At 32.7% G+C, this 72,089-nt stretch overlaps 1 protein-coding gene, 1 long non-coding RNA gene and 1 pseudogene across 2 annotated transcripts; 1 reads left to right on the top strand and 2 right to left on the bottom strand.

The window, feature by feature from the left end:
* Positions 1-24,588: 24,588 nt before the first annotated feature.
* LOC120116520 lies at positions 24,589-60,290 on the bottom strand. Its single transcript, XR_005515558.1, has 5 exons — positions 60,280-60,290; positions 51,053-51,058; positions 43,095-43,304; positions 39,972-39,974; positions 24,589-24,598 (listed from the first exon to the last, which is right to left on the bottom strand). It is a non-coding gene; the product is annotated as an uncharacterized LOC120116520 (long non-coding RNA).
* Positions 33,874-55,810, bottom strand: LOC120116518 (transcription factor bHLH35-like). Its single transcript, XM_039136988.1, has 7 exons — positions 55,596-55,810; positions 55,285-55,444; positions 54,973-55,200; positions 54,713-54,883; positions 51,937-52,028; positions 44,140-44,145; positions 33,874-33,888 (listed from the first exon to the last, which is right to left on the bottom strand). The coding sequence occupies exons 1-5, from the start codon at positions 55,682-55,684 to the stop codon at positions 51,939-51,941; spliced, it is 738 nt and encodes a 245-aa protein (XP_038992919.1). The 5' UTR covers positions 55,685-55,810; the 3' UTR covers positions 33,874-33,888; positions 44,140-44,145; positions 51,937-51,938.
* LOC120116519 lies at positions 42,209-43,465 on the top strand (annotated as a pseudogene).
* Positions 60,291-72,089: the final 11,799 nt, after the last annotated feature.

Here is a 72,089-nt window from a genome sequence, read left to right as displayed (position 1 = left end):
AATTAAGGAAATAAATTTGGTTAAATTTTCACTGTTGCATAAAATTTTCAAATTTCATAAAATTCATAAAAAAGTTTTATGAAATATTTTTGAAAAGGAATAATAGTACGATTTTTTTTTAAAAATTGTTACGTATATAACTTTTAATAAAATATTTGATTTTTCTTTTGAGATAATGAAAATGGCTAAATTGACACTAGTGCATATAATATTTAAAAATACATGTTCGTAAAATATTTTTTAAAAATAATGGTATAAGTTTTATTTTAAAATAACTACCACGCATATAATTTTAAATAACTAAAAAAAAAATTTTTAGATAATGAACAAAATAATATTTTTATTTAAAAATTAGATACGTAATATTTTCTTAAAAAATAAACTTGTACCATTATTTTTTTCAGAATATTCATAAAATTCTAAAATATTTTATGCATTAATACCAATTTAACCATGTACATTCTAAATCTGATTGGGCCTAAAGTGCTATACTAGGCTACCGAGGCAACATCTGATTTTTAAAGTATGTTCATTTTCTTTTAAAACATACTCAATGGTATCAAAAGTAAAATATAATAACCATTATCAAAACATTTTTTAACAAAAACTGGAGCCGTGACACATAATTTAAAGTCAAATACGCAAACCCAAATTTAACAACCAAATACATAAGTAAGGTTCTATGAATACATTTGCCCACTAACTACAATACATTACTCTAAAGGAGATGTTGGAAGTCTTGCCATGATAGTGCCCCACGAATTACACAAGCTACTAACCTGCCAAACAAAGCTCAACATTATAATCTGTTGAATTATGTTTCGATATAACAAATTTAAGGCAAAATGTTTTTGGACTTGAATTGAATTTATTCAAAGTTTTAAAAAGGTTTCAAAAAAAATTCAAAGTCCATTAAATTCGAATTTGAGCAAAAATGCTAAAGGGTGTCAAAGGGTATCGATACACCCTGCAGTGTATCCATACACTGGTGTATCGATACACCCTGCAGGTGTATCCATACACCTATGACTGCTCAAACATCGAATGCAAATAGTGTACCGATACACTCTGAGTGTATCCATACACTAGTGTATCGATACACCCTGGCTGCAACGGCTAGTAACAACTAGTTAATTTGAATTTAATAAAGGGGTATCGATACACCTTGATAGTGTACCGATATACCCTATTATGGGCATCCTATTTTTTAGAAAAATCATCCCCAAACGACTCCAAAACATCCCCAACGGCTAGATACGACTTCAAACAAATTCCAAGCTATAAATACAAGCTGAAGACACTTGAAGAAGAAAGAACAACTATCCAAGCAATCAACACAAGAGAAAAGTTTTTCATTCTTATTTCATCTTTCTTTGTAAATATTTTTGTTTTTGTGAGCTTAAATTCTTGTAAACACCTACCTTAGAGAGGTTTTCTTGTTTACATTTTTTCCATTGTAAAGGGGTTTTTGGTTCTAGTTTAGCCTTCTAAAAGCTAGGGGAAAGTGTTGAGTTAATCGATCGATGGAATCAGCCAAGAGGGGGTGAATTAGCAATTAAAAATTTTGGTGGAAGCTTTTGTAGAAAATCGAAAGTAATTGCACAACGATTTAGAGTGGTTCGACTTTCTCAACCAAAGTCTACGTCCACTACCTTAGCTATCCACACTAAGGATTTTCCACAAATTCACTAATTTTTCTTTCTTTTGAGGACAAAGAGTAACCTTACAAACCCTTAAGAATTATACCCCAAATTCTTGAGAACACTCTCTCCCAAAGAGAACAATACAAATTTTGCAAACTTACAAGAAAATCCTCACAAGGCAAGATGTTTGCACAATTCTAGAACAAAGAAAGAACACTAAAGAATAATACAATTGAGCACAATAAGTGTTCTTGAAAGCAAAAATGAATATTGAATGAAATAGGCTTGAAAATGCTCAAACTTGAGGTTTGATGCTTTCTCTTTGATTCTCTCTTGATTCTAGTTGCTTGTTGTTTCTTGTTGTTGATCAAAGGCTTCTAAGCTTGTTTAAATACACCTTCAATGATTCTGAATGTTGGGGATGATTAGTGGAGTCAATGGAGCCGTTTTAGTGTGAAAACAATTAATAAAACAGCTTGGAGCATGGGGGAATCGGTTCCCTAAGTGTAAAATTCAAATATTTCGACCGTTGATCAGGGGGAATCTATACCCCCTTAGGGGGGAATCGGTTCCCTATGGACATACTGGAATTTTTGGCTTTGAAATGGTTCGAAATACTTTGTAAAATTATTTTGAAATTATTTTAAGATTAAAACTTAATTTTACACTTGAGTAAGGATTAAAAATGACATTTGAAAGATTTGGAGTAATATTTGGATATTCGAATAATTATATCTAATATACTTAGAAAATCTTTTGAAAAATCTTAAAATTCATTTATCTTAATTTGTTATATTGAAATATCAAAATGTATTCAACAATCTCCCCCTTTTTGATATAACAAAACATTTTGATAATTTTAAGATTTTGAAATCAAGTTTTGAAATTACTCCCCCTTACTCTAACACTACTCCTCTTTTAAAACGCTTTTAACATTTCTCCCCCCCCCTTTTTGTTAAATCAAAAAGACTCGTAAAAAAATTTTTTAAACAAGGTTTGAAATCACTTAGCCAATTGATTATATATATATATAACTTAAGCTGCTAAGATCACAATCAAGAGAAACATTAGCCATTAGTTTCATAATCAATATTCATAAACAATGTGACATGGAAAAATTGGTCATATATCTAACATGATGTAAATGATACAATAATAAATAAATTTAACCACACCAAATATATAAAAATATAAGTTCAAACCATCCATAAATCCAAACAAATTCAAAGCCAAACAATCCACAAAAACATTCCAAAATATCAAAATGTTAAAACAATAAGTTTGAAGTTTTGATCCAATAAAGCCAAGCAAGAACAGGGCCTAATCGTCCATCGGTGCATCAGGAGGAGATAAATGCGACCAAATATTGGTCACATCACGTGAAAGTGCATCGACCCTTTCGTCCAACGAATCAAAATGACGATTCATCGTTTCGGTGGTAGCAGTCAGATTGAAATCGATAGATGCAAGCCTCAAATCAATATTCTCCATAAAAGATTGGAAGTATGGAGGCATTTGATACTCTGGACGAGGTTGTTCCTCAGGAGGTGCTTGTTTCTCGTGTTGTTCCGGCTCATCGTCGGAGTCGTCTTCTTCCGGAGGTTGTTCACCGGTACTAACCTAAAGACCAGTTTCTTCATTGACCTTCCATCCCGATTTAGTTAAAGAGAGTAGGTTGATTTGGTTTTTAAGGGGAAAGGAAGCATCAAGACCTACTCTAAGCCCAGTCTTTTTAAACAGATTACTAAAAATGCAACCGCAAACTAAAGAATAACATAATTTCTTATTGGGAACAAGATTTACAGTTTGAACAAGTTTAGCAAAGATAATCTGTGGAAGGTTGGTTTTGAGATTATTTTGGGCGCAATGAAGCTAAAATAGATCTAATGCTCAAAGAGTAGAGTAACGGCCTCCGGATGGTCGAAACCACCAAGAGATCATTAGGTGAAGAAAATGGTCATGAAGGTCTAGAACACTTGCACTATCCCTTCGCTTATAATGAGATCCTACCGTAAGTTTTTCATTGTTTAACCCTTCATTATTTAATCCTAATGCTTTGGCAATGGATTCCGAGTCAAGATGAAAGAATCGTCCTAGAAGATAGGATCAGATCCCTATGGTTAAGGTTTTCTCTCGATTTTTAATGCAAACAGCATTAGAGTAGAAGATACGAACAAGTTGATAGTAGACATTTGGTTCAAGCTCGAAGAGTTTGTCAAATTTCCACTCATGAAGAGTAGGAAGATAACGAAAATTGATGTCAAGCATGGCTTGAAGAGATGGGATACGTTTTTCCCGGATTTTGTAGGACTCAAAGTATTGACAAAACCTAAAATATAGATTTTCTTTACGACCGGGTTCATTGAAACAAGAATTACGAATGGTCATGTTTGAATCATCGGGATTAGGAATAGGAATTTGTAGGATAGGTGGAGGATTTGGAGGTGAGTTTGGAGGTTGGCTAGAACGACTAGATGAGGCCCTAGAACGTTTGTGAGACATGATTTAAGGTAATCGGAATAGAAAGAGTAACCTGTAATTTTTAAAACACATGTATGCAAAATAATCAATCCCAAAACTCAATTGAGTCCTCAATATTTCAAGGTTCTCTATACCAATCCTAACAGGCAACGTTTTTGAAAAAACTATTGAAAAATAAGGTTTTGGGAATCAATATACATATAGTTTTTATGATTACAACATAATTAAATCAAAACACAACAATAATTTTTTTCTAGTTTCAAAAATTTTCAGAATTTTGGGAAAAATCTTGTGTTTTTGATAAATTAGTTTTAGAATCTAGTTTCTAATCACTAAATAATCAATGCCCGATCTAAATTCACCTAGAACTAATTGAAAACTAGTTCTATGTTAAAAAATTGATGAAGTAGAAGTTTTAGAAAATTACCTTGAAGAATTTCGGATTTGAGTGAGATTAGATAAAGTTTGCACGATTTTGATGATTCCAACAGGTTTAGGAAATGATATTTGAAGATAATTCTGATTAAAAACATTGTTTTGAGGCAAAGTGGAGATTTGAGAGATGAAGAGAGTTATATGCGTGAAGGAAGAAGAGAAGAGGGTTTTGAGCAAACATAAGGGTTCTGCCCGATAAAACCAGAACCCTCAGGGGGTATCGATTCCCCTTGTGGGGGAATCGGTTCCCCTTCAAGGGGGTATCGATTCCTCTGTACAAAAACTGATAAAATCTAATTTTAAACACTCAAAATGCTAAATTAATTTTCTCTAGTGGTATTGGCAACTCATATTATGAAAAATTAACTATGTTCAACCAATAAAATTTATCATTAAAATACATTTGAACACAAAATTATTTTTTCACCAAGAATCATAAACTCCCCCTAACTAAAAACAATGAATGCAATAAAAAATTACTATTATAAGCATTTTTCATTTATTCTTAAAAATGCTAAAATTATTTTAAACACTAAGTGAAGATAGGTTAGTTAAACCTAATTTTCTCCTAAGTGTCCAAAAACGTTCCTTGTCTAAAGGCTTTGTAAAGATATCCGCTAATTGAAGCAAAGTATCAACAAATTCTACAACTACATCTTCCCCAGTGACATGGTCTCTAATGAAGTGATGTCTTATTTCAATGTGCTTAGTTCAAGAGTGTTGGATGGGATTTTTAGTGAGACAAATAGCACTAGTATTGTCACACTTGATAGGAATGATACCTACTTCAATTCCATAATAAAAAAGTTGTTGTTTCATCCATAAAACTTGTGCACAACAACTACCAGCTGAAATGTATTCCGCTTCAGTGGTAGATAATGCAACACAATTTTGTTTCTTTGAAAACCAAGAAATCAGCATATTTCAAGGGAACTGGCAAGTACCGGAGGTGCTTTTCCTATCTAATTTGCATCCTCCATAATCCGCATCAGAAAAGGCATGCAAGCTAAAACTAGAGTCTCTAGGATACCAAAGTACTAAACTAGGAGTGTCCTTAAGGTATCTAAAGATTCTCTTAACAGCTAGTAAATTTGATTCCTTAGGGCATGATTGAAATCTAGCACATAAGCAAACACTAAACATAATGTCCGTTCTACTTGCAGTTAGATAAATTAAAGATCCAATCATTGACCTATATAATTTAACATCTACACATTTACCTCTTTCATCTAAGTCAAGCTTTATTGAAGAGCTCATTAGAGTGTCATGTGGTTTGCCATTTTCCAGTCCAAACTTCTTGAGCATATCTTTGACATACTTAGCTTGATTGATGAAGATGCCATCTTTTCTTTGCTTGATTTGGAGTCCCAAGAAAAATGAGAGCTCCCCCATCATGCTCATTTCAAATTCACTTTGCATTAGCTTAGAAAATTCTTGGCAAAGAACATCATTAGTAGAACCAAATATTATATCATCAACATAAATTTGGACTACTAATAAATCTTTACCTTTATACTTTAAAAACAATGTAGTGTCAACCTTTCCTTTTGAAAAACTTTTTTCAATTAAAAAAATTGACAATCTTTCATACCAAGCTCTTGGAGCTTGTTTTAAACCATAAAGTGCTTTTGTCAATTTAAGAACATGATTTGGAAATTTTGAATCTTCAAAACCTGGAGGTTGTTCCACATACACTTCTTCTTTTATAAAACCATTTAAAAATACACTTTTAACATCCATTTGATATAATTTAAATTCATGAAAACATGCAAATGCTAATAACATTCTAATTGCTTCCATCCTAGCTACGGGAGCGTATGTTTCATCATAGTCTATGCCCTCTTCTTGAGTATACCCTTGAGAAACAAGTCTAGCCTTATTTCTCACTATATTACCACTCTCATCAAGCTTATTCGTAAATACCCATCTAGTACTTATAGTAGATTTATTACTAGGCCTTTCAACTAATGTCCAAACTTTACTTCTCTCAAATTGATTTAACTCTTCTTGCATAGTCATAATCCAATGTTCATTATTTAATTCTTCTTTAATATTCTTAAGCTCTATGCATGAGATAAATGCAACATAATTACAAATATTTCTAAAAGAAGATCGAGTTGTTACCCCTTTGGATGGATCACCTATGATTTCACCATCCTTGACATAGTTGTACTCTCTTGGATAAGATACTTCCCTTTCTTCAATGGTTGGATTCTCGATAGGTTCATGAGTTACCTCATCTTTTGTTTCTTCCTTTTATGATGGTTCTCCAACGTCATGTCAAACGTCATTTGTATTTATAATTCCTACATCATCATTCACATAAGAATCTTTCCTCGGAAGGGGATTATCATCGAAAACAACATGTATAGACTCTTCTACAACTAAAGTTCTTTTATTAAATACTCGATAAGCTTTAGAATTTAAGGAATAACCCAAAAAAATTCCTTCATCACTTTTAGCATCAAATTTGCCAAGGTTTTCCTTACCGTTGTTCAAAACAAAACATTTACATCCAAAAGGATGAAAATAGCTAATGTTAGACTTTTTATTTTTGAAAAGTTCATATGGAGTTTTCTTTAAAATAGGCCTAATCATTACTCGATTAATAACATAACAAGCGGTATTTATGGCTTCCGCCCAAAAATATTATTGAAAACATTTTTGATGTTTCGATATAACAAATTAAGTCAAATGAATTTTAAGATTTTACAAATGATTTTCTAAGTATACTCGATTGAATTAATCGAATATGAAATTATTACTCCAAGTTTTTCAAGATCAAATTATTATTCAAGGTCATACACCGATGCATCAATCCATGCATCGATGCACCAATGAATTAATTGAACATCGAATGCATTTGATGCATCAATGCACTCAGGGTTTTATGAAAACATCGAATGCATTTGATGCATCGATGCACTCAGGCTATTTCAAAACATCGAATGCATTTTATGCATCGTTGCACTCTTAGTGCACCGATGCACTAAGAGTCCAACGGTCAAAATATTTGAATTTTACACTTGATGCACCGATGCACCTAGGGTATGCATCGATGCATGGGACGCTCCCAACCACTAATATTAATTGTTTTCACACTTAAACGGCTCTATTGACTTCACTAATCATCCCCAATATTCAGAATCAATTGAAGGTGTATTTAAACAAGCTTGGAAGCCATTGATCAACAACAAGAAACAACAAGAAACTAGAATCAAGAGAGAATCAAAGAGAAAGCATCAAACCTCAAGTTTGAGCATTTTCAAGCATATTTCATTCAATATTCATTTGTGCTTTCAAGAACACTTATTGTGCTCAATTGTATTATTTTTGAGTGTTCTTTCTTTGTTCTAGAATTGTGCAAACATCTTGCATTGTGAGGATTTTCTTGTAAGTTTGCAAAATTTGTATTGTTCTCTTTGGGAGAGAGTGTTCTTAAGAATTTGGGGTATAATTCTTGAGGGTTTGTAAGGTTACTATTTGTCCTCAAAAGAAAGACAAATTAGTGAATTTGTGGAAAATCCTTAGTGTGGATAGCTAAGGTAGTGGACGTAGACTTTGGTTGAGAAAGTCGAACCACTCTAAATCGCTGTGCAATTACTTTCAATTTTCTTCAAAAGCTTCCACCAAAATTTTAATTGCCAATTCACCCCCTCTTGGCCGATTCCTTCGATCGATTAACTCAATAATTGGCATCAGAGCCTAACTCATTTGAAGGTTTAATCGCCTCTTGAGTCGATTCGGGAAGAGTTACATCGATAATCAAGAGTCATCAATGGCCTCCAATTCAAACTTCGACTCCGGTCTCGATTCGATGCCCGTCAACAAGCCTCCTTTCTTCAATGGAGCTAACTATGCCTATTAGAAGAATAGGATGATGTACTTCATTCAAGCAAGTGACATGGGAGCATGGAATGTCGTAGAAGAAGGATACATCAAGCCTCTCACTCATCCAAGGTTGTAGAGTGAATGAGAAACAAGAATGTTCCAGCTCAACTCCAAAGCCATTCATATCATATTTTGTTCTCTTGGACCAGAAGAATACGAAAGAGTTTCATCTTGTACAACCGCTAAAGAAATATGGGACAAGCTTAAAGTTACTCATGAAGGTACTGATAAGGTAAAAAAATCTAAAATTAGTATTCTAACGCATAGCTATGAAAATTTTAGGATGAAACCAAATGAAGATATCAAAGCTATGACGGATAGATTCTCAACGATTTTCAATGGTCTCAAATCATATGGAGAGATCATTTCAAATGAAAAGCTTGTGAGGAAGTTAGTTTACTCGCTTCCAAAATCATGGCAATCAAAGAATACGACAATCATCGAGTCTAAGGACCTAACGTCCTTAACTCTTGAAGAGCTAATCGGTTCCCTCCTCACTCATGAAATGATGCTTGAAGATGAGGTGGACCTCGATAAGATTGAAGAGACACCAAAGGAGAAGGAGAAAAGAAAAACATTGGAGTTGCTCTCAAATCCACAAAAGAGAGTGATTCGGATAAAGATGACGATGACGAGAAAATGGCATTATTTGCCAAACGGTTCCGAAAAATGATGAGACCTTACCAAGGAAAAAAAATCAAACGAAATGAAGACCTCAAAAATGAATCAAAAGAAAAGGACTCGATTATTTGCTATGAATGCAAAAAGCCGGGGCATGTCAAAAATGATTGCCCACAATTGAAGAGAAATGGTCAATCAAAGAATAAGAACAAGGCTCATGTGGCTACATGGAGCGATGAAGAAGGTTCCGAAGAAGAGGAACAAGAAGTAGCAAACGTGCTTGATGGTATTTGGGAAGATTCTAAGGTAACCTCTAACTCATCTGATTTTGATGATTTTCGTATGATATGTTATTAGAGGAATAATGGGTTGGCTTCGGATTATGAGAAATTGTTTTTAAAATATAAAAATGATGTTTCAAAATTGAAAATGAAAATAAACTCATATCCAAAACCAACAACGATCTTGAAAGTAAAATCAAAGATTTGCAAATCAAACTAGAAGAGTTTGAAAGAAATTTTGGATTTGCAAAATTTCTTTCAAAGGTCAATGATGATCCTCAAAAGAAAATTGATGATCTTAAAGCTTTTTGATAAAGTTGGAATAAAACATTTTGAAAATGGAGAAAATTCAAAATCCAACTTTGTTTGAAAAAGTTTTAAAAACTATAATCATAGAGGTCGCCGAAGAACCTCTAATAGAAAAATTGTTAGAAGTATATGGGTTCCTAAAGAGCTCATTACTACTAAAGATAAGGATATCCTACACAAATGGATACCTAAGGGGACTAGGATTTTGGAAACTAATGAATATGGACCCAAAAGAATTTGGGTACCAAAAATTAGAAATTAATCTATGTTTGTAGGAAAAGGAACATTGCTACAAGGCACGGGAAAAAATTCAAACTCATGGTACCTTGATAGTGGATGCTCAAGACACATGACCGAGACAAAGCCGGTTCATTGAGCTTAACGCCAAAAATGGAGGAGAAGTAACTTTTGGTGATGATTCAAAAGGTTACATTGAAGGTATAGGCACTATAGGTAACAGCTCTTCCATACAAATTAAGAATGTTTTATATGTGAATGGATTAAAGCATAATCTATCGAGTATTAGTCAATTTTGTAATAAGGGATTCAATGTCATATTTGATATTAATGGTTGTAAAGTCATTGACATTGCATCTAATCGGAATATGCTTGTTGGTCAAAGAATATGAAACATTTACATGGTGCATTTAGATTCCATAGATATGACTAATTTATGCCTTGTTGCAAAAGATGAGCATGATAGTTGGTTATAGCATAGGAGACTAGGACATGATAGCATGAGTGTTTTGCAACGGCTAATTCAAGGAGACTTAGTAAGAGGGCTTCCTAAACTGAAATTTGATAATGATAAAATCTGTGATGCTTGTGCTAAAGGAAAACAAAAGCGAGTTTCTTTTAAATCCATTAATGACGTATCAACTAGTAGAGTATTACAATTGATCCGTATAGATCTTTTTGGGCCAACTAGGACTACTAGCTTGGGTGGAAAACAATATACTTTTGTCTTGGTAGATGACTATTCTATATATACTTGGGTTCTATTTTTAAGTACTAAAGATGAAGCATTAGAACATTTCATCATATTTTCAAAAATAATCCAAAATGAAAAAGGTTACTCTATAACTAGTGTTAGGAGTGATCATGACACTGAATTTGAAAATCTTGGATTTACTGAGTTTTGTAATTCTAATGGTATTAGCCATAATTTTTCAGCACCTAGAACCCCTTAACAAAATGGAGTTGTTGAGAGGAAAAATCGAACTTTAGAAGAAATGGCTAGAACCATGCTTTGTGAAAATCATTTTCCAAAATATTTTTGGGCGGAAGCCACAAATACCGCTTGTTATATTGTAAATCGAGTAATGATTAGGCCAATTTTAAAGAAAACTGCATATGAAATTTTCAAAAATAAAAAGCCTAACATTAGCTATTTTCATCCTTTTGGATGTAAATGTTTTGTTTTGAACAACGGTAAAGAAAACCTTGGCAAATTTGATGCTAAAAGTGATGAAGGAATTTTCTGGGTTATTCCTTAAATTCTAAAGCTTATCGAGTATTTAATAAAAGAACTTTAGTTGTAGAAGATTCTATACATGTTGTTTTCGATGATAATCCCCTTCTGATGAAGGATTCTTTGTGTGAACGATGATGTAGGCATTATAAATACAAATGACGTTAGCCATGACGTTGGAGAACCATAATCAAAGGAAGAAACAAAAGATGAGGTAACTCATGATCCTCTCAAGAATCCAACCATTGAAGAAAGGGAAGTATCTTATCTAAGAGAGTACAACTATGTCAAGGATGGTGAAATCATAGGTGATCCATCCAAAGGGGTAACAACTCGATCTTCTCTTAGAAATATTTGTAATTATGTTGCATTTATCTTATGCATAGAGCCTAAGAATATTAAAGAAGCATTAAATGATTAACATTGGATTATGGCTATGCAAGAAGAGTTAAATCAATTTGAGAGAAGTAAAGTTTGGACATTAGTTGAAAGGCCTAGTAATAAATCTACTGTAGGTACTAGATGGGTATTTAGGAATAAGCTTGATGAGAGTGATAATATAGTGAGAAACAAGGCTAGACTTGTTGCTCAAGGGTATACTCAAGAAGAGGGCATAGACTATGATGAAACATACGCTCTCGTAGCTAGGATAGAAGCAATTAGAATGTTATTAGCATTTGCTTGTTTTCATGAATTTAAATTATATCAAATGGATGTTAAAAGTGAATTTTTAAATGGTTTTATAAAAGAAGAAGTGTATTTGGAACAACCTCCAGGTTTTGAAGATTCAAATTTTTCGGATCATGTTCTTAAATTGACCAAAGCGCTTTATGGTTTAAAACAAGCTCCTAGAGCTTGGTATGAAAGATTGTCAAACTTTTTAATTGAAAAAGATTTTTCAAAAGGGAAGGTTGACACTACATTGTTTTTAAAGCATAAAGATAAAGATTTATTAGTAGTTCAAATTTATGTTAATGATATAATATTTGGTTCTACTAATGATATTCTTTACCAAGAATTTTCTAAGCTAATGCAAAGTGAATTCGAAATGAGCATGATGGGGGAGCTCTCATTTTTCTTGGGACTCCAAATCAAGAAAAGAAAAGATGTCATCTTCATCAATCAAGCTAAGTACGTCAAAGATATGCTCAAGAAGTTTGGACTGGAAAATGGCAAACCTCATGACACTCCAATGAGCTCTTCAACAAAGCTTGACTTAGATGAAGGAGGTAAATGTGTAGATGTTAAATTATATAGGTCAATGATTGGATCTTTACTTTATCTAACTGTAAGTAGACCAAACATTATGTTTAGTGTTTGCTTATGTGTTAGATTTCAATCATGCCCTAAGGAAGCACATTTACTAGCTGTTAAGAGAATCTTTAGATACCTTAAGGACACTCCTAGTTTAGGACTTTGGTATCCTAGATACTCTAGCTTTAGCTTGCATGCTTTTTATGATGCGGATTATGGAGGATGCAAATTAGATAGGAAAAGCACCTCCGGTACTTTCAAATTCCTTGGAAATATGTTGATTTCTTGTTTTCAAAGAAATAAAATTGTGTTGCATTATCTACCACTGAAGCAGAATACATTTCAGTCGGTAGTTGTTGTGCATAAGTTTTATGGATGAAACAACAACTTTTTGATTATGGAATTGAAGTAGGTACCATTCCTATCAAGTGTGACAATACTAGTGCTATTTGTCTAACTAAAAATCCGATCCAACACTCTAGAACTAAGCATATTGAAATTAGACATCACTTCATTAGAGACCATGTCGCTAAGGAATATGTAGTTCTAGAATTTGTTGATACTTTGCACCAATTAGCGGATATCTTTACAAAACTTTAGACAAGGAAAGATTTTGGACACTTAGAAGAGAATTAGGATTAACCAACCTATCTTCACTTAGTGTTTAAAATAATTTTAGCACTTTTAATAATAAATGAATAAATGCTTTAATAGTAATTTTTGATTGCATTCATTGCTATTAGTTAGGGGGAGTTTATGTTTCTTGATGAAAATTAATTTTATGTTCAAATGTTGTTTAAATATTAATTTGATTGATTGAACATGATTAATTTTCAATATATGAGTTTCCAATACCACTAGCTAATTAATTTAGCATCTTAAGTGTTTAAAACGGATTTTTGACATTTTTGTGCTTCATGCACCGATACACTTAACAGTGCATCGATGCATCCCTTTGAATGTGCATCGATTCATCATGTTGATGCACCGATGCATGCCTTGAATGTGCATCGATGCATCCATCGGGTTTTTGGATAAAAACCCTATTTCTTCCTTATTTTCTCAAAAACACTTTTATACTCTCTCTTAGCCGTATGCCTCATCTTCCTCTCCTACTCTCAAAATTGCTCCAAATCCTTGGTTTTTGATCAGAATCTTCGAGCCTTTCAACTCTTAATCCTGCTTCATTAATTCATGCAAAACATCAATACATCTCTCTCAATCCGAAATTTCAAGGTAAACTTTTCTAAAAACTCTATTTTATCAATTTTTGATCTTAGGGCTAGTCTTGATTAGTTCTAAGATGAACATTATATCGGGCATTGATTATATGATGATTCTAAACTAGATTTTACAACAAATTTCATCTAAAACACACAGTTTTTCAAAATTTTCTTTGAAATTCGAAATTAAAAAAAAATTATTTTCGAAAATCATTGATGTTTTTGACTTCATTATATTGTTTTTATGAAAACTATATGTATTGTAATATTTCCAATGATATTTTCAAATAGTTTTCAAAACTTTGCCCTTTAGGATTGTTTTAGAGAACCTTGATTATTGCAGACTCAATTGAGTTTTGAGATTGATTATTGTGAATACATGTGTTTCAATTTGTAGGTTATATTCTATTTTTTGATTCCTAAACAATGTCAAACCCTAAACACCCTAGGACTTCATCGAGTTGTTCTCGTTCAAACCAAACTCCAAATCCCATTCCTCCTCCTCCTAATAGTCTATTAGGATCTTGTTTTAACATGCCTGAGCGTCGAAAAGACAAATTGTACTCTAGGTACATAAATTCTTTCTAATCTTATAGAATTTGGGGAGAACGTATTCCATCTCTTCAAGCCATGATAGACTTTAAATTTGAATACCTCCCAATTCTTAGAACATGGAAGTTTGATAAACTGTTTTCTCTTAGACATGTCATCTTTCATCAATTAATCCGCATTTTCTATTCTAATGCGGTCTGTATTCAAAACGAAACTCAATGTGGAACTATAGGAATTAGATCCTACCTTCTAGGACAATATATTCTTGTTGATTCCACAACTATAGCTTCAAAATTTGGGTTAGATGACGATGGTTTATATGATGAAAAAGAAACTGTGGAATATCCATATCTCCCAAACGCTAGTGTTAGTACCCTTCGATCTCATCACGATCGTTTTCTTCACTTAATGATCTCGTGGTGCTTTCGACCATCCGCGGGTAGTACTCCACTCTTCGTGCTAGGGATTTATGGTAGATGTATTGTATTAAGAATAAGATCAAAATAAATCTTCCATAGATTATCTTTAGTGTGCTAGTCGATACCGTAAACATTATATGTCCAAACATGTTGAAACATTAGTTTATGGTTGTCTTCTTAGCAATCTCTTTATCAAAATCGGTCTGGATGTCTCTCTTGACAATCCTATTTCTCTCCAAAATCCAATCAATCTAACTTCCTTGAAGAAAGCGGATTGGAAACAAGACGAGGTAACCGATCAATGGGTTTTTAGACCCGGTAAGCAAACTCTGGGAGCTAGTTCCTCATGAGCTGCTCCTAGCTCCTCTCATGCTCCTCCTCCTCCTCCGGCTCCAGCTGATGACGATGATCCTGAATTTCAACAGCTTATGCAAGACATCGATGATCATGTACCCGATGACGAGCCTGCACCGGAACCAGCTCCACAAGAGGATCAAATGCCTCTATATTTTCGATCATTCTTGGAGACATTTGATCTACGGTATGCTTCCATCAAATCACACTTGACTGCTACTTATGAAGCAGTAAATCAATGCTTAGACACTTTGGAAGCTCGACAGATGGAGTTTCAAAGGGAGATGCTTGCTCGCATGGATGCTCTCTCTTGAGATGCAAGCCCGATTTCCTCCACCGCTTCCCGATCCTTCTATGGACGAGTAGATCTTATTTTGGTTTTGGATCTTCTTTGAACTTTTATTGTTAAAAAATTTTGAATACTTTAGGGGATTATTGTTTGGATTGTTTGAATTTGTTTGGAGATATGATTTGGATGGATTTTAGACTTAATATATATTGGTTTGGTTTGGATTTTCATTTTTGAACTTAATGTTTATTAAGTTTGCATCATATTAGTTATGACCAATTATCCATTTATGATTATGAATATTGATTATGAAACTAATGGCTAACCTCTATTTTGATCTTTGATCTTAGTAGCTTAAGTTATATTTAATTAATATAATTAATCAATTGGCTATGTTTTTTAAAGCCTTCTTTCACTTTTTTTTGAGTCTTTTTGATTTAACAAAAAGGAGGAGAAATGTTAAGTGTTGAAATATTTTTAAAGGGAAAGTGTTATAGTAGGGGGAGTAAAATTTCAAACTTGATTTTTCAAAAAAAAGTTTTTCAAAGAAAATCTTAAAATTACTCAAGTGTTTTGTTATATAAAAAAAGGGGAGATTGTTGAAAACATTTTTGATGTTTCGATATAACAAATTAAGTTAAATGAATTTTAAGATCTTACAAATGATTTTCTAAGTATACTCGATTGAATTAATCGAATATCAAATTATTACTCCAAGTTTTTCAAGATCAAATTCAAACCTTATGTCGCGGTCGTCTTTCGGTTGGGCCCCAGAATTGGGCTTCGACTTGGATTAAACGAATTGGATTAGGAGTCGCCACCGATCATTTATTTTAAGGCAAATGGGTTGATCAGATACCTTATTTCTTACCTGATATGCGTCTTACCAGAAGATGTATCGGATTCGGGGGTCAGTTACAGTCAAGGAATGGTTAGCACCCTTGTACTGCCCTTTCGGTACTACATAATTTCCAGTTATCTTTAATTAAAAAAATTGTAATTTTAAATTAAAATGTAAAAATTGATCCGAATTACTTACCTCTGACGGATTAAGAAATGTACCCTTACGATGTTACGAAAAGCGTTAGTAGAAAAATGTCATAAAATAAATAAAATAAGGAAAAAACATAAAATGATAATGACAATGCAAGATAAATAAAAAAATAAAAAACAGATAAAAGATGGATAAAATTAATATACCTATACATGAAAGTTAATATATATTAATGTAAAAGAAACTGAGAATGAAGAATAAAAAATATGATATATAAAATATATGTAAAATATAACCATAAAAATAAAAAATATATAATAATAAAATATATACAAATAATGATAATGAGAAAGACAAACGAATAATGAAACATAACATAGTAAAAAAAAGAGTATAATAGTAATAAATGGAAACCAGAAATTGAACAAGTATCGGAAAATAAAAAAAAAAGTAATTAAATATATATAAATATTTAAGATATATAAAAAATGATAAAAATGATAAATAGTATAGAATACTAAAATAAAAAGAAAAAAAGAGAAAAAATAATAACCAATAAAATATATAATTAAATGTAAAATAATATGGGACTAAAATATAAGAAAAACTAAATTTGGGGTCAAAATAAAGTTGATTAACATGAAAACATCGAATTCAGGGGAAAATCGAATCTTCAGAGAAGGAGGGACCAAATGGGGATTTTCCCTTTTTATTTAAGAAACACGCGGGTGGCGTGTGGGCGTGGGTTGGGTCACAGAGCGGAATTTGGGTTGAGTATAAAGCCCATTCTTCTAAAACACACTTTCATTCTTTCATTAGATCCAAAATGGATCAAAGCAAATATTATGGTTTTCTCTCAAGGCTTCATGGGTGTTCTTCATTTTCGAAGAACACCGACGTGATTTCTAGAACATGGCCGTGGCGCCGCCTCGACGGTCGTCGTTGACCGGCGCTGACCACCGGTCATCGGCGACGTTTTTTATTTTTAAAATTCTTTTTCCCTCATCTTTAAAAAAGTTTTTGCTAAAAACGATTCTCGAGGACTAGATCTAACGCGGAAGAGCTCGACCAAGCCCCTGTTTATCGGTCGATTTACTCTGTTTGGGGTTTTTCGAGTCAAAAACGCGAGCCAAACAACGAAAATGAGATCAAAAACAACATGCAAGCTGAAAAATCGAAGAAGGTACGGAAAATCTTCACCTCTATTTTTTTCGAAAATGTTACAAGTGCTTTGATCCATTGCGTAAGCGTATTTCCTTTCGGTATTTTGCCTTGTGTTTTTGTGTATAACCCTTGTGTAATCGTAGTGTAAAAACAATGTGTTTGTGTGTGTATTTCAAATGAAATGTCCACTGTAGAATCGTGTCTTCTCCCCTGATTTCCAGTGTTACATGTGTTATTTATAATAAAAAAATATACTATCTTTAGCTCCTTAGAGTCCTAATGAAACTAGACTTTTCGATCTGTTCATTGATGTGGTTGTTTGTTGTTGTCGAGGGAACCACCGGGAAAATCGGCGAGGCGTGAAGCGTGGAGTCTTCGGTTGGGTCGTGCGGCGCTGTTGAGACGAGTGAGAAATGGCTGGAAGCAACTAAGGGTCAAAAACCCTAGTTTCATCTTTGATCTGGGCCCTTGGATCACCCTTGGATCTGATGGCTGAAGTGAAGCTGCGCAAGTGGAAAAGGGGCTAGGGTTATGGAACCCTAGTTGGCTGGTTCAAGTCATGAACTCGATTTTGGGTCTTGAATCGGGTTGCGCTAGTTGGGCTCTTACTGGTGTAATGGGTCAGCTGGATTTATTTGCTTGTAATGGCTTTGGGCCATATGTAATATTGGACCTGTAAAATGCAATGAAATAATTAATAAATATAAACATATATATTATATAATATAATTTACACTGTAAATACATTATATAATATAATAACATGTTATGGACGAAATGACGTGTCTACAGCTACCCCTCTTTGCTCATTATCGTGTAACGAGAATAGAGCAAAGATTACAAGACACAAATTTTGGCCATATCGAATATCCTCTGTTGTAGTGTTGAAATCCGACATTAAAACTGGTTTGTTAATTTAAATCATAGAATGTCTCCCTCGTCGTGAGGTTGAGATGAATTAGAAACTTCTGAGCACGATATCTTTCGTTGTGAAGTTGAAATCGAACTCAAAGCTTTGGTGTTTCAAGAGAAACATGTTCAAAGGTTTTCTTTTTTTTTTGTTTCAAGAGAAACAATTTCAAAGGTTTTCTTTTTGTGTTCCAAGAGAAACGACTTCAAAGCTTTTCTTTTTCAAGAGAAATTGTCTTCAGGGAGAAAAAAATTTGTTTCAAGAGAAACATATTCAAAGGTTTTGTTTCAAGGGAATCTGTTTTCAAAGTTTATGTTTCAAGAGAAACTGTCTCAAGGGAGACAAAATTTGTTTCAAGGGAAACTATCTCAAGAGAGATAAAATTCATTTCAAATGTTTTCAATGTTTATGTTTCAAGAGAAACTGTCTCAAGGGAGAAAAAATTCATTACAAGTTGGGTCAATCTGTTTTAGAATCGTATATGGCCCCTCCGTCGTGAAGTTGAGCCTTGGAATTGGATATCCTTCATCGTGAAGTTGAAATCCAATATAAGTTGCGTTGTTTCAAGGCCAATATCCTTCGCTGTGAAGTTGAAATTGACTTTGAACCTGGGAAGTTTGTTGACAGACACTCCTCCTTTGATTTGGATATCCTTCATCGTGAAGTTGAAATCCAATCTAGAGATGGATGCTGCTTGTGTGCACGATTCCCTTCGTCGTGAAGTTGAAACCTCGGGTGGCCCCTTCGTCATGGAGTTGAGCCTGGTACTTGGATATCCTTCGTCGTGAATTTGAAATCCAAGTAAGTTGTATTGCTCCGAGTCCAATATCCTCCGCCGTGAAGTTGAAATTGGTTCTGGAACTGGGAAAATGCTTGTTGACAGTCAGCCGCCCCTTTACTGTGAAGTTGAGCTTGTGCTGTCTTGAGTCTAATATCTTTCACTATGAAGTTGAAATTGACTCTGAATGAAATTGAAAAGTTATTTGTTGATAATCAGCCGCCCCTTCGTCGTGAAGTTGAGCTTGTGTTGTCTTAAGTCTAATATCCTTCACTGTGAAGTTGAAATTGGCTCTGAAATTGGGAAGCCCCTTCGTCGTGAAGTTGAGCCCCGAATGGTATGATATCCTCCATCGTGGAGTTAAAATCGTGGATGTGTGGGTACGATATCCTCCGTCGTGGAGTTGAAATCGTGGATGGCCCCTTCATCGTGAAGTTGAGCCTTGACTTGAATATCCTTCATCGTGAAGCTGAAATGTACTGTATATTGCGGGTGGACACGATTCCCTTCGCCTTGAAGTTGAAACCGTGGATGAACCGTTTATTGTGAAGTTTGGCTTCGAGCTGGATATCCTTCGTCATGAAGTTGAAATCTACTCTTGAGAAAATTGTCTCATTTCGAGCTCAATATCCTTCGCTGTGAAGTTGAAATTGACTCTAGCATGAATCTGCAAAATTATGCACATATACGATGCTATGGGCGTGATGCTCTTATGTATGCCTATAATGTATATGCAAAATATGTTATTTTAGGGTTTGGATAGAAATCTCAATCCATGGTTGTCATGCTTAAATCCGATGTTCAAAATGTTGATCCGTGAAGGGAATAATTGCGTGAGCAGTCTTCATTCTCTTAGTTTGTCTTCATTTCCACTTGATTGTACTCTCGTAAACCTCAACTTCAGAAAATTATCAAAATTTGCCCCAAAAATTTGGCTTCTCCTACCCCAGTTTCAATCTTGAGCTTCGGAGAGATATTCGTCGATTTCTAAGACATGATTCCAGAGAACTCATCTTGTTTGAAAATGCTTTTTTTCTTCGAATTTTCAAAATTTTGAAAAATGTCAAATGGAGTTTTGAAAAATATTGCCTCCTTCTAGGTTTCACAATTGAAGCAAATCATAAAACCGAAGTTCATTGGATATCAAAAAATCAAATGCTCTTTTAATCTTTGATAGCTGCAAACCTTTGACAAATATCAAGATCGAAAAGTTGGTTTAGAGGTGGGTTATTAAGGTTTGTTTCATCGATTCGGTCATCGTGAATATCATGACATACCCTTTTTATTGATTTGACATTTTGATCTGAGGCGAACAAAATGACACAACTAGCATAATCAATGGCTAGACCTTTCAGAATACTTCTGTTTCAGTTCTCTGAAATCTTTCATTTGTTCAAGTTTTGTAAGCTCCTCTAACAAAGGTAGTGCAGAAATATCGATCTAAAAATGAGATTCTTGAGTGCTCATGTTAAGTTGACTATAACAGGTGTTCCTTAACTCCCTTAGTTCATTTTTACCGAAACACCTTATTTAAATTTGTCATTGTCTAGCTAGCTGGATCCATAAAGCTGGGGCGTTTTACCAATTGCTCTAGAGGGACCACTCAATATGTAAATACCTTTATCAGGTTAGTTGAATCTTATCCATAAAACCGGGCGTTTAACCAATTGCCTTAGAGGGACAGCTCAAGCTTTATTGTAAGTATAATCACCTTTATTAGGCTAGCTGAATATTATCCATAAAGCCGGGGCGTTTAACCAATTGCTTTAGAGGGACAACTCAAGCTTTATTGTATATAAATAATATTATAATGTGGGTGTACGGGTCCAATTTCTTAAGTTTGTTAAGAAGAACCTGTTATGGTCTAGGTGTTTTTGAAGGTCAGAAAATCTCATCGTTAGAGTTCAATTTCCAAGCAACTGACCTAAACTAGATTCACCTACTTGACCATTCTATCTGAGAAGATCATGATCATCATTGAACGTCTTAAACAAAAGTATAACCCAATTAGTTTTGCAATCTCATGTGCTAGTTGCCCCATTCTGTTCGCTCCTAACACATACCTGAATACCAAACCTTTGATGGTCTCTTCATGATAAGAGAAAACTAGTTTGGTCCCTGTAAGAGAAGAACATGTAGTCTGATGTATCTTTTAAATTAGGACCAAGGGGTCTTTGTTTTGCAGGGTTCAATCTCGTCATTTGTCAAAGATTTACAACCTCAATTATTAAAAAGCTTTTAATTCAGGTGATATTCAAGGAATTTCAAGTTGTAAATTTGGTTCAACATTCAACATAAATTCATTTAAATATCCAAAAAGTGTTAAAAATAAGTTCCAAATACGAGAAAATTCAAAACAATTTCAAACAAGATGTCACGAAATGGAATAAGGCCTCATTTGGGCGCCCCACTGGTTGAATTAGAGCTTTCATCTACGTTGGCTCCCCACTCCTCACTGGCTGGGGATCTTTTTGATGTACCCTCAGACACATCAATTTCTGCCTCCTCCGTGTCATTTTCCAGGGAAAATCCCACTTCTTCGTGATTTATCAGTATTTCCTTTCCTGGTTGCTGGATTGGGCCCAAATTTAGATCCAAAACGACCTCGGTGGTGATAGTTTTGGTTGGATCCCAAACACATATCGCAGCTGTGATTGGCGTAATATTCATCAAGCCTCCTGAGCTGCCTAGAATCCCCCTTGCTTTTAGGAAATCTGATATAGGTGTTGAAGCTACGTCTGTTCCCTTGATTCTTAAACCCATAGGCCAATCTCAGACTACATTCATGGAAGCTCCTTTACTTGGATTTCTTTTTCGATCCTCCTGCGCCTTAGGTTTTTCGTAGGAATCCTCTGTTGAAACAATTTGAGGTGCCTTTATGGCTACAACTTCCCTATCCATTTTCAAACCCACAGGCCATTCTCGAATTACATTCACGGAAGCCCTCATGTTCGGATGTTCTTCGCAGGCATTCTCTGTTTAATTGACAACTTCCGAGTCTTCTACCTTGCACTTCTGGATTGCTTGTTCTAAAGGATCCTCAAAGTTTCCAGGAACCTTAACTGAACAAGCTGGGGTTCCATCTTGGTTTACCCAAGGAATCTTCTTATAGGTCCATTTCTCATTCGGGGGCCACTGTGGTTGGATATATCCCGGTGTAATCAATCCGGCCGTGAGCATTTGTGAACGTAATTTTTTAAGTGAAAAGTGGAAGGGAGGGATCTGAAAACCCTACACTTTGTTTTTCTTCTCATCTAGTCCCCATGACGAGAGACTAGTAGGCAATGACTTCAGAGATAGAACTTGAGTGTCATGTCTTGGTGATTGAAAAGGGATAAAACCTCTAATCATGTGAGGTTGATCCTTCTTGGTTTTTTTGGTCAACATTTGGTCACATTCTATGACCAGCTTCTTTGAGTAAAGCTTATCTCTCACAAGAGAAAACTCCTCTCTCATGGTTGGCCCAGTGAAACCTTCTACAATCTCATTTGGTTTTTGGGGCAGACCTGAAATAACGGGTCCTCTGGTCATTATTGTTTCAGTTTCAGCACCAGGATTCATGGGATCCACTAGTGGCTTATCTCCATGGATCCCAACATTTATCATATCCATTAACTTGGCCATCTATTCTCTGGATTCATCCTGAAATCTTCTTGTTTGATCAATCATCTATCATTGAGTTTTCAGGAGTTGCTCTTGAATTTTCTCGATCTTACTAATACGCGCTAGTATCTCATTCATCACTGTGGATCTTCAGACACGCTTTAGGTAACCTTCAATGTGCTTTCAAAGCTTGTTTGTTCCCTTTTTTATGAGACATCTCTTGTTAGTTAATGTGGAAAAATGAAAAAGAAAATAAAATTAATGCAGAATATGCATAAATGCATGATGCATGAAATGTTCGAGGTATTGATCCAAAAAATGTGCCTGTTATTATGAATAATCCTTATTGGGGACAAAAGTGTTTTATCTTTTAAGAGACCAAAAATATCATGAAAACTTCTAACATGTTGACTAGTCTTCTGTGTTCGTCTATCACCGGTTAAATAACTTTTCGTACCGTTTTAGCTTCTCTGGATGAACCGTGCAAATGTTGAGTTGCTTTCTGTATTGGCCCAAGAAGTCTCGAATGACTGCATCTCGGGCATTTATCTTTTGTTGAGCGTGTTCCCAACGAATACGTCATTGGAGCCCTCAATTGATAGGAACTATGTGAAGTTCATTTGTCTGTTTCTTGAATTCGTCAACAATGGTCTCCAATTTCAGCTATCCATTGTTGTCTTTGAGAGGGGACTCCCAATATTCGTGACCTTCATCTTGCCCCTACAACCTCTACCAGTCAGTTCTTCCAAGATAGGCTTTCATTATGCTTGATGTAGACCCGATTCATTCTGAGTCCTTATAACGTAACATAGTGATATACTCTTCAATTGTGGGTGCCACGTCTTCAGGATTGAATGTGACACATAGTCGCCTTATAGACTGTCTTCTGTACTTTCATCTCTTGTATTACAACCCCTTTATCCATTAATATAGATTATTTATGTTTAATAAACACATTTTTGGTAGATCAACACCTCTTTAGAATGATGTGAATGATAAAAAAAAACACAAAGGCCAAAGAGTTATTAAAAAAAAGTAAATAAAAAAATGATGAAAGAAAAAGTGTAAGAAGACAAAAAAATAACATGGTTAGGGTGAAAATATCCTATGTTTCAGAATGTGGTTTTGGGGTAGGCTCTAATTCTCCATGGTCTCTCGGTTTAGGTTCTAAAAAAGGGTACCCGAGTTCTCCTTGCTGGCGCCCCCTTGGGCTTACCAGACCCTTAGTCCTAAACCTATCACAGGCTTGTGTGGACTAAGTTAAACTCGAGAGGACACATTCCCTTATGTCTATGCGGAGAATAAATTCACACGAAGACATAAGATATATGAATCCCGAAGGCTACTTGCTAGGCATATGTGGTGAATAAATTCACACGAATGCATCGCTTTCACCCCCACTTAAATGGGTTTAGAGCTCGGGTTTAGAGCCTTAGATGAAAAATATCTTTAGGGGCTGAAATCATTAGAAAACGGTTAGTACAACTATTTACTCGAAAATATAATCAAAAGTAAGTAAAAAGGATCGAAATGTTAGTTTAAAATTTAAACTTACCTTCTTCGTTAAAAAGACAACTGGAAATTACCTTAGCATGACTCACTTACCTGTCCCCAACAGAGTCGCCAAACTGTCGTGACCGTCTTTCGGTTGGGCCCCGAAATTGGGCTTCGACTTGGATTAAACGAATTGGATTAGGAGTCGCCACCGATCATTTATTTTAAGGCAAATGGGTTGATCGGATACCTTATTTCTTACCTGATATGCGTCTTACCAAAAGATGTGTAGGATTCAGGGGTCAGTTACAGTCAAGGAAGGGTTAGCACCCTTGAACCGCCCTTTCGGTACTACATAATTTCAAGTTATCTTTAATTAAAAAAAAATTGTAATTTTAAATTAAAATGTAAAAATTGATCTGAATTACTTACCTTTGACGGATTAAGAAATGTACCCTTACGATGTTACAAAAAGCGTTAGTAGAAAAATGTAATAAAATAAATAAAATAAGGAAAAAACATAAAATGATAATGACAATGCAAGATAAATAAACAAAATAAAAAAAACAGATAAAAAATGGATAAAATTAATATACCTATACATGAAAGTTAATATATATTAATGTAAAAGAAACTGAGAATGAAAAATAAAAAATATGATATATAAAATATATGTAAAATATAACCATAAAAATAAAAAATATATAATAATAAAATATATACAAATAAAGATAATGAGAAAGACAAACGAATAATGAAACATAACATAGTAAAAAAAGAGAGTATAATAGTAAAAATTGGAAACCAGAAATTGAACAAGTATCGAAAAATAAAAAAAAAAAGTAATTAAATATATATAAATATTTAAGATATATAAAAAATGATAAAAATGATAAATAGTATAGAATACTAAAATAAAAAGAAAAAAAGAGGAAAAATATAATAACCAATAAAATATATAATTAAATGTAAAATAATATGGGACTAAAATATAAGAAAAACCAAATTTGGTGTCAAAATTAAAGTTGATTAACATGAAAACATCGAATTCAGGGGGAAAATCGAATCTTCCAGAGAATGAGGGACCAAATGGGGATTTCCCCTTTTTATTTAAGAAACACGCGGGTGGCGTGTCGGCGCGGGTCGGGTCACAGAGCGGAATTTGGGTTGAGTATAAAGCCCATTCTTCTAAAACACACTTTCATTCTTTCATTAGATCCAAAATGGATCAAAGCAAATATTATGGTTTTCTCTCAAGGCTTCATGGGTGTTTTTCATTTTCGAAGAACATCGACGTGATTTCCAGAACATGGCCGTGGCACCGCCTTGCCGGCCGCCGTTGATCGGCACCGACCACCGGTCATCGACGGCGTTTTTTATTTTTAAAATTCTTTTTCCCTCATCTTTAAAAAAGTTTTTGCTAAAAACGATTCTCGAGGACTAGATCTAACGTGGAAGATCTCGACCAAACCCCCCGTTCATCAGTCGACTTACTCCGTTTGGCGTTTTTCGAGTCAAAAACGTGAGCCAAACAACGAAAATGAGATCAAAAACAACATGCAAGCTGTAAAATCGAAGAAGGTACGGAAAATCTTCACCTCTATTTCTTTTCGAAAATGTTACAGGTGCTTTGATCCACTGCCTAAGCGTATTTCCTTTCGGTATTTTGCCTTGTGTTTTTGTGTATAACCCTTGTGTAATCGTAGTGTAAAAACAGTGTGTTTGTGCGTGTATTTCAAATGAAATGTCTACTGTAGAATCGTGTCTTCTCCCATGATTTCCAGTGTTACATGTGTTATTTATAATAAAAAATATACTATCTTTAGCTGCTTAGAGTCCTAATGAAACTAGACTTTTCGATCTGTTCATTGATGTGGTTGTTTGTTGTTGCCGAGGGAACCGCCGGGAAAATCGGCGAGGCGTGAGGCGTGGAGTCTTCAGTTGGGTCGTACGGCGCTGTTGAGACGAGTGAGAAATGGCTGGAAGCAACTAAGGGTCAAAAACCCTAGTTTCATCTTTGATCTGGGCCCTTGGATTACCCTTGGATCTGACGGGTGGAGTGAAGCTGCGCAAGTGGAAAAGAGGCTAGGGTTATGGAACCCTAGTTGGCTGGTTCAGGTCATGAACCCGATTTTGGGTCTTGAATCGGGTTGCGCTAGTTGGGCTCCTGCTTGGTGTAATGGGTCAGCTGGATTTATTTGCTTGTAATGGCTTTGGGCCACATGTAATATTGGACCTGTGAAATGCAATGAAATAATTAATAGATATAAACACATATATTATATAATATAATTTACACTGTAAATACATTATATAATATAATAACAAGTTATGGACGAAATGACGTGTCTACACCTTACTAAATGTGTAAAATTGTGTTTTATACTTAATATATTTTTGAAACAATTTTCACAAAGTATTTTGAACCAAAATCAAGCCTTAAAATCAATTATTCAAGGTCATGCACTGATGCATCAATCCAATCGATTTCATCGATGTACTAATAAATTAATTGAACATCGAATGCATTTGATGCATCGATGCACATACTATGCATCAATGCACTCAGGGTTTTATGAAAACATCGAATGCATTTGATGCATCGATGCACAGACAATGCATCGATGCACTCAAGCTATTTCAAAACATCGAATGCATTTTATGCATCGATGCACTCTTAGTGCACCGATGCACTAAGAGTCCAACGGTCAAAATATTTGAATTTTACACTCGATGCACCTAGGGTATGCATCGATGCATGGGACGCTCCCAACCACTAATATTAATTGTTTTCACACTTAAACGGCTCTATTGACTTCACTAATCATCCTCAACCTTCAGAATCAATTGAAGGTGTATTTAAACAAGCTTAGAAGCCATTGATCAACAACAAGCAACTAGAATCAAGAGAGAATCAAAGAGAAAGCATCAAACCTCAAGTTTGAGCATTTTCAAGCCTATTTCATTCAATATTCATTTTTGCTTTCAAGAACACTTATTGTGCTCAATTGTATTATTCTTGAGTGTTCTTTCTTTGTTCTAGAATTGTGCAAACATCTTGCCTTGTGAGCATTTTCTTGTAAGTTTGTAAAATTTGTATTGTTCTCTTTGGGAGAGAGTGTTCTAAATAATTTAGGGTATAATTCTTGATAGTTTGTAAGGTTACTCTTTGTCCTCAAAAGAAAGACAAATTAGTGAATTTGTGGAAAATCCTTAGTGTGGATAGCTAAATCGTTGTGCAATTACTTTCAATTTTCTACAAAAGCTTCCCCAAAATTTTAATTGCCAATTCACCCCCACTTGGTCGATTCCTTCAATCGATTAACTCAACAAATATTTTGGCAAATTGATTTCACAAAGCATGGTTCTAGCCATTTCTTCTCAAGTTCGATTTTTCGTCTCAACAACTCCATTTTGTTGAGGGGTTCTAGGTGCTGAAAAATTATGGCTAATACCGTTAGAATCACAAAACTCAATAAATCCAAGATTTTCAAATTCAGTTCCATGATCACTCCTAACACTAGTTATAGAGTAACCTTTTTCATTTTGGATTACTTTTGAAAACGTGATGAATTTTTCTAATGCTTCATCTTTAGTACTTAAAAATAAAACCCAAGTATATCTAGAATAGTCATCTACCAAGATAAATGCATATTGTTTTCCACCCAAGCTAGTAGTCCTAGTTGGCCCAAAACGATCTATATGGATCAATTGTAATACTCTACTAGTTGATACATCATTAATGGATTTAAAAGAAACTCGCTTTTGTTTTCCTTTAGCACAAGCATCACAGATTTTATCATTGTCAAATTTCAATTTAGGCAGCCCTCTTACTAAGTCTCCTTGAATTAACCGTTGCAAAACACTCATGCTAGTATGTCCTAGTCTCCTATGCCATAACCAACTATCATGCTCATCTTTTGCAACAAGGGATAAATTAGTCATGTCAATAGAGTCTAAATACACCATGTATATGTTTCCTATTCTATGACAAACAAGCATAATCCGATTAGATGCAATGTCAATGACTTTACAACCATTAATATCAAATATGACATTGAATCCCTTATCACACAATTGACTAATACTCAAGCGATTATGCTTTAATCCATTCACATATAAAACATTTTTAATTTGTATGGAAGAGGAATTACCTATAGTGCCTATATCTTCAATGTGACCTTTTGAATCATCACCAAAAGTCACTTCTCCTCCATTTTTGGCGTTAAGCTCTATGAACCAGCTTTTGTCTCCGGTCATGTGTCTTGAGCATCCACTATCAAGGCACCATGAATTTGAATTTGTTTCCTATGCCTTGTAGCAATGCTCATTTTCCTACAAACATGGATTAATTTCTAATTTTTGGTACCCAAATTCTTTTGGGTCCATATTCATTAGTTTCCAAAATCCTAGTCCCCTTAGGTATCCATTTATGTAGGATATCCTTATCTTTAGTAGTAATGAGTTCTTTAGGAACCCATATACTTCTAACGATTTTTCTATTAGTGGTTCTTCGGGAACCTCTATGATTGTAGTTTTTAAAACTTTTTCTAACAAAGTTGGATTTTGAATTTTCTCCATTTTCAAAACGTTTTGTTCCAACTTTATCAAAAGAAGCTTTAAGATCATCAATTTTCTTTTGATGATCATCATTGACCTTTGAAAGTAAAATTTGCAAATCCAAAATTTTCTTTTCAAACTCTTCTAGTTTGATTTGCTAATCTTTGATTTTACTTTCAAGATCGTTGTTGGTTTTGGATATGAGTTTATTTTCATTTTTCAATTTTGAAACATCATTTTTATATTTTAAAAATAATTTCTCATAATCCGAAACCAACCATTTATATTCCTCTAATAACTCATCATAGGATAAATCATCAAAATCAGATGAATTAGAGTTTACCTTAGAATCTTCCCCGAATGCCATCAAGCACAAGTTTGCTACTTCTTGTTCCTCTTCATCGGAACCTTCTTCATCGATCCATATAGCCACATGAGCCTTGTGCTTATTCTTTGATTGACCATTTCTCTTCAATTATGGGCAATCATATTTAACATGCCCCGGCTTTTTGCATTCATAGCAAATGATCGGGTCATTCTCTTTTGATTTATTTTTGAGGCCTTCATTTTGTTTGAATTTTTCTCCCTCGGTAAGGTCTCATCATTTTTCTGAACCGTTTGGCAAACAATGACATTTCCTCGTCATCTTCATCCAAATCACTCTCATCTTTTGTGGATTTGAGAGCAACTCCAATGTTTTTCTTCTTCTCCTTCTCCTTTGGTGTCTCTTCAATCTTATCGAGGTCCACCTCATCTTCAAGCATCATTTCATGAGTGAGGAGGGAACCGATTAGCTCTTCAAGAGTTAAGGACGTTAGGTCCTTAGACTCGATGATTGCCGTCTTCTTTGATTGCCATGATTTTGGAAGGGAGTAAACTAACTTCCTCATAAGCTTTTCATTTCAAATGATCTCTCCATATGATTTGAGACCATTGATAATCGTTGAGAATCTATCTGTCATAGCTTTGATATCTTCATTTGGTTTCATCCTGAAATTTTCATAGTTATACGTTAGAATACTAATTTTAGATTTTTTTTTTACCTCATCGGTATCTTCATGAGTGACTTGAAGCTTGTCCCATATTTATTTGGTGATTGTACAAGATGAAACTCTTCCGTATTCATCTGGTCCAAGAGCACAAAATATGATATGAATGGCTTTGGAGTTGAGCTGGAACATTCTTGTCTCTCCTTCACTCCACAACCTTGGATGAGTGAGAGGCTTAATGTATTCTTCTTCTACGGCATTCCATGCTCCCATGTCACTTGCTTGAATGAAGTACATCATCCTATTCTTCCAATAGGCATAGTTAGCTCCATTGAAGAAAGGAGGCTTGTTGACGGGCATCGAATCGAGACCGGAGTCGAAGTTTGAAGTGGAGGCCATTGATGACTTTGATTATCGATGTAACTCTTCCTGAATCGACTCAAAAGGCGATTAAACCTTCAAATGAGTTAGGCTCTGATACCAATTGTTGAGTTAATCGATCGATGGAATCGGCCAAGAGGGGGTGAATTGGCAATTAAAATTTTGGTGGAAGCTTTTGTAGAAAATTGAAAGTAATTGCACAGCGATTTAGAGTGGTTCGACTTTCTCAACCAAAGTCTACGTCCACTACCTTAGCTATCCACACTAAGGATTTTTTCACAAATTCATTAATTTGTCTTTCTTTTGAGGACAAAGAGTAACCTTACAAACCCTCAAAAATTATACCCCAAATTCTTGAGAACGCTCTCTCCCAAAGAGAACAATACAAATTTTGCAAACTTACAAGAAAATCCTCACAAGGCAAGATGTTTGCACAATTCTAGAACAAAGAAAGAACACTCAAGAATAATACAATTGAGCACAATAAGTGTTCTTGAAAGCAAAAATGAATATTTTAAATACACCTTCAAATGATTTTGAACGTTGGGGATGGAGTCAATGGAATCGTTTTAGTGTGAAAATAATTAATAAAACAGCTTGGAGCATGGGGGAATCGGTACCCCCTCATGGGGAATCGGTTCCCTAAGTATAAAATTCAAATATTTCGACCGTTGATCAGGGGGAATCGGTACCCCCTTGGGGGGAATTGGTTCCATCTGAGCATTCTGTTTTTCTCGGAGCAAACCATTCATGGGGGAATCGGTACCCCCTTGGGGGAAAATCGGTTCCCTCTGGACATACTGGAATTTTTGGCTTTGAAATGGTTCGAAATACTTTGTAAAATTATTTTGAAATTATTTTAAGATTAAAACTTAATTTTACACTTGAGTAAGGATTAAAAATCACATTTGAAAATTTTGGAGTAATATTTGGATATTTGAATAATTATATCAAATATACTTAGAAAATATTTTGGAAAATCTTAAAATTCATTTATCTTAATTTGTTATATAGAAATATCAAAATGTATTCAACAGAAAGGTTCTAGTTTAGCCTGTGAAAAACTAGGGAGTTGTAAATGTTATCTCTTTGTCATTGAAAAAGAAAGAACAAATTAGTGAATTTGTTGGAAAAACCTTGGTGAGGAGCTAAGGTAGTGGAGGTAGACTTGGTTGAGAATTCGAACTACTATAAATCATTGTGCATTTTTATATATTTCAATCTCCTTACTCCCTAAACACAAAAACCATTCTGACCCCTCTTTGCAAACATTTTCAGTTGTCGATTCGAGCTTCTGAAAATCACAACAATTGGCATCAGAGCCTAACTTGTTAGAAGACTTAATATCCTTGAGACGATCCTAGAAGATGCTCTACCAATTCCCTACTCAACTGAGAAGATGACTTCTACCTCCAACTCGTTCTACATGGAAGACTCCCTACCAATCGACAAGCCTCCATACTTCAATGGAGACAACTACCATCATTGGAAGAAATTAATGAAGTTATTTATCCAATCCAATGATCTTGATGCATGGGAGATGATTGAGAACGACTACTCTTCTCCAAAGAAGAAGGGGAAGAAGTGGAGTGACAAAGAACGAAAAAAAGCTCAACAAAATGCCAAGGTCATACACATGATATTTTGTGCTTTTGGTCCTGAAATCTATGAAGGAGTTTCTTCGTGTTCAAGTTCCAAGGAGCTTTGGAATAAGCTCGGGGAAATCCATGGAAACAAGAAAGAAGAACCAACAAAGGTGGTGTATTTAATGGCTCGTGAAGAGCCCGAGGTATCTTCTAGCTCAAATGAATTTAATTCATATTCTTTTGATTAGTTACAAGATGCTTATAATAAGTTGTATTTGGGATTTGAGACCATGAATTCCAAATATACAAAATTAATTTCAAAACTCAAAATTGAAAATAAATCGATTTTGAAAGCTAAAATTGATTTTGAAAATCAAAATGAAATTTTGAAAAATGATTTAGAGCTTTCAAAAATTAAAATAAATGATTTAGAAAAAGAAAATTTTGATTTAAAGTTAAGCTTGAAAGCTTAACAAAAGAAAAAGAATTAACTTCTAAAAACAACTTATTATGTTTATAAATGGCAAAATGCTCACATTGTCATTATCATGGTCATAAGGAACATACTTGTCCTTTGAAGAAAGGAAAACGTTTTAAAGTTAGGCAAATATGGGTTCCAGAAGGAATAATGGGCATTGAAACTAATGTTCAAGGATCCAAAGCAATTTGAATACCAAAATTTACTTAAATGTCTCTTGTAGGTTTGTGGGAGCAATGGTGATGAAGATGACGAAATCAAGATGCTCTAGCCACACATGAAAAAGGAATGTGTAACTTATAAGCTTAATGCTTTTGATTTTGATTATTTGGTTGCTCATTTTAGTTTAAGCATGCATGAATTTTGATTTTAAATAATTATGTATTGTTTTTTAATCTCATGTATGTTGAAAACAATTGGTATGATGAAAATTTTAAAGTTTTAATAATTTTTCATAATCTTTGTTCATCATAATAAATTTTGGTCAAAATTGGTTTTAAATAAAAATGATATCTCTCTAACAATTGATATCAAAATTTTTAAATGCATAACATTTTTGAAAAGCTTTATGCATATGCACTCAATTTCAACAATTGATATTGCATAAAGTATTTTAGACTTTGATATATTGAATTTCATGAGCTACTAACATGTTTGTTATTCTATGATTAAATTCAATTTTGTTTAAGTGTCAAGTTCTTAAAGCTAAATTTTGTTTGAAATGCATTTATTAAGGGGGAGCTTTGATTTTTTTTTCAAATGATTTTTAAATATCAAATTTACCACTTACTCTCCAAAGTTATTTTGAACTTCAAAGATTGAATTATTTTTGATATAACAAAAAGGGGGAGAAGTTTGGTTTGAAAAAAATCAATTTCTTAATGAAAAAGAGGGAGCTTAACATTTTCATATATTTTCCAACAATTGGTATCTTTTTAACAATTAATATTCTTTTGTTAATAATTGGTATATTTTTCATTAAACATTTTATTAAGGGGAGTTTTGCCAAAAATAATTTTTCAAATGTTTTGTTATATCAAAAAGGGGGAGATTGTTGAATTATGTTTCGATATAACAAATTTAAGGCAAAATGTTTTTGGACTTGAATTGAATTTATTCAAAGTTTTAAAAAGGTTTCAAAAATAATTCAAAGTCCATTATATTCAGATTTGAGCAAAAATGCTAAAGGGTGTCAAAGGGTATCCATACACCTTGCAGTGTATCCATACACTCTGCAGTGTATCCATACAATGGTGTATCGATACACCACGTAGGTGTATTCATTCACCTATGATTGCTCAAACACCGAATGCAAATAGTGTATCGATACACCCTGAGTGTATCCATACAGTAGTGTATCGATACACCCTGACTGCAACGGCTAGTAACAGCTAGTTAATTTGAATTTAATGAAGGGGTATCGATACACCTTGATAGTGTATCGATACACCCTGTTATGGGTAACTTATTTTTGTAGAAAAATCATCCCCAAATGGCTCCAAAACATCCCCAATGACTAGATATGACTTCAAACAAATTCCAAGCTATAAATACAAGCTGAGGACACTTGAAGAAGAAATAGAACAACTATCCAAGCAATCAAACACAAGAGAAAAGTTTTTCATTATTATTTCATCTTTCTCTTGTAAACATTTTTGTTCTTGTGAGCTTAAATTTCTTGTAAACACCTACCTTAGAGATGTTTTCTTGTTTACATTTCCTTTCATTGTAAAGGGGTTTTGGTTCTAGCTTAGCCTTCTAAAAGCTAGGGGAAAGGTTCTAGTTTAGCCCGTGAAAAACTAGGGAGTTGTAAAGGTTATCTCTTTGTCCTTGAAAAAGAAAGAACAAATTAGTGAATTTGTTGGAAAATCCTTGGTGAGGAGCTAAGGTAGTGGAGGTAGACTTGGTTGAGAAGTCAAACCACTATAAATCGCTGTGCATTTTTATATCTTTCAATCTCCTTACTCCCTAAAAACAAAAACCGTTCCGACCCCTCTTTGCAAACATTTCCGGTTGTCGATTCGAGCTTCTGAAAATCCCAACATAATCGCTAATCTAGAGCAACATAAGAATTACATAAACACAAGGATGCTAAGACATAATACTGAACAATAGGTACATGTAAGATCTAGATTAAGTACTACCTACTTAGGGTTCAATAATTCTATCACTATAGTTTGAGTCTCATGAGCCTTTCCATGAGTATACAAGTGTGGGCTCTCTAACCGTAATGCCAAAATTATAGAATGTAAAAAGTGTGATACATAACCAAACATCAAAATACATATATTTATTGGCATTAGCCATCAATACACGGAAGTGCCTTAGCACTGGTATTAAAGTGCCTCGACACTGATACAAAAGTGCATTCGCACTGATACTAAAGTGCCTTAGCATTGCAAATACATACATATACCTTGGATGACCACCGTGTATACAAGTAGCTCGGGGGTCCTTATCGTTTCCCGAGTAGCAACAAAGACATAAGTTTTATGAAATCTTACCTCATACGACTTATATGGTTATCACACATATAATATTATCTCATTGTTATCTTATCACTATTATTAATCACAACACAAGTATGTGAGATCGTTCTCTCACTTACTACATTATGCTAAACTTAATGATATTTTAATGTCTTATGCCCTTAAGGCAATTCATATTCATCACTACATATGCATATCTAAGACCCGCAGGCCACCCAACACTGACATCGCTAACCCACCCCTTGCGAGTGTTCAGGCCTCTCGCCCTAGTTAGCTCCTAAAGTGTCTCGCGCACTAACAATGCCTCACTAAGGCAACCAAGATAACCTAGCTATGCTCTAGCATGGTTGGACTCATTAAAGTGAGACTATCCTCTCACTAGTTGCCATCTCGTTCATTACTTAAGGACACTTTAGTCACTCTAACTCAAGTGGAGTCTCTACGTGTTTCCTAGTTCAATAGTTGTTTTAGAGTTTGTTGATCATTTTCTGAAGTACTAGCTGGCCTTATACCTAGTTCGGGTTCATTTTTTTAGTAATGACACTTTAATTGTTCTTATCGTACTTCCCTTCAATACCTCATGAATTTGAAGGGGCGGCTTGCCCCTCCTAGGTTCGTTGACATTCTCAGAGTTCGCGTTATACTATTATCGAATCTGGATAACTTATTGTACCATTTTTTGGTACATCCTCTATGATGATCCTTGTTTTTAACAACCCGTATACGTACTCCATTGAAGATTTTTTGATGTATTATGTTTAGTATATTTACATCAGTCGTAACCCACTCCTACGAGTGTTTCTAGGTATGTTTAGTCATTTATATCCCTCACAGCCTATGTCTTACTGTTATGAATCTTCATTGGCTCTTACGAGCCTTAAACGAGTCAAATCTAACCATTCAAAGTGAATAGTATTGATACTCTACTTGTAGTATCGATACCCTAGGGTCAAGTATCGATACCCCTATGAGTATCGGTACCAAAATTTCATTCTGCTACTGAAATTGGGGTTGAGTCTCAATACTAACACCCTCGATCTTGAGACCGAAGTGACAGTATCGATACTCCCTAGGGGTGTTAAAAAATACCCGACCGAGCCGAGTACCCGACTGAAAAATGTCGGGTCAGGCCCGGGTCACAAAATTTCTTATTTTTTCGGGTACCCGATTGCCTGAATACCTGGTTATAATTATTATTTTTTATATTATAATATTACATATTTAATTATTAATAATTTTCTATATTAAATTAAACTAATAAAATTAGGAAAACCCACCCACCCAATAATTATACGTTTAATAATTAATATAATATTTTTTAATAATATCAGTTTTATTTAAAAAACTAATTAAAAAATAAAAACTGGGTACCGACAACATCCAGGTAATGACACAGACCTAAAATTCTAATACCTGAAGACTCGGGTACCCGAAAATAGGGTACCTAAATTTGATCACCTCTAATGCTCCATGCCCAGAAACCCTAATTTTTCCCTAATCTAAACGATATAAATACTATTCATCACAGTATCGATACTCGAACCCATAAATGGGTATTTTAGGCACGAAAATCACCTAAAATAACCCTAAAGGTCAAGGTTTTATTCTAAATCATGTATTGAAGTTTTAGGGAGTTAACTAGGGTCTTAAGGTGTCATAAAAACATATTATTAACATCTAAACAGGGTTTTAAATAGCGTTCATGATCACGTTTTCGGTCGCGTCGCGTTTATCATGGTTGCAGATATAACGGATGTTATTGCGGTCATTGCGGATATCGCGATCGTGAATTTTTTTCGATTGAGCTGATTTTTTAAATAAAAGACCTGTTTTAAAAAGAAATTAAAATAACGGAATAATAGCGGTCCACTATTGTCGCGATTTACCGCGATCCGTTAAATTGCGGCCGCAATCCACCGTATTGGTGTGATCCCGCTTCATACTGTTATTTTTCGCGATAGCGGTTTCGAACATCGCCACGACCGCGATATAACGACCGCAACACCACTATTCGGCCGCTATTTGAAACCCTGTACCTAAAACGTGATTTGTATAAGAAATCAAAGTTAAGCCCTAAAATGCTCAAATACCCCAAATCTTAGCAAAAACTATGAATTTATAAAATATTAATACTCCAAAAGATTAGAAATACACTACCTTGATGATTGAATCTCGAAATGAAGCTCCTTTAAGCACCAAATACCTCCCCCTGTGTCTTGGATGACAAAACCCTAAATTTCATTACAACCAAATAACCCAAAGCTTTGCACCATAAAAATGATGTTGCTAGATGGATTAAGAACGAAATTGAAGTATAAAAGATACCCAAAAGCTTACCTTTCAGCAAAGATACTTGGGAGGAAGAAGGGAGAAGAGTTTATGGATAAAATGAAGGAGAAGAAATGAAGAGATGAGAAATATGATGAAATATAAAACCCTCATATTTGTAAAACGGGGAAATTGCACAATTAGTTCTACCTTGTTTTTCATCATTTTAAAAACCCTTTTACTATGGCTAATTGGGCCCAAACCCAAGCCTAATTTAACCCAATGACTTAAACCATGAAATCTACGGAGTGCACTTACCTTTCGGGTAAACCCAAAACTACTAGCTTGTAATTTGGGGTGTTACAACCTAATTTTCCCCCTTATTTTTATTCAATTGAGATATATATATATATATATATATATATATTAAGTTGTAAAACAAAACAAAATGTATGGTCTGCCCCAGTGATAGAGTTGTACTCGATTAAAACTTTTAGTTGTTGGTTCGAATCCTATTAGGTGCAAGAATGGTCGTTGTTATTTTAAGCTTTCATTGTCATCTTATGATTGGATTGTAAGTTTATTAAATTAAATAAATTAAAAATTCTCTCTAACCAGGCGATGACACATCTCACTATCTGATTTGAAAATTAATTTTATTGAATTAAATAACAATTAGGATCAATTTGGTTAAATGTACAAGTAATAAGGACCAAATATATAAATATACTAATTTATTTAACTGTGACGTCAGGTATTACGTTAAAAATGACTAGTGTCTTGATTAAGAACAATTAAACAGTTTACTGGCCTAGTTGACAAAATTGAAAGATCAAAGATAAAAGTAAAAGAGTTAAATAGTTGAGTGGTCAATAGTATAGTTTACCCTAAAATATATTGAATTAATTTCAAAATATAACCAATTTGATAGATTTTGTAAGTAATAAGGATTAAATGTATAATTATATAAATTTTATTAATTATCAAGTCAACACTTCCTTTAATTATTAACGACAAGTGACTTGATTGAATGTATTTAAATAGTTTAGTGATCTGAATGACAAATTTTCAAAAACGATGATCAAAATGAAAATGGAAAATAGTTAGGTGATCATTATTATAGTTTACCCAAAAAAGATGAAAATAATATAATAAATATTTTATTTTAACTAATTTACATTTAATGTTTATACTAATTTATAAGTATACGACGAGTCTTTTTTAATTTTAAAATTTTATTAATTAAATTAATAATATTCATCGTTAGTGATACTCTTTTTAATTTTAAAATTTTATTAATTAAATTAATAATATTCATCGTTAGTGATACTCGTCGAACGTAAAATAAGTATCCATTTTGAAAATTGTTAACATATTTGAATTATTTTGGGGTGTGTAGCACAAACGTGATCAAGAGAGAGTGGTGGTAATACAGGGCCTAGCATACTCGGTGTTTACATACGTGTCCTTGAAGACACATCTGATTGGATTAAATTCAACGGCTATGATCATTTTTAAGAAACCAAATCAAATGTTAAGCAATGCATCCATATATAAAATAAATTTTCTATAGACTTTTATCCTATTTAATATTATTTTCTCAATTCATAAAATTCAGATCTAAAATTTTAGTCATTAAGCACGAACGGAGTGGCTTTCATAGTAAATAAATTATTGTTATTTTTTGAAGATTCGGATTTGAACACCATAAATATCAGATACGTGAATTTTCAATATCAAAATAATGTGAGTTATCTTATAATAGATATCTTATACTTACCCCATATTAACAAAAAAATAATAATAATCATTAAACATTAAACCACTGATTACTTTGGCTTATCAGTCCTAAATTTCTTGCGATGTTATTGTTAATACATCTTTCTATGAAATTGAAGTCGTGCTTAAAAGCTTTTTCCTTAAAAGTTTCCATTTTAGTATAAATAATAATAATAGTAAGAAAAGTTAGGAAAGTTATATAATGTTCGACGAGTATGTTTGAGTATCATTAATTGTGAGGATTGTTGAATACTATTAATTTAATTTATAAAATTTTAAATTTCTAAATGACTCAGCGTATAATTATAAATTAGTTAAAATTTTAAAGGTAAATTATTTAAAATAAAATATTAATTATATTATTTTATAAAATTTTAATAAAATTTTAAATAATTTTTAAAGATAAATTATAATTTTGTATTGTAAAAAAATTAAAAATATATAATATAATTAATTATTTATTTTAAATAATTTATATTTAATTTTTTAATTAATTAATAATTATACGTTGAGTATTTTAAAATTTTAAATTTTTATAAATTAAATTAATAATATTTAACGATCTTTACTATTAATAATGTTTAACGATGTTTAACGATACTCATCAAACGTGACAGATTGATCTAAAAATTAATGCAAGGAATACAACTCGACCGTACTGGTTGCAGTGAAATAATTTTGAAAAAGAAATTAGCTATCCATGCATAAATAGAAACTCATGATCCTGAAGGAGACAAAATTAACAAAGAGCAATATCTTACTTTTTAATATATGGAGTATATGTTTATTTAAATCACATTTTATATAAGCTTCAAAAAGAAAATTCATATTTTATAGGTCCGAAATGAAAGAGCGGATATTATAAAAAAAAATTATTATTATTATTATTTAAATTTTTAGTTCGGATATTAAAAATGTCATAAATATAAATATTTAATATTAAATGAATATAAATTATTTTTAAATAAATATTAACTTTACTTCCAACGTATTAATAAGAAAATATCACATTTTACACGTCTGAAAAGGAAGGGCGGATACTATTGAAAAAGTGAAGGGAGAAAATCCAAGGAAACAAATACTAATCAATTGTGTAAGTCTTACGTCACTTCAAGAAGTCATGAATGATGATGTCATTAGTGCAGCCACGTGGTGCATTGGTTTGTATTTATTTATTTTTAATTAATTATTAGTATTCGATCTATTGATCGATTAATTCAGATCAGATATTGTAGAGGCGAAGACGATCTTCTCAACCTAATTTACTCCATTCACAAACTACAGGGTTCGAATACTGACATTGTTTAAGAAATCTAATGTCTCATCTCACTAAATCAATTTATTGTTGTTTTCTATAATAGTATGATATTATTTGATTATGATTTAATTGATTTTTTATATATATCCATATATATTTTTTGGGTTGCTCTCCTCCAGTTTTAAAGCTTCGTTTTGATTAATTTGGATCGATCCGGATAGCACACCTGACTTTATTAGGTGAGTCTTCTAGTGATGATTTTCTGAATACACAAAGACTTAAACCTAAAACCTTACTTAAACGATGTCAAGTTACGAGTGGATCAACTCTTGTTGGTCTAAAATTAATAATAATAGATAACCAACTAGGGTTTGATTTTGTATTTGGTAAAATATAAAATTATTCGTTAAATATGTGTCCAAATTATTATAGACTTCATATTAATTTAAGAAAAAATAGAATATCAAATAAAGAGATAATCTTCATCTAAATACTAAAAGAATCATAATAAATGGGTAAGATAAGTCAGACCTAAACACTAACAGAATCATAATCTATTAATCTTTAACCACGGTCAACTCTATCAACTAGGAGTGTAAACGAGTCGAGTGGAACTCGAGTATTGATGAATTTGACTCGACTCAAAAACTCTAAAATGGAGTTCGACTCGACTCAAAAACTTGCGAGTTTAAAATTTTTAAGTTCGACTCGAACTCGAAATCCTGAACTGAAGCTCGTGAGCAGCTCGAAAAGGCTCGAAATAAAAAAAAATCTTAAATTTAACTCGATTGAAGCCTCAAACTCGAACATGAACCTTAAATATATGAAAATCTTACTGTATTTAAAAAAATCAATACATAAATATTAATAATATTAATAATTTTTTTAAAAAAAATCTTAATATATTATATTTTTTGAGTTGCTCACGAACTTTTCGAGTCGAATATCAAATAGCTCGTTTCGGCTCGTTAAGAACTCGAGTCGAGTTCTTCGATCCGAGTATTTATTAAGCCTTGATCGAGTCGATCTAAAGTAACTTACGATCTGTCTCGTCTCATTTACGGCCCTACTATCAAACACTCCATAAAAAATATGTTGTTCTAAAGATTTTATTATCTTTTGAAAATTAAGATATTTTTATTTTTAGATGTTATGGAGTGCGTCAAATTAACGTGTAATAAAGGTATGTATATGTAGATGTAGTCATACTACTATTCCTATTCAAGTAATTTTGACGTTCAGCCCTTGCCTTCGGAAAGGGACCTTGGTGTGTGAAAGAGAATTTTAATTAAAATATGACTTAATTTATATTCAAATGATTAAAATTTTGTTTTTTCAAATGTTGTTTAATTTTGGATAGATAGGATGTAAAGACCGACACAGGTTCAATTATAGTTTTTTTAGGTATTAAGTTAGAGCACTAAAAATATTAGGGATACAAGCGTGTAATGTCAAAATTTAAGGTTAAATATCCGATCGAGTTGAGTCATAAAATTTTGAGTTATTCGAGTCCTATTTTATATTTCGGAATTGAATTGAAATTTTTTCGAGTCACATCAAGTTTATGAAATTCAAGTCGATTCAAATTTTCGAGTTTATATTTAAATTTAATTATAAATATTTATAATATTATGACATTATTTGCTTCTAATTCAAATGGTATTTTATAACCATATACAATTCATACATATATATATATATATATATATATATATATATTTCTGTAGTTTTTCATATGTGATTTACATATACCATACAAAATCGACTTAAACTTAAAATCAATCTACTAATTACTAAAAATTTTAAGTTATTCAAGTTGTAATTTACAACTCAAATTGAACGCGAAATTTTTTCGAGTTGAGTTTATGAAATTATAATTCGAAATTAATTCAAGTCGAGTCAACTCAAAAAATTAATTTTTTAATTCGAGTCAAATTTTACAAACCCTTATATCAAATGATTAAGAGATATAACACACACTAACTTATACTATAGATTAATAAAAAAATTCAATTATTTTGGGCGTGAAGCACAAGCGCAATCAAGAGAGAGTGGTAGCAGTGCAGAGCATATCATACGTGGTGCTTACATAAGCGTCCTTGAAGACCACATCTGATTGGATTAAATTCAACGGTTCCGATCATTTTAAGAAGCCAAATCAAACGTCAAGCAACGCACCCTACGTGGTATAAATTTCTAACTTCATTGTTACTCGTACTCTCCACTCTCCAGTCTTATGTTTTAATTTGCTCTGTGTTTTCTTACCTTTCCACCTCCAGTCTATGTTCAAGCTATATTAAAATCGGATCTTTCCTCTCTTTTCTCGGAAAAGAAAATTCAGATTAATTTTCTCATCAATCAAACATATGCTCGCCATGGAGAATATTGAGAATATTGGCGACGAGTACAAAAATTATTGGGAGACAAAATATTTCCTTGAAAACGAAGAATACAGGTACCTTCTTCCTTTTCCATTTCAATTTGCGGTAAGAGTAAAATCCTTTTAGAAAGTGAAACGCCTTTGGCTGAGACAAACAGTAGAGGATTGAATTTGAGTTATTACGAATCAAGTAAAGAGATTTTAATTCTGTTTTGAATTGAAGCAGTTGGGCGATTGATGAGTTCTCCGGCTACTACGATTCGAGTTCTCCCGACGGAGCAGCCTCCTCCGTCGCCTCCAAGAACATCGTATCCGAGAGAAACAGAAGGAAAAAGCTTAACGAACGCCTCTTTGCTCTCAGAGCTGTTGTTCCAAATATCAGCAAAGTATGTCCTGTTTTATGCTTCAATTATCAAAGAAATTGGAGATCGATCCTTTGTTTGTTTGATGTTTGATGAAATGCTTCGCAGATGGACAAGGCTTCAATTATCAAGGACGCCTTGATTACATCCAGGAGCTGCACGATCAGGAGAGCAGAATCCAGGCGGAGATCATGGAGTTGGAGACTGGAAAACTGAAGAAAACTCCAGGGTTCGGGCATGAACAAGACCTACCGGTGTTGAGATCCAAGAAGACGAAGCTCGACAACGTTTTCGGTTATGGAGGATCAACAGCTTCCCCTATTGAAGTTCTTGAAGTAGTCTATTGAACCTATAATTCCCCCATCTCATGCTAGCAGTCGTTTTTCAAAACTGTTGACTTTCAATTAATTTTGGTTTTGGAAGCTGAAAGTGACGCACATGGGTGAAAAGACAATGGTGGTGAGCATAACATGCAGCAAAAGGATGGACACGATGGTCAAATTGTGTGAGGTTTTTGAATCTTTGAAGCTCAAAATCATCACAGCAAACATCACTGCGGTCTCCGGTGGGCTGTTGAAAACCGTGTTCATCGAGGTAAGTAATTTCCCCTTTTTTCCCTTTTAACATGTTCTGTTCCCATTCAAGTCGCATTTTGTTTTATTTTCTGAGTCGTGATACGCGACACCACCAGTAATACCTGCATATATTTATGACCTAAAACGGAAAAAAAATCGATGTTTACTCTTCAAGCAACTTAGATCCGTGCATACAAATAAGAATAAAATAGGACATTAAATCATATTAAAAATGATATTTTTAGTTAGTAGAATTTTAAAAATTATAAAATACTTATTTAATATTTCAATTATTATAAAATAATTATTAAATTTTATCAAACTATTACAAAATAAATCTTGAGCTTAACAAAATTTTATAACACACAATTTGATAAGTTTAATATATAAGCTTTAGAAGTTTTAGTAATTAAAAAAATTATTTCATCGTAGTTTAGTAACTATATGCATTCTTGCCAATGTTGGTATAAGTGGTAAGGATTCAGGAATTTGAGTTTATAAGGTTAAATTTGAATCTTACCATTATCACTCATTGTAACAATCTGTAAATTCTTATATAAATTTCAATTAGATCTTAGGTATGTTATAGTCCTCAACTAAAGATTTCAACTAGAGATACAAGGGGCGAAAAAGATTGAAACGGGAGATAAACTTTAATAAAGGGATGATCCACTACCATATTTTATTGACTAATTTAATATATACTTAGAAACATGACTAGGGATGGCAAACGGGTACGGTTTCGTGGATTCTGCACCGCATCCGCTCCAATTGGAGCGAGGATGGGTATAATTTTAGCGGGTAGTGGGCGGGTGTGGATTTATAAAGTGGTACCCGTCGTGGGTGGTGGGCGGGTAATGGGTTTGAGACATTACCCGCCCCGCATCCGCCCGCCCCGCATCCGCCCGCCCCACATCCGCCCACCCAGCTAAATATCTATTAAATTTTGGACCATTATGAATTTAGGTGTAATTTTAGAGACTAATTTATAAATTTTAATATTATATAATATATAACATATAATTTAACTAAATATTAAGGATATTTAGTCTTTAATCTGGTATTTAATTAGGGAAATATTCGGCTCTTTGATTAAACCCATAATTCCACTAACCACGTCACTTTCCATGTTCTTTAGCCTATGCTGCACATCCTGCCCATCCAAACACAAATTAGCCGTACTATAAGCATTAACATCAAAAGCAGCAGTTTCCATGTTCTTTAGCCCCTCAAAACCCATATTAGGCGCACTATGAGCATTAACATCGAAAGCAACACAACAATCCAACTCTGCGACTACATGCTCCCTATAATCTGTCTCCATAACATTCGTAGAGCCACTTCTCTGACAAATTGAAGCATGCGCTGCTACCCCATCACGAACTGTCTGGGAACTAACTCCAACATCTCATTAGTTTGTTGTCAGGCGGGTATAGATGGGTATGTCGCTAGTGGGTAGTGGGTGTGGAGATGGATTTGAAAATGTACCCGCGTGGGCGAGTGTGGATTTGAAAATTTGTACCCATCATGGGTGGTGGGCGGGTGGTGGATTGAAAAATAGTAGGTAGGTATGGGGATGGGGTATCCGCACCCGACTCACCCGTTTACCATCCCTAAACATGACAAATAAATAACTAATATGTACAAAAATAAAAGAATGAAATATTGAAGTACTTTGGTAATCATATTTCAGATACAGAAAATATCATATATTTTTTTTAATTTTTGCCTGAAACTTACCATACAACTTTGCTAGTGCAATTTAACTAAACAAATACTTTAATTTAATCGATCTCTGTAGTTTAATTATTTAAAGGTTAGTGGAATCCAGAATGTCCGAATAAAACTAGTTCCGACACAACTAAAGTGGGAAAGGAAAAGGGAAAGTGAAAGTACCATTATCTCCCACTTTAAACGAACAACATAACATCGATTATGAATAGTAGAGAAAAAATATTTAATAAATTGTTGTGTTTTTTAAATTTGAAAATATTTAAAAAAACTAGTTTATATATTCAAAAATATCATCTTATAAAAAAGTTGGTATACAACTATCTTCTGCTTATTTTTTTTAATATAACATATAATTAATGCATTGTTAGAGTAGAAATTTATATGGACTAATTGTGAATCACATCATGACACTGTTAAAACTTTTAAAATAATATAATTATTGATGGCTAAATTTTTTAGATAATGGCAAAATTTTTTAGATAATGCGTTGAAAAAAAAATTTCATCAAATATTTCTATTGAAAAATTATTTTCTGAAATAGGGTTATTGCTACAGTAATCTTGCAGGTCGCCATGTAATCAAAACGACCATGCAGGTCGCCACGCACGCCCTGCGATATATGAACATTTGCGTCTTTGTTTCTTGTTTTTATACGTTATCTTAGCCTTACAAATGGCTAGACCACCATTGTCCTTTGCTATTTTAGCTTTTGTTTTTGGCCCACGGTTGGTTCTTTCAAGAATACAATACAATAATACTCCTATTGTTTTGTGAATAAAAAAAGTACCATTGTTATTATTATTTTATGAATTTTCTTTTGGATATTTCTCGAATCCTAACTGCATCAAAATTAGATTATTTTTATAAAATTTTAGACATAAAAATCAACATTATTTTAAAATTTTAATTTAATATATTATACATAAACTTTAATTTTATACAATTATATATATATATATATATAAAATTCTAATTTGATAATAAATTATTAAAACTAATTCTATATGTCCGATTGATAGAACTATTGAAATTTTAAAATTTGTTTGTTGAATTTATATTATATAAAAAAATTAGTTAATTAGTTTAAGTTATATTATAATAAAAAATAGTTTATTAGTTAGTTTAAGTTATATAAAAGAATTAGTTTGTTAGTTTGTTAGTTTAGGGTTTATAGTTTATTAGTTTAGGGTTTAGAGTTTCCGAGTTTATTAGCATCAAAAATAGTTTGTTAGTTATATATAAAAAATATTTAATTAGTTTGTTAGTTAAATAGTTTAAGTTATATTTGTTTGTTGAATTTATATTATATAAAAAATTTAGTTAATTAGTTTATTAGTTTAAGTTATATTATAATAAAAAACAGTTTATTAGTTAATTTAAGTTATATAAAAGAATTAGTTTGTTAGTTTGTTAGTTTAGGGTTTAGGGTTTATAGTTTATGGTTTAGGATTTAATATTTAGTGTTTAGGGTTTAAGGTTTCCACTCATGTTACATATACTATAAACCCTAAACAATAAATCTTAAATCTTAAATCTTAAATCATAAACACTAAACCTTAAACTAATAAACTAACAAACTAAACTATAGTTTAGGGTTTAGGGTTTAGAGTCTAAGGTCTAGTATTTAAGATTTATTGTTTAGGGTTTATAGTTTTTGGTTTAGGGTTTAGGGTTTAGAGTTTAAGGGCTAAGGTTTATAGTTTATGATTTAAGGTTAGAGTTTAGGATTTAGGGTTTATAGTATATGCAACACAAGTGGAAACCTAAAACCTTAAATCATAAACACTAAACACTAATTACTAAACACTAAACACTAAACACTAATCACCAAACACTAAATCATAAACTATAAAACCCTAAACACTAAATTATAAACCCTAAACTAACAAACTATAAACCCTAAATCATAACTTAAACGTGAATTTTCCCCTTAAACAACTAATACACTATTCTTTTATATAACTTAAACTAACTAATAAACTATTTTTTATTATAATATAACTTAAACTAATTAACTAAATTTTTTATATAATATATATTCAACAAACAAATATAACTTAAACTATTTAACTAACAAACTAATTACATATTTTTTATATATAACTAACAAATTATTTTTGATGCTAATAAACTCGGAAACCTAAAACCTAAAACCCTAAACTATAAACCCTAAATCCTAAACTAATAAACTAACAAACTAATTTTTTTAAAATATAACTGAAATAACTAATAAACTATTTTTTATTATAACATAACTTAAATTAATTAACTAAATTTTTAATATAATATAAATTCAACAAACAAATATAACTTAAATTATTTAACTAACAAACAATTAAAGTTAGTTCAGATTTTAAAATTTCAATAGTTCTATCAATCAAACATATAGAATTAGTTTTAATAATTTCTTATCAAATTAGAATTTAATATATATATATAATTGTATAAAATTAAAGTTTATGTATAATATATTAAATTAAAATTTTAAAATAATGTTGATTTTTATGTCTAATTTTTTATAAAAATAATCTAATTGTGATGCAGTCAGGATTCGATAAATATCCAAAAGAAAATTCATAAAATAATAATAATAATGGTACTTTTTTATTCACAAAACAATAGGAGTATTATTGTATTGTGTTCTTGAATTGAAAGAACCAACCGTGGGCCAAAAACAAAAGCTAAAATAGCAAAGGACAATGGTGGTCCCCAAGAGCCATTTGTAAGGCTAAGATAACGTATAAAAACAAGAAACAAAGGCGCAAATGTTCATATATCGCGGGGCGTGCATGGCTACCTTTGCTTGGTCGTTTTGATTACATGACGACTTGCTTGGTCGTTTTGATTACATGGCGACTTGTAAGACTACTGTAGTAATAACCCCATTTCAGAAAATAATTTTTCAACAGCAATATTTGACGGAATTTTTTTTTCAACGCATTATCTAAAAAATTTAGCCTGATCCAACAGTGGTCGGTTGTAAATAACAAAGGTAAAAGCCAATGTAACACCCCATTAGCCCAGTAATACAAACAATATGTATATATGCAAAAGGGTTGATTTTCCTCAAGTTAAAAATTAAACAAATAAATTAATTGCGTAAATCCCAAACAGGAAAGTATATTCATTCTATGAATCAAATTATTTTAATACCAATCAAAAGTTGTATACTATATATGTACTATTTAATTAATATTGGAGATATTAAGTTTCTATTATGAAACCATCCAAAAGGATAAAGAATCACTAATACAACATATTTTACTTTACAACATGTATAATAAAATAAGGGGAAAAGAATACATTACCTTTCAAAACGTGATTGTCAACAACAAAATGTTCAAAAATACTGCAAACAATGAAACCAGATTTGCTTAGTTTAGGCGCAACAACATGGGAACAAAAGAACGTGAAGCGTACGATTATGCACAATCTAGAATGGAAGAACTGCTCTAGACCAAGACAACAATACAAATATACAACTGACGAAAATTTCTTTTATCCTCAAGTGATGTCATGGACCACAAGGGGTACTTGCAGTCTTACAAAACTCTAGACAAGAGTCATTCACATGGATTTTAAAAAATAAATCGAACAAGTCGGTTCAACCAGTTGTTCAAACAATACAACTATATAAGTCAAGCTGTAAATAAGAAAATTAGTAAAAAGAATACAAATATACAACTATATAAACCGTGTTCATATAGACATTCAATCCATTTTCAATCACAAGTCTCGGCTAAGATGAGAAATTTATTCAGGAGATTGTGAAAGATAAGCTACACACCTTCCTGCTGTCATCACTGGACAAAGTTTTCACAATTTTAGGCCTTGATGAAAAGAACACACTCCCAAGGGGACTGTAAGCAACAATCTCAATGCCAAGTTCTCTGGAAAATCATAAAAGAAATCACAGTCTCTTAAACTTTTTTCAAGTGTTATGCATAAATAAACCTGCAAGTTGGAAAAATGCCAGCCTCAACATCTCTGGACCACAAAGACCACTCTAACTGCACAACACTATCAACTAGTTTATTAAGTTCTCCAATTTGGGTCAAAATCCATTAATATAAATATCCATCTCAGCGTGACATTAAGACAAACACTTTATCAACTACGTGACCATCAAGCAAAAGGATGGGAATTGAAAAAACACAAACCGTGATTTAAATGGGAACCTTGGTATCAATCCGATGCTGATAATAAAGATCAATGCAATCAACTCCCAAACGTTTCAAGCTACCTTCAAAAGAAGCTCTAACATAAACAAGATCACCACAGATATCACTTTTTCCATCGGTATAACATATACAAAACTTGGCAGCCAATTCAACCCTTTCTCCAATGTCTTCTTTCAACACCTCCTCGAAGAGGAGTTCATTCGTATGAGGGCCATAAGAATCAGAACGTCGGGATTTCTCAATTCATAAAAGTGTGAAACGATAGAGTAAGAGTTAAGAACGATTTAGGTATGATATTAAGGGCACGACTATGTCTATTAAAGATGTGGATGGAAGAGCGGGTTACTCAAAGAGTTACGAAACGAATGTGAATGAGATGATCGATGAAAAATTGGCCGACGATTGTGTGCTCAAATAGGTTAAGAGAGCTAAAGGAAAGTAAAGGCTCAGACTAAGGAGATTAGGGTTTAGAAATTTCCAAAGAAATCCACGAGAGAATGAAAATATAAGGTATAAGAAATAAAAAAAAAGATGAAACTATGGAACTGATCCATAACTTTCTAACTTTATCAATTTGGAATCTAAATTTTCATAAATTACTGGTTTAATTCAAACTCCAAGTTTTATTTTTTTAATTAAACTCCATAATTGGATTTTTAATTTCATCAATTAATTGTTGGACTCTCACATTTTCATCATTGGTTGGTTAATTACAGATTTAGTTCCCTTTAAAAAAATGGTTGTCCCTTTTTTCCCATATGTATAGGGTAAGGGGAGGTAAGATAGTAGGTTGCCCCCAACACCATGTTGAGAGCAGCTTCCGTAGGAGACCTCCGAATTATGAAATACCCTCCGTAGGACTCGATCTCAAAACCTCAAAATTAAGAACCTTGTGCTCTACCAACTGAGCTGTATAGTCATTTCATTTAGTTTCCTTTAGTTTGTAACAATTCTAATTTAATCCTTACTTTGCATGTTTAATTACTATTTTGACCATTATTCTTTTATGTTTTGGTAATTTAGACTTAATTATTTTATTTAAAGTTTTATTATTATATTATTATTTTTTATTATTATTGAGATCAAACCTTAACCACACAAATTTATTGGCAAAATATCTGCATCATACCCAATCATAAGGATACTTGAAAAAAATGTAATTTTGTGACTTGGGCTCGATCTATGAAATGTCTAGTCGGGTACTCGACCCGATCAAGTAATTTTTTAGATAATTACTCGATTTTTCTAGTTTGGGTCGGCGGGTCAATGGGTCGGGTCAATCGGGTTGGATATTTTTCAATACCCCTAATTAAAATACATGTAATTTGAATCAATAAGGTTGGTTCAAGTGGTAAGCAACTTGATTTCGTTTAAGTAGGTCTTGAGTTCAAGTCATTGTGAATGCAAAAAATTCCCATTGGGAGACTCGCCCACCAAAGCCAGGTGTACAACCCAGTTCAGTTCAGATGTGTCAAGGCGAAGCCTTGGAACCGTAAGGGCAACAAAAAAACCAAAAAAATACATGTAATTTGAAAGTTTAATGATTAAAATTGAAAGCTTTAAAATGTTAATGAATAAAATGAACATGAGAATAAAATTGGATAAACATATCATTCAAAAGAAAAAAAAAGAAAAAAGATAGAGGGGTCCCTTATCGTCGGAGGGCGTGTGATTTGTTGGGGTAAATCGACGTCGGAAGAAGTGGAATTGGCTAGCAAAGATTCCATCGCCGCCGTGCCGGAGAGAACCAATAGCAAGAGAGTATATCAAATCCGTGGACGATGGATAGTTTAAGGTTTAGCCATTATGGGGAACAATCCACCCAACTAAAGATATCGCATCGTGTAGGAATTGAAACGGGCCGACATTTTTCTCCATCCAATTTTAATGCAAGAAATATTCAAATTATAGAAATAATTTAAAAAGATATGTATTTTAATATATATCAAGTGAGATGGATTTTATTTAAATTTAAATCCAATATGATTTTATAAAGTTTATGAATAACTTTAAAAAAATGTTTAAAAGGGATGAAGAGGTTAATTAACTTTTGTTGGAAGAATGATAAATCTTACCATAACATTCAATAACACTTACGGTAATTTTAAGGCAATAAATAATCACAAGTAATTTTTTTAAAAAAAAGAATAATATGGCGTCGTATTATTCTTTCTTATGATTTCTTTAATTTAGAAAATAAATTTAATGTAATTCTTTGATTGATATTTTTTGTCGTTTATTATTACGGTACTAACGTTATAGTTTATGATGTTGACTTAACAATTCACAGTGATTGATAATGTGATGAATGACATGACAGATGGTTAAATTAGTAATTAATTCAAATATGATAGATGAACTGTCACGTAAAAACCGTGAATTGTTATGTCAATATTGTAAATTGTTATGTCAACATCGCAGCAACAGTCAATAATGGAAATCATTAATCAAATTGTCATATTAAATTTTTTTTTGAGCTTAAAGTCACATTAATAAAAAAAATAATTTAAGGGCTATATTGTTTTTTTAATTGCAATGATTTCTGATTTTTTTAAGTATAATTTTAATATTAGTTAAAAGATTTTCTTGTGAAAGGAAGAAACTTAGAAATATTATTCCATCGAAATTTCAAACACAGTGCATTGGAGAGACACTTATTTTACAAGGACACATGGACTCGCCAAACTTACCTTTAAAACATAAGACTGCCGAAAACTAAATACTCTACGAAGTTGGACACATGGACTCATCGTTACATGCTCATCGGACTCTGTGGATCGTTCAGAGCTGCAATGGCTGTTTCAATCTGCACCTTTAGCTCATCCTTCTCCCTTTCATCCGCCTGCATTTATGTCGACCCACGATACTATTAAACAATGGAATTTAGTAATGAAGCTCAAAATTACATTTTGTTTTTTAAAATGAACCTTTTTAAGAAATATAAATAGAATAAAAATATTATCTATTGAAAATGAAATATCTTGGTTATTTTGGGCACAGTGTGTGTTCATTCCCTTCAACAAAAAGGAAATTTAAAAGGGAAAACATGTGAGAAATTTGCAAAGAGAGTATATATTTGACACGCTCTTTAATTCTTATCTGATAGATTCATCACGTATTTCTAAACAACAAATGAAATTATTAAAAAAAACCAAAGCAAGCCCTCCACATGGACCACATCCCAGGGAAAACTATAAAGATACAGAAAATTAAGGAAATTATAAATTATTACGTATTATGACAAAAAAACATATTCGAATATATCCATGTATATATGAAAAGCAAATGTGAAAAGATGACACATATTAAACCCTGCACGTTTTAAATGCAAAGGAAATTTGGGACTTGATTCGATGCAAAGGGCAGATTGTTACTTGGCATGAACTGATTTGGTTCCCAATGCATATTCCGAAAATCAGTTTGATTGCTTGGATGGCTCTTCTCAACAAACTGCCTACAAGAGACAGACTTCTTAAAATGGGAATTAGCACCGACAGTATTTACGTTAATTGCAGTAACTCTCACGAGTCGAGGGACCATCTTTTTTCACAATGTACAATGGTAGTGGGACTCTGGAATTCAATTCTGAACCTAAATGGGATGAATACAACTTTCTTATCATGGAATGAAATGGTCATAAAGGCTACTTCATTATGGAAAGGGAGATCCTTACGACCATTTTGAAAATTTCCTGGACTGCTGTTATTTACTCCTTGTGGAAGGAAAGAAATCAGCGAATCTTTCAAGGACGGAGTAGAACGATCGACTGCTTGCTAAAGGAGGTTAAGGACGTTGTTGGAATCCGTCTTGGGGGAACTAATATTAATTGACTAGATAGTACTAATTTAAAGCTTTGTAACGCTTGAGGTATAACATAACCAATCATTTTGTATAGGCTGTTTTTCTTTGGTTCTACACTGTTGAATGATTAATTGATTGTACTTAAACTCTGTTAGGATAATATAAATAGATTTATCCAAAAAAAATGAATGGGAAACAAAATTAGGTGCGTCGGTCCAAATACTTGTGTAAAGAATGAGGGGCTGGTTAAATGTGGTCTCATCTTTTTGAATTTTTGAATTTTTTTATTAATTAAATTTTATAATTTTATATATCCAAATGTTTAATATAAATTTTAAATTTGTATCATTAATATTAAAAAATTATGTTCATTTTTATTATTATTATTCATAATCACCACACTTTTCATGTCGAATGTAAGATAATAGATAACATTAATAATTATATCATTTTAAAAGTTTTAACAGTGTCATGATGTGATTCACAATTAGTCTATATAAATTTCTTCTCTAACAATGCATTAATTATATGTTATATTAAAAACAAATAAGCAGAAGATAATTGTATACCAACTTTTTTATAGGATGATATTTTTGAAGATATAAACTAGTTTTCTTAATATTTTAAAATATAAAACCCACAACAATTTATTAAATGTCTTTTCTCTACTATTGTTTATATATCTATTGAATTAGAAAATACCAAAAAAATAGCACAATCGATGATGTATTGTTATGTCGTACGTTTAAAGTGGGAGATACTGGTACTTTCACTTTCCCTTTCCCACTTTAGTTGTGTCGGAACTAGTTTTATTCGGACATTCTGGATTTCACTAACCTTTAAATAATTAAACTACTGAGATCGATTAAATTAAAGTATTTGTTTAGTTAAATTGCACTAACAAAGTTGTATGGTAAGTTTCAGGCAAAAATAAAAAAAAATGATATTTTCTGTATCTGAAATATGATTACTAACGTACTTCAATATTTCATTCTTTTATTTTTGTATATATTAGTTATTTATTTGTCATGTTTCTGAGTATATATTAAATTAGTCAATAAAATATGGTAGTGGTATGATTCAAATTTGACATTATAAACTCAAATTCCTGAATCCTTACCATTATCTTGACTATGGCATACCTAAGATGTAACCGGGATTTATATAAAAATTTACAGTTTGTTCATTATGAGTGATAGTAGTATGATTCAAATTTGACATTATAAACTCAAATTCATGAATCCTTACCATTTATACCAACCCTCGTTGGCAAGAATGCATATATTTACTAAACTACGATGAAATAATTTTTTTAATTACTAAAACTTCTGAAGTTCATATATTAAACTTATCAAATTATTATAGAATAGCAATTGTGTTATAAAATTTTGTTATGCTCAAGATTTATTTTGTAATAGTTTGACAAAATTTAATAATTATTTTATAATAATTGAAAATATTAAATAAGTATTTTATAATTTTTAAAATTCTAATAACTAAAAATATCATTTTAATATAATTTAATGACCTATTTTATTCTTATTTGTATGCACGGATCTAAATTGCTTGAAGAGTAAACTTCAAAAAAATTCCGTTTTAGGTCATAAATATATGCTGGTATTACTGATGTTGTCGCGTATCACGACGCAGAAAATAACACAAAATGCGACTTGAAAGGGAACAGAACAAGTTAAAAGAAAAAGAAAAAGGGGGGGGATTACTTACCTCAATGAACACGGTTTTCAACAGCCTACCGGAGACCGCAGTGATGTTTGCTGTGATGATTTTGAGCTTCAAAGATTCAAAAACCTCACACAATTTGACCATCGTGTCCGTCCTTTTGCTGCATGTTATGCTCACCACCATTGTCTTTTCACCCATGTGCGTCACTTTCAGCTTCCAAAACCAAAATTAATTGTAAGTCAACAGTTTTGAAAAACGACTGCTAGCATGAGATGGGGAATTATTGGGGTTCAAAAGACTACTTCAAGAACTTCAATAGGGGAAGCTGTTGATCCTCCATAACCGAAAACGTTGTCGAGCTTCGTCTTCTTGGATCTCAACACCGGTAGGTCTTGTTCATGCCCGAACCCTGGAGTTTTCTTCAGTTTTCCGGTCTCCAACTCCATGATCTCCGCCTGGATTCTGCTCTCCTGATCGTGCAGCTCCTGGATGTAATCAATGGCGTCCTTGATAATTGAAGCCTTGTCCATCTGCGAAGCATTTCATCAAACATCAAACAAACAAAGGATCGATCTCCAATTTCTTTGATAATTGAAGCATAAAACAGGACATACTTTGCTGATATTTGGAACAACAGCTCTGAGAGCAAAGAGGCGTTCGTTAAGCTTTTTCCTTCTGTTTCTCTCGGAGACGCTGTTCTTGGAGGCGACGGAGGAGGCTGCTCCGTCGGGAGAACTCGAATCGTAGTAGCCGGAGAACTCATCAATCGCCCAACTGCTTCAATTCAAAACAGAATTAAAATCTCTTTGCTTAATTCGTAATAACTCAAATTCAATCCTCTACTGTTTGTCTCAGCCAAAGGCGTTTCACTTTCTAAAAGGATTTTACTCTTACCGCAAATTGAAATGGAAAAGGAAGAAGGTACCTGTATTCTTCGTATTCAAGGAAATATTTTGTCTCCCAATAATTTTTGTACTCGTAGCCAATATTCTCAATATTCTCCATGGCGAGCATATGTTTGATTGATGAGAAAATTAATCTGAATTTTCTTTTCCGAGAAAAGAGAGGAAAGATCCGATTTTAATATAGCTTGAACATAGACTGGAGGAGGAAAGGTAAGAAAACACAGAGCAAATTAAAACATAAGACTGGAGAGTGGAGAGTACGAGTAACAATGAAGTTAGAGATTTATACCACGTAGGATGCGTTGCTTGACGTTTGATTTGGCTTCTTAAAATGATCGGAGCCGTTGAATTTAATCCAATCATATGTGGTCTTCAAGGACGCGTATATAAGCACCACGTATGATATGCTCTGCACTGCTACCACTCTCTCTTTATTGCGCTTGTGCTTCACGCCCCAAAATAATTGAATTTTTTTATTAATCTATAGTATAAGTTAGTGTACGTTCAAACTTAAAATATAACTCAAATAACTTAAAAATTTTAGTAATTAATAGATTAATTTTTAAGTTTGAATCGAAATTTGAGTCGAACCCATCAACTTTGTATGGCATATGTAAATTATATATAAAAAATATAGAAATATATATATATATATATATATATATATATATATGTATTGTACATGGCTATAAAATAACATTTGAATTGGAATCAAATAATGTCATAATATTATAAATATTTATAATTAAATTTAAATAAAAACTCGAAAATTTGACTCGACTTAAAATGTTATAAACTTGATTCAACTCGAAAAAAAATTTAAGTCAATTTCAAATTATAAAATAAGACTCGAATAACTCATAATTTTTTGACTCTACTAAATCGGATGCTCACCTCTAAATTTTGACATTACATGCTTGTATCCTTAATATTTATAGTGCTTCAACTTAATACCTTAAAGAAAAACTATAATTGATCCTGTTCCGGTCTTTACATCCTATCTATCCAAAATTAAACAACATTTAAAATTGAATCATTTGAATGGAAATTAAGTCAGATTTTAATTAAAAATCTCTTTCACACACCAAGGTCCCTTTCCGAAGGCAAGGGCTGAACGTCAAAATTGCTTGAATAGGAATAGTATTATGATTACATATACAGACTTTTATTACACGTTAATTTGACGCACTCCATGACATCTAAAATTAATAATATCTTAATTTTCAAAATATAATAAAATCTTTAGAACAACATGTTTTTTTATGGAGTGTTGATAGAGTTGACCGTGGTCAAAGATTAACAGATTATGATTCTTTTAGTGTTTAGGTCTGACTTATCTTACCCATTTATTATGATTTTTTAGTATTTAGATGAATGATTATCTCTTTATTTGATGTTCTATTTTTCTTAAATTAATATGAAGTCTATAATAATTTGGACACATATTTAAAGAATAATTTTTTATTTTCCAAATACAAAACCAAACCCTGGTTTGTTCTCTTTTATTACTAATTTTAAACTAACATGGTTGGTTTAAGTAATAAGCAATTTGACATCATTTAAGTAAGGTTTTAGGTTTAAGTCTTTGAGTATACAGAAAATCCTCACCGGAGAGACTCACCTACCAAAATCATGTGTGCGACCCGAGTCAATCCAAATTAATCAAGACAAAACCTTATAAACGGAGGAGAGCAACCCAAAAAAAGTATATGGCTATATAAAAAATTAATTAAATTAGAATCAAATAATATCATACTATTATAGAAAGCAACAATCAATTGGTTTAATAAGATGAGACATTAGATTTCTTAAACAATGTCAGGGATTCGAACCCTGCCATTTGTAAATAGAGTAAACAAGGTTGGGAAGATCGTCCTCGCCTCTACAGTATTTAATATGCATTAATTGATCAATAGAGCGAAAACTGATAATTAATTAAAAATAAATAAATACAAACCAATGCACCACGTGGCTGCTCTAATGACGTCATCATTCATGACTTCTTTAAGTGACGTAAGACTTACCACATTTGATTAGTATTTGATTCCTTGGATTTTCTCCCTTCACTTTTTCAATAGTATCCGCCCTTCCTTTTCAGACGTGTAAAATGTGATATTTTCTTATTAATACGTTGGAAATAAAGATAATATTTATTTAAAAATAATTAAATTCATTTAATATTAAATATTTGTATTTATGCCATTCTTAATACCCGAATTAAAATTTTAAATAATAATAATAATAATAATTTTATAATATCCGCTCTTTCATTTCGGACCTATAAAATATGAATTTTCTTTTTGAAACTTATATAAAATGTGATTTAAATAAACATATACTCCATATATTAAAAAGTAAGATGCACTTTGTTAATTTTGTCTTCTTCAGGATCATGAGTTTCTATTTATGCATGGATAGTTAATTTCTTTTGTAAAATTATTTCACTGCAACCAGTACCGTCGAGTTGTATTCCTTGCATTAACTTTTAGGAGGAATATGTCACGTTTAAATAGTATGGTTAAACATTACTAATAATAAACATCGTTGAATACCATTAATTTAATTTATAAAAATTTAAAATTCTAAAAGACTCAATATATAATTATTAATTAGTTAAAAATTAAATGTAAATTATTTAAAATAAATTATTAATTATATTATTTTTCATATTTTTTAACAATAAAAAATTATAATTTATCTTTAAAAAATATTTAAAAGATTATTAAAAAATGATGAAAAATAATATAATTAATATTTTATTTTAAATAAGTTACCTTTAAATTTTTAAATAATTTATAATTATACTTTGAGTCATTTAGAATTTTAAAATTTTATAAATTAAATTAATGGTGTTCAACAACAACACTCACAATTAGTGATAATCATAGTCATCTAGCATTGTATAACTTTTCTAACTTCTATTATTATTTATACTAAAATGGAAACGTTTAAGAAAAAAGCTTTTACAAACAAGTGAGCACGACTTCAATTTCATAGAAAGATGTATTAACAATAACATCGCTAGAAATTTAGGATTGATAAGCCAAAGTAATTAGTGGTTTAATGTTTAATGATTATTTTTTTGTTAATACGGGGTAATTACAAGGTATTTATTCTAAAATAACTCTCATCCTTTCGATATTGAATACTCACATCTCTGACATTCATGATGTTCAAACCCGGATCTTCAAAGAATAACAATAATTTATTTACTATAAAAGTCACTCGGTTCGTGCTTAATGATTAAAACTTTAGATCTGAATTTTATGAATTGAGAAACTAATATTAAATAGGATTAAAGTCTATAGAAAATTTATTTTATATCTGGATGCATTGCTTAACATTTGATTTGGTTTCTTAAAAATGATCATAGCCGTTGAATTTAATCCTATCAGATGTGGTCTTTAAGGACACGTATGTAAACACCGCGTATGCTAGGCCCTGCATTACCACCACTCTCTCTTGATCACATTTGTGCTACCCCCAAAATAATTGACATATGTAAACAAATTTTAAAATGGATGGTTATTCCATGCTAACGAATACGGTTAACGATAAATATTATTAATTTAATTTATAAAATTTTAAAATTAAAAAAATTCACCGTATACTTATAAATTAGTTAAAAAAATTAAGGTAAATTAGTTAAATTAAAATATTTATTATATTATTTTTCATCTTTTTGGGTAAACTATAATAATAACCACCTAACTATTGCTCCTTTTTCATTTTGATCATCATTTTTGAAAATTTTTCAATCAGGTCACTAAATTATTTAAATACATTCAATTAAGTCACTTGTCGTTAATAATTAATGGAAGTGTTGACTTGACAATTAATAAAATTTATATAATTATACATTTAGTCCTTATTACTTACAAAATCTATCAAATTGGTCATATGTTGAAATTAATTCAATATTTTAGCGTAAACTATACTATTGACCACTAAACTATTTAACTCTTTTACTTTTATCTTTGATCTTTCAATTTTGTCAATTAGACCATTAAACTATTTAATTGTTCTTAATCAAGACACTAGTCGTTTATATTTAACAGAATAATTGACGTCACAGTTAAATAAATTGGTATATTTATATATTTGGTCCTTATTACTTGTACATTTAACCAATTTGATCCTAATGGTAATTTAATTCAATAAAATTAATTTTCAAATCAGATAGTGGCATATGTCATCGTTTGGTTAGAGAGAATTTTTAATTTATTTAATTTAATAAACTTACAATCCAATCATAAGATGACAATGAAATCATAAAATAACAACGACCATTCTTGCACCCAGTTGGTTCGAACCAGCAACTAAAAGTTTAATCGAGTACAACTCTACCACTGGGGCGGACCATACATTTTGTTTTGTTTTACAACATAATATATATATATATATATATATATTCTATTATTCTCAATTGCAGAAAAATAACGAAAAAAATTGGGTTGTAACACCCTAAATTATAGGCTAGTAGTTTTGTGTTTACCCGAGAGGTAAGTGAACTCCGTAGATTTCATGGTTTAAGTCATTGGGCTAAATTGGGCTTGGATTTGGGTCCAATTAGCCATAGAAAAAGTTTTAAAATGAAAAAAATAAGAAAGGAGTATTTGTGCAATTTTCCAGATTTACAAATATGAGGGTTTTATATTTCATCGTATTTCTCCTCTCTTCATTTTCTCAATAAACTCTTCTCACTTCTTCCTCCTAAGCATCTTAGCTCAAAGGTAATCTTTTGGGTATCTTTTATACTTCAATTTCGTTCTTAATCCATCTAGCAACATCATTTTTATGGTGCAAAGCTTTGGGTTATTTGGTTGCAAGGAAATTTAGGGGTTTTGTCATCCAAGACACAGGGGGAGGTATTTGGTGCTTGTTGAAACATTTTAATATTTCGATATAACAAATTAAGTTAAATGGATTTTAAGATTTTCCAAATGATTTTCTAAGTATATTCGATATAACTATTCGAATATCAAAACATTACTCCAAATATTTCAAAAATCATTTTTGATCCTTACTTAAGTGTAAAATTAAGTTTTAATCATAAAACAATTTCAAAATATTTTACAAAGTATTTCGAACCAATTCAAAGCCAAAAATTCCAGATTACTCAGAGGGAACCGATTCCCCCCCATAGGAGGAACCGATTCCCCCCTGAATGGTTTGGCTCCGAGATTTCCAGAATGCTCGGAGGGAACCGATTCCCCCCAAGGGGGTACCGATTCCCCCCTGTTCAACGGTCGAAATATTTGAATTTTACACTTAGGGAACCGATTCCCTATGAGAGGGAACCGATTCCCCCCACGCTCCAAGCTGTTTTATTAAATGTTTTCACACTAAAACGGCTATAATATCTTCTCTAATTATCCCCAATGTTCAGAAGTGATCCAAGGTGTATTTAAGCAAGCTTAGAAGCCATTGATCAACAACAAGAAACATCAAGCAACTAGAATCAAGAGAGAATCAAAGAGAAAGCATCAAACCTCAAGTTTGAGCATTTCAAGCCCATTTTCATTCAATATTCATTTTGCTTTCAAGAACACTTTTTGTGCTCAATTGTATTCATCTTTGAGTGTTCTTTTCTTTGTTCTAGAATTGTGCAAACATCTTACCTTGTGAGGTTTTCTTGTAAGTTTGCAAATTTGTAATCTTCTCTTTGAGAAAAGAGTGTTCTCAAGAGTTGGGGTATACTCTTGAGGGAATTGTAAGGTTATCTCTTTGGCCTCAAAAGAAAGAACAAATTAGTGAATTTGTTGGAAAATCCTTAGTGTGGATAGCTAAGGTAGTGGACGTAGACTTTGTTTGAGAAAGTCGAACCACTGTAAATCGCTGTGCAATTACTTTCAATTTTCTGCAAAAGCTTCCACAAAATTTTTATTGCCAATTCACCCCCCTCTTGGCCAATTTCGTCATTCGATTAACTCAACAATTGGTATCAGAGCCTAACTCATTTGAAGGTTTAATCGCCTCTTGAGTCGATCCGGGAAGAGTTACATCGATTACAAAGTCATCAATGGCTTCCACTTCAAACTTCGACTCCGGTCTCGATTCGATGCCCGTCAACAAGCCTCCTTTCTTCAATGGAGCTAACTATGCCTATTGGAAGAATAGAATGATGTACTTCATTCAAGCAAGTGACATGGGAGCATGGAATGCTGTAGAAGAAGGATACATCAAACCTCTCACTCATCCAAGGTTGTGGAGTGAAGGAGAGACAAGAATGTTCCAGCTCAACTCCAAAGCCATCCATATTATTTTTTGTGCTCTTGGACCAGATGAATACGGAAGAGTTTCATCGTGTACAACCGCCAAAGAAATATGGGACAAACTTCAAGTCACACATGAAGGTACAGATGAGGTAAAGAAATCAAAAATTAGTATTCTAACGCATAGATATGAAAATTTCAGGATGAAACCAAATGAAGAAATCAAAGCTATGACGGATAGATTTTCAACGATTGTCAATGGTCTCAAATCATATGGAGAGATCATCTCAAATGAAAAGCTTGTGAGGAAGTTAGTCTACTCCCTCCCAAAATCATGGCAATCAAAGAAGACGGCAATCATCGAGTCTAAGGACCTATCGTCCTTAACTCTTGAAGAAATTATCGGTTCACTCCTCACTCATGAGATGATGCTTGAAGATGAGGTGGACCTTGATAAAGTTGAAGAGACACCAAAGGAGAAGGAGAAGAAGAAAAACATTGGAGTTGCTCTCAAATCCACAAAAGATGAGAGTGATTCTAATGATGATGATGACGAGGAAATGGCATTGTTTGCCAAACGGTTCAGAAAAATGATGAGACCTTACCAAGGAAGAAAATTCAAACGAAACGAAGGCCTCAAAAATGAACCAAAAGAGAAGGACCCAATCATTTTCTATGAATGCAAAAAGCCGGGCATGTCAAATATGATTGCCCATAATTGAAGAAAAAGGGTCAATCAAAGAATAAGCACAAGGCTCATGTGGCTACATGGAGCGATGAAGAAGGTTCCGATGAAGAGGAACAAGAAGTAGCAAACTTGTGCTTGATGGCATTCGGGGAAGATTCTAAGGTAACCTCTAACTCATCTGATTTTGATGATTTATCTTATGATGAGCTATTAGAGGAATATAATGGGTTGGCTTTGGATTATGAGAAATTATTTTTAAAATATAAAAATGATGTTTCAAAGTTGAAAATGAAAATAAACTCATATCCAAAACCAACAATGATCTTGAAAGTAAAATTAAAGATTTGCAAATCAAACTAGAAGAGTTTGAAAAGAAAAATTTAGATTTGCAAAATTTACTTTCAAAGGTCAATGATGATCATCAAAAGAAAATTGATGATCTTAAAACCTCTTTTGATAAAGTTGGAACAAAACGTTTTGAAAAAGGAGAAAATTCAAAATCCAACTTTGTTAAAAAAGATTTTAGAAACTACAATCATAGAAATCCTCAACGAACCTTAATGGTAAAATATTTAGAAGTATGGGTTCCTAAAGGACTCATTACTACTAAAGATAAAGATATCCTACACAAATGGATACCTAAGGGAACTAGGATTTTGGAAACTAATGAATATGGACCCAAAAGAATTTGGGTACCAAAAATAAAAAATTAATCTATGTTTGTAGGGAAAGGAGCATTGCTACAAGGCACGGGAAACAAATTCAAATTCATGGTACCTTGATAGTGGATGCTCAAGACACATGACCGGAGACAAAAGCCGGTTCATAGAGCTTAACGTCAAAAATGGAGGAGAAGTGACTTTTGGTGATAATTCAAAAGGTCACATTGAAGGTATTGGTACAATAGGTAATACCTCTTCCATACAAATTAAAAATGTTTTATATGTGAATGGATTAAAGCATAATCTATTGAGTATTAGTCAATTATGCGATAAGGGATTCAATGTCTTGTTTGAAATTAATGGTTGTAAAGTTATTGACATTGCATCTAATCGAATTATGCTTGTTGGTCATAGAATAGGAAACATTTACATGGTGCATTTAGATTCTATTGATATGACAAATTTATGCCTAGTTGCTAAGGATGAGCATGATAGTTGGTTATGGCATAGGAGACTAGGTCATGCTAGTATGAGTGTTTTGCAACGGTTAATTCAAGGAGACTTAGTAAGAGGGTTGCCTAAGCTTAAATTTGATAATGATAAAATCTGTGATGCTTGTGCTAAAGGAAAACAAAACGAGTTTCTTTTAAATCTATTAATGATGTATCAACTAGTAGAGTATTACAATTGATCCATTTAGATCTTTTGGGCCAACTAGAACTACTAGCTTGGGAGGAAAACAATATGCATTTGTCTTGGTAGATGACTATTCTAGATACACTTGGGTTCTATTCTTAAGTACTAAAGATGAAGCATTAGAAAATTTCATCACATTTTCAAAAATAATCCAAAATGAAAAAGGTTACTCTATCACTAGTGTTAGAAGTGATCATGGAACTGAATTTGAAAATCTTGGATTTATTGAGTTTTGTAATTCTAATGGTATTAGCCACAAATTTTCAGCACCTAGAACCCCTCAACAAATGGAGTTGTTGAGAGGAAAATCGAACTTTAGAAGAAATGGCTAGAACCATGCTTTGTGAAAATAATTTGCCAAAATATTTTTGGGCGGAAGCCACAAATACCGCTTGTTATGTTATAAATCGAGTAATGATTAGGCCAATTTTAAAGAAAACTCCATATGAAATTCTCAAAAATAAAAAGCCTAACATTAGCTATTTTCATCCTTTTGGATGTAAATGTTTTGTTTTAAACAACGGTAAAGAAAATCTTGGTAAATTTGATGCTAAAAGTGATGAAGGAATTTTTCTGGGTTATTCCTTAAATTCTAAAGCTTATCGTGTATTTAATAAAGAACTTTAGTTGTAGAAGAGTCTATACATGTTGTTTTCGATGATATCCCCTTCCGAGGAAGGATTCTTCTGTTAATGATGATGTAGGTATTGTACAAGCAAATGACGTTAGACATGACGTTGGAGAATCATCATCAAAGGAAGAAACAAAAGATGAGGAAACTCATGATCCCCTCGAGAATCCAACCATTGAAGAAAGGGAAGTATCTTTTCCAAGAGAGTACAACTATGTCAAGGATGGTGAAATTATAGGTGATCCATCAAAAGGGGTAACTACTCGATCTTCTCTTAGAAATATCTGTAATTATGTTGCATTTATTTCATGCATAGAACCCAAGAACATCAAAGAAGCATTAAAAGATGAACATTGGATCATGGCTATGCAAGAAGAATTAAATCAATTTGAGAGAAGTAAAGTATGGACATTAGTTGAAAGGCCTAGTAATAAATCTACTGTAGGTACTATATGGGTTTTTAGAAATAAACTTGATGAAAGTGGTAATATAGTGAGGAACAAGGCTAGACTTGTTGCTCAAGGCTATACTCAAGAAGAAGGCATAGACTATGATGAAACATACGCTCCCGTAGCTAGGATGGAAGCAATTAGAATGTTATTAGCATTTGCATGTTTCAATGAATTTAAATTATATCAAATGGATGTTAAAGTGCATTTTTAAATGGTTTTATAAAAGAAGAAGTGTACGTGGAACAACCTCCAGGTTTTGAAGATTCAAATTTTCCGGATCATGTTTTAAAATTGACAAAAGCTCTTTATGGTTTAAAACAAGCTCCTAGAGCTTGGTATGAAAGATTGTCAAATTTTTTAATTGAAAAGATTTTTTAAAAGGAAAGGTTGACACTACATTGTTTTTAAAGAGAAAAGGTAAAGATTTATTAGTAGTTCAAATTTATGTTGATGATATAATATTTGGTTCTACTAATGATGTTCTTTGCCAAGAATTTTCTAAGCTAATGCAAAGTGAGTTTGAGATGAGCATGATGAGGGAACTCTCATTTTTCTTGGGACTCCAAATCAAGCAAAGAAAAGATGGCATCTTCATTAATCAAGCTAAGTACGTCAAAGATATGCTCAAGAAGTTTGGACTGGAAAATGGGAAACCTCATAACACTCCAATGAGCTCTTCAACAAAGCTTGACTTAGATGAAGGAGGTAAATGTGTAGATGTTAAATTATATAGGTCAATGATTGGCTCTTTGCTTTATCTAACTGCAAGTAGACCGGACATTATGTTTAGTGTTTGCTTATGTGCTAGATTTCAATCATGTCCTAAGGAATCACATTTACTAGCTGTTAAGAGAATCTTTAGATACCTTAAGGACACTCCTAGTTTAGGACTTTGGTATCCTAGAGACTCTAGTTTTAGCTTGCATGCTTTTTCTGATGCGGATTATGGAGGATGCAAATTAGATAGGAAAGCACCTCCGGTACTTGCCAATTCCTTGGAAATATGCTGATTTCTTGGTTTTCAAAGAAACAAAATTGTGTTGCATTATCTACCACTGAAGCCGAATACATTTCAGCTGGTAGTTGTTGTGCACAAGTTTTATGGATGAAACAACAACTTTTTGATTATGGAATTGAAGTAGGTACTATTCCTATCAAGTGTGACAATACTAGTGCTATTTGTCTCACTAAAAATCCCATCCAACACTCTAGAACTAAGCACATTGAAATAAGACATCACTTCATTAGAGACCATGTCACTAAGGAAGATGTAGTTCTAGAATTTGTTGATACTTTGCACCAATTAGCGGATATCTTTACAAAACCCTTAGACAAGGAAATTTTGGACACTTAGGAGAGAATTAGGTTTGACCAACCTATCTTCACTTAGTGTTTAAAATAATTTTAGCTTTTAATAAATCTTGAAAAATGCTTATAATAATAATTTTTGATTGCATTCTTGCTATTAGTTAGGGGGAGTTTGTGATTCTTAATGAAAATTAATTTTATGTTCAAAAATCAATTAAAGATTAATTTAATTATTTGAACATAATTAATGTTTGATATATGAGTTGCCAATACCACTAGAAAAGATTAATTTAGCATTTTGTGCTTAAAAAAAATCGGATTTTAGCATTTTGGTGCAGAGAATCGATCCCCCCTGAGGGAACCGATTCCCCCTTTGAAGGGGAACCGATTCCCCCCACAGGGGAATCGATACCCCCCTGGGGTTCTGTTAAAATCGACAGAACACCCCCCAAAATCCCAAACCCTCATTTTCTTCTCTCTTCCGCCGTTTTTCACCTCATACACCCTCAAATCTCCATTTTTGTCTCAAATCGACGATATTAATCGGAATTTACTTCATATATCATCTTCTAAACCTGTTGGAATCATTAAAATCGTGCAAACAACATCTAAATCCCCTCAATCTTCATCTTTCAAGGTAAATTTTTCTAAACTCTTTATTTCATTATTTTTGAACATAGGATTAGTTTCAATTAGTTATAGGTTGAAATAGTGATCGGGCATTGATTATTTAGTGATTAGAAACTAGATGTTACAACTAATTTCATCAAAAACACAAGAATTTTTCAATTTTTTTAATTTTTCGAAATAATAAAAAAAATGTTATTTTTCAAATTATTATGTTTTGATTAAATTATGTTGTTGTTATGAAAAACTATACATATATTGTTTCTCAAAACCATATTTTTTCAAAAGTTTTTCAAAAACTTTGCCCATTAGGATTGATTTAGAGAATCTTGAAATATTGAGGACTCATTTGAGTTTTGGGATTAATTGAATTGCATACATTTGTTTTAAAATTGCAGGTTACTCTATCTATTCCGATTTCCTTCACCATGTCAAATCCTAAACGACCTAGGTCTTCATCTAGTCGTTCTAGTCGTCAACCAAATCCACCTCCAAATCCTCATTCTATTCCAATTTCTAATCCCAATCCCACTGATCCTAACTTGACTATCCAAAATTCGTGTTTCAATCCTGGGTCTAGAAATCACCGATATTGGTATTATCAATATTTCGATTCTTACAAAATCCGGGAAGAACGTATTCCTTCTCGTCAAGCTATGTTAGCTATCAATTTTAAATATCTTCCCATTTTACAAGAATGGAAATTTGATAAACTATTTGAACTTGAACCCATCGTTTACCATCAACTTGTTCGTATATTCTACTCTAATGCCGTATGTGTTAAAAACCAAGCTGAAACCGAAACCATAGGAATTCGTTCCTACCCTCCTAGGACAATTCTTATATATTGACCCGGCATATAGCCAATACATTTGGATTAGATAATGATGGTATTTCGAATGAAAAACAAATCTTAGGTTCTCGTTATAAAAGAAGAGATAGTGCGAGTGTCTTAGACCTACATGAGCGTTTTCTTCATCTAATGATTTCTTGGTGGTTTCGACCATCCGGAGGTCGTTATTCTACTCTTAGAGCTTTGGATCTTTGGTGGTTACATTGTTTCAAAAACCGTATTAAAATTAACCTACCCCAGATTATTTTTGCTGAAATTGTTGAAACCGTAAATCTTGTTCCTAACAAGAAACACTGTTCATCTCTAGTTTACGGTTGCTTTTTGAGTAATCTGTTTTCCAAAGCTGGGCTTAGAGTCGGTCTAGATGCCGTTTTTCCTCTTAAGAAACAAATAAATCTCCTTTCCTTAACGAGAGCGGGATGGGTAAAGGACAAAGAAACCGGTGAATGGGTTCGATCTTCTACTCCGGAGCTAGTTCTTCACAAGCTCCACCCGAAGCTGACGAAGATCCCGAGCTCGAGCAATTAATGCAAGATATTGATGAAGCCGAAGATGAGCCTGATCAGCCCGAAGAGCAGCCCGAGGAGCAAGCACAACAAACGCATCAAATGCCTCCATATTTTCAATCCTTTATGGAGACATTCGATTTCCGATACGCTACCATGGACTCGCGCTTTTCCTCTATAGAGTCTCATTTATCCACAATGGGAGCTCAACAATTAGAGATTCTTCGGGAGATGCGTGCAAACAATGAATCAACCAATGCTCGTATCAATGAACTAACTCATGAAATGGCTGCTATGCGAGCCCGTTTCCTCCTACCGATCCGGATGCTTGATTTTATGTTTAGCTTTAAAACTTGAACAAAATGAATATTGTTTCAACATTTTGAATTGTTTGATTTTGTGGATTGTTGGATTTTGGATTTATGAATGGTGTGAACTTATATGTTTGGTGTGTTTAATTCATTTTTGCATCATTTACATTATCATTAGCAATATGACCAATTTTGCCATATCACATTATTTATGAATATTGATTTATGAAACTAATGGCTAACCTCTTTTGATTGTGATCTTAGCAGCTTAAGCTTATAATTAATAATCAATTGGCTAAATGATTTTCAAAACCTTGTTTTACAATGTCTTTTTGATTTAACAAAAAGGGGGTGAAGAATAAGTGTTAAATGTTTTACATGATAAATTGAAGAAGTGTTAAAGTAAGGGGGAGTAATTTCAAAACTTGATTTCAAAAATCTTAAAATTACTAAATGTTTTGTTATATCAAAAAGGGGGAGATTGTTGAAACATTTAATATTTCGATATAACAAATTAAGTTAAATGGATTTTAAGATTTTCCAAATGATTTCTAAGTATATTCGATATAACTATTCGAATATCAAAACATTACTCCAAATATTTCAAAAATCATTTTTGATCCTTACTTAAGTGTAAAATTAAGTTTTAATCATAAAACAATTTCAAAATTTTTACAAAGTATTTCGAACCAATTCAAAGCCAAAAATTCCAGATTACTCAGAGGGAACCGATTCCCCCCCATAGGAGGAACCGATTCCCCCTGAATGGTTTGGCTCCGAGATTTCCAGAATGCTCGGAGGGAACCGATTCCCCCAAGGGGGTACCGATTCCCCCCTGTTCAACGGTCGAATATTTGAATTTTACACTTAGGGAACCGATTCCCTATGAGAGGGAACCGATTCCCCCCACGCTCCAAGCTGTTTTATTAAATGTTTTCACACTAAAACGGCTATAATATCTTCTCTAATTATCCCCAACGTTCAGAAGTGATCCAAGGTGTATTTAAGCAAGCTTAGAAGCCATTGATCAACAACAAGAAACATCAAGCAACTAGAATCAAGAGAGAATCAAAGAGAAAGCATCAAACCTCAAGTTTGAGCATTTCAAGCCCATTTCATTCAATATTCATTTTGCTTTCAAGAACACTTTTTGTGCTCAATTGTATTCATCTTTGAGTGTTCTTTTCTTTGTTCTAGAATTGTGCAAACATCTTACCTTGAGAGGTTTTCTTGTAAGTTTGCAAATTTGTAATCTTCTCTTTGAGAAAAGAGTGTTCTCAAGAGTTGGGGTATACTCTTGAGGGAATTGTAAGGTTATCTCTTTGGCCTCAAAAGAAAGAACAAATTAGTGAATTTGTTGGAAAATCCTTAGTGTGGATAGCTAAGGTAGTGGACGTAGACTTTGTTTGAGAAAGTCGAACCACTGTAAATCGCTGTGCAATTACTTTCAATTTTCTGCAAAAGCTTCCACAAAATTTTTATTGCCAATTCACCCCCCTCTTGGCCAATTTCGTCATTCGATTAACTCAACAGTGCTTAAAGGAGCTTCATTTCAAGATTCAATCATCAATGTAGTGTATTTCTAATCTTTTGGAGTATCAATATTTCATAAATTCATAGTTTTTCTATGATTTGAGGTACTTGAATATTTTAGAGCTTAACTTTGATTTCTCATAAATCACGTTTTAGGTGTAATAATATGTTTTTTATGACATCGTAAGACCCTAGTTAACTTCCTAAAGCTTCTGTACATGATTTAGAATCAAATCTTGGCCTTTAGGGTGATTTTAGGTGATTCAAGCCTAAAATACCCATTTATGGGCTCGAGAATCGATAATGTTCATCATAGTATCAATATTATTTGGATTAGGGAAAAATTAGGGTTTTTGGGCAGGGAGTATTAGGGGTGTTCAAATTATGGTAACTGAAGTTCCGGGTACCTGAGTCTTCGGGTATTAGATTTTTCGACCCGTGTCTTGACCCGAATGTTGTCGGTACCTAGTTTTTGATTTTTTAAATTATTTTTTAAAAAATAAAACTTATATTATTAAAATATTATATTAATTATTAACATATAATTATTGGGTGGGTGGGTTTTTTTTATTTTTTTATTAGTTTAATTTAATTTATAAAATTATTAATAATTAAATAGTAATATTATAATATATAAAAAAAATCATAACCGAGTATTCGGGTAACCGGGTACCCAAAAAAATGAAATTTTTTGACTCAAGCCCGACCCGACATTTTTTGGGTTAGGTACCTGGCCCGTCGAATTTTTTTAGAAAATACCCCGTTTTTTAGTTCGAGTCGTCTGGTCGGGTATTTTTTAACACCCCTAGGGAGTATCAATATAGTCACTCCGGTCTCTCGAGACCAGGGTGTTGATATCGAGACCAGGCCCCCATTTTCAGCAGCATAATGAAATTTTGGTACCGATACTCATATGGGTATCAATACTTGACCCTGGGTATCGATACTACAAGTAGAGTATCGATATACTACTTTGAATGGTTAGATTTGACCGTTTAGGGCTCGTAAGAGCAAGGACGATTCATAATAGTAAGACATAAACCGTGAGGGATATAAATGACTAAACATACCTAGAAACACTCGTAAGAGTGTGTTACGACGTATGTAAATATACTAAGCGTAATACGTCAAAATATCTTCAGTGAAGTATGTATACGGGTTGTTAAGAACAAGGATCGTCGTAGAGGATGTACCAACAAACAGTATAATAAGTGATCCAAATTCGATAATAGTATAGCACGAACTCTGAGAATGTCAGCGAACTTAGGAGGGGAGTCGCCCTTCCAATTCATGAGGTATTGAAGAGAAGTGTGATAAGATAATTCAAGTTTAATTACTCATAATGAGCTCGAACTAGGTATCAGGCTAGCAGTGCTTCAGAAAGTGACCAACAAACTCTAAAATAACTGTTGAGTCACAAAACGCGTAGAGACTCCTCTTGAATTAGAGTGACTAAAGCGTCCTTAAGTAACGTATTTTAGAGTGCAATTTACTTATGATTTATTTTCATGTCATTGCTAATGATTAATATCATCTACTTAAATACAATTTAACATATTTGAAAACATTAAAACTATAATCTTAAGTCTTTTGTTATCTAATAAAATATAGATAACATGGAATGCATGCAATTTTAAAAATCATCGGATTCTTTTACCTACATACATACATAAATACATATATATATATATATATATATATATATATATATATTCAAAACTTTCTAGTTTATTTGAACAATTATTTCAGCAATTATTGACTGTAAAGTTACACAAGATTTCAATGGACCGCAAATAAATTCTACAAAAATATATGTTTTTTCAATCAATATATTGTTAATTAAAATCATATAATCATATGTGTTTCAATCGATGTAAATGTAATAATTATGTTACACAATTTAGTCGTTAAACTTTTGGCAGAGTGGGGCTGCAAAGGTGTAACATTATGAATTAGTTGCTTTGTTGAAAATATGTAAAGTGACAAGTAAACCAAATGATTCGATTGGGAAAGATGTGACAATATTCATGAT

The sequence above is a fragment of the Hibiscus syriacus genome, unplaced genomic scaffold (genome assembly GCF_006381635.1).
Source record: "Hibiscus syriacus cultivar Baekdansim isolate YM2019G1 unplaced genomic scaffold, ASM638163v2 tig00110299_pilon, whole genome shotgun sequence".
NCBI lineage: Eukaryota > Viridiplantae > Streptophyta > Magnoliopsida > Malvales > Malvaceae > Hibiscus > Hibiscus syriacus.
Note: the sequence above shows the minus strand (reverse complement) of the source record. Positions and strands in the feature narration are given on the sequence as shown.

Coding starts and splice junctions, on each gene's coding strand:
- LOC120116518 (XM_039136988.1), bottom strand. CDS start 55,684: ATGCTCGCCATGGAGAATATTGAGAATATTGGCTACGAGTACAAAAAT. Junction 55,445..55,595: donor CTTGAATACGAAGAATACAG/GTACCTTCTTCC, acceptor GAATTGAAGCAG/TTGGGCGATTGATGAGTTCT. Junction 54,884..54,972: donor CCCCTATTGAAGTTCTTGAA/GTAGTCTTTTGA, acceptor TGGTTTTGGAAG/CTGAAAGTGACGCACATGGG.